This window comes from Oryctolagus cuniculus, chromosome 12, assembly GCF_051225735.1.
Source record: "Oryctolagus cuniculus isolate XC-2025 breed Fujian yellow rabbit chromosome 12, ASM5122573v1, whole genome shotgun sequence".
Taxonomy (NCBI): domain Eukaryota; kingdom Metazoa; phylum Chordata; class Mammalia; order Lagomorpha; family Leporidae; genus Oryctolagus; species Oryctolagus cuniculus.
In genome coordinates, this window is record NC_142878.1 from 109,460,593 (window position 1) to 109,528,002 (window position 67,410).

At 64.0% G+C, this 67,410-nt stretch overlaps 2 protein-coding genes across 3 annotated transcripts; both read right to left on the reverse strand.

The window, feature by feature from the left end:
- Window positions 1–632: 632 nt before the first annotated feature.
- LOXL1 (lysyl oxidase like 1) lies at window positions 633–17,743 on the reverse strand. Its single transcript, XM_070053425.2, has 7 exons — window positions 16,287–17,743; window positions 6,840–6,948; window positions 4,391–4,528; window positions 3,905–4,061; window positions 3,042–3,137; window positions 2,309–2,424; window positions 633–939 (listed from the first exon to the last, which is right to left on the reverse strand). The coding sequence occupies exons 1-7, from the start codon at window positions 17,542–17,544 to the stop codon at window positions 933–935; spliced, it is 1,881 nt and encodes a 626-aa protein (XP_069909526.2). The 5' UTR covers window positions 17,545–17,743; the 3' UTR covers window positions 633–932.
- A 17,332-nt stretch (window positions 17,744–35,075) lies between these two features.
- On the reverse strand, window positions 35,076–45,335 carry TBC1D21 (TBC1 domain family member 21). Of its 2 annotated transcripts, none has more exons than XM_089309546.1 (11): window positions 45,276–45,335; window positions 44,285–44,392; window positions 44,073–44,176; window positions 42,599–42,693; window positions 41,261–41,371; window positions 40,842–40,942; window positions 38,583–38,679; window positions 38,377–38,474; window positions 37,638–37,754; window positions 37,170–37,253; window positions 35,076–36,171 (listed from the first exon to the last, which is right to left on the reverse strand). In XM_089309546.1, exons 1-11 carry the CDS (start codon window positions 45,333–45,335, stop codon window positions 36,139–36,141), a joined length of 1,008 nt encoding a protein of 335 aa, XP_089165672.1. In that variant the 3' UTR covers window positions 35,076–36,138. The 2 variants fall into 2 exon arrangements, with proteins under 2 accessions (XP_089165672.1, XP_069909528.1); XM_070053427.2 differs by having other exon boundaries at window positions 38,377–38,477.
- Window positions 45,336–67,410: the final 22,075 nt, after the last annotated feature.

Genomic DNA, 67,410 nt, shown 5'->3' on the forward strand with positions numbered 1-67,410 from the left:
GGTCCAGGGGCGTAGTCAGCGGCAGGGGTGAGGCTGGGGGCTGAGCAAGCGGGGAGGGGGGGAAAGGTGCAGAGGCAAGGGCGTGGGGGCTGTCCACCCCTCCTCAGGGCCAAGGGCGCGGGGGCCGTCCACCCCTCCTCAGGGCCAAGGGCGCGGGGGCCGTCCACCCCTCCTCAGGGCCAAGGGCGCGGGGGCCGTCCACCCCTCCTCAGGGCCAAGGGCGCGGGGGCCGTCCACCCCTCCTCAGGGCCAAGGGCGCGGGGGCCGCCCACCCCTCCTCAGGGCCAAGGGCGCGGGGGCCGCCCACCCCTCCTCAGGGCCAAGGGCGCGGGGGCCGCCCACCCCTCCTCAGGGCCAAGGGCGCGGGGGCCGCCCACCCCTCCTCAGGGCCAAGGGCGCGGGGGCCGCCCACCCCTCCTCAGGGCCAAGGGCGCGGGGGCCGTCCACCCCTCCTCAGGGCCAAGGGCGCGGGGGCTGCCCACCCCTCCTGTCCTTCTCCCAGAGCTGCATTCTTGGTCCCTGGCCCCTGGAGGTGGCCGTGGAGCTACGGCCAAAGGTGAGGTGGGTCCCTGAGCCCACCAGGAAGTGTGGCCAACCCCACCCACCTGGGGACCACGTGCAGGGCCACGGAGTAGAAAACCCTCGTTTTATTCAGCACGGACCCGGGGCCCAAATATAAAAACAAAAAATAAAAACAAAAACCAACAACTGACAAAACGAAGTGGCAGAGAAAGGGGCAGAACAGGGCCTAGCGGGCTGGGGGTGCCCGCGGCCTCGGCCCTCGGTGACCCTTTGCCCCCGCAGGAAGGGGCGCCCCCACCCCAGCACCAGCTGCAGCCCGCTCGTGGGTTGGGGTCCGGGCCCCTCGGCGGACGCTGCCTGGGAGCAGGGCCTCCTGGGACGGGGAGAGACCGGCTTCCGTCCCTCCGAGATCAGGATCTGCGAAGACAAGATTCAGGTGGAGGGCAGGTCAAGGGCGGGCTGCGAGGTCAGGGTCGTTGGCCTTCCTGGCCCTGCGTGGGGGCCCAGGCCCGGGCGGCGCTGCCATATAGGAAGGGTGTTGGGGACCCCCTGCTGCCCAGAGCAGGGTCCGCGTACGCCCCGCCCAGCCCCGGCCCTCCACTGCGTCCTGGGCATTTAGCGGCCCTGCTGTAGTCTGGAAATACTTTCTTCCTTATTAGTATTATTTTTTTTCCTTAAGCCTCCTTCTTCCTGCTCAGAAACCCACAGGCGTCAGTCATTTCTGGGAACGCCGCGTCCGGCTTCCTGTGCACGCTGGCCCAGCCGGCCGCCTGCGGTCAGGGTCACGGGGCCGCTCTAATGAGACTCGGCCTTGCCAAGCACTTATGTAAAGAGCTCTGGGCGGGGGGTGGGGGGTATGGGGACGAGGAGGGGGCCGGGGGAGGCATCGCTGCAGGCCTGGGGCCGCGGGGGACCCTGCTCACAGGAGCCCCCCTACCGCCTTCCCAGGACCACTTCCTGGGGAGCCTCCCCAACCTGGGCACAAGCGCCTGACACAGGCGCTGGGAGAGGAGGGCTGCAGCAGGCCTGTGGGGGATGGGGCAGGAGGCGGGCGCCCCCGGCGCTCTCTGCGCCCTGGACAACCCTGTCCGAGCCCCACTGGAGAACCACCATGGGGCGGCCCCCAGCAGGAGGCCTGGGTGTGGGATGCCAAGGGTGCAAGCCAGGAGCCCCCGAGAACACTGGGGATGGAAGGGAAGGCCAAGGGTCAGTGGGGCTACTCTAAACTGTCACCCATCGTGAGGACACGCTGACCCTGACCCTGACCCTGGTCACACTCTGGGCCTGGCTCTCATCACAGGCATCACCTCTTCCCCTGCCGTCCACTACTAAGCACACACTCGGGACAGAGTCCACGGTGGCCTCTGAGTCTGTCCCGCTTGTCCCCAGCTGTGCACCAGAGCTTGGAGCTCTCGGACGACAGACACTGCTCTGAATCGGCAAAGTGTGGCTTTCGTTTCATCAGACATCTGACATCCGCAGGGAGCAGCCTGGGCCTGCTGGGAGCCGGGGTCAGTGTGCACAGCGCTTGTGTGGAGCCGTGAGAGGGGCTGATGCGAGCCAGCTGGGGACGGATGGCAGGGGCCGAGCACGGCCAGCAGGGAGGGCTCATTCCAGCCAGAGCCACTTCCGGTCCCCGAGTCCCGCCATGAGCCCTCCGCTGGGGGCAGCACAGACACAAGCTCTTTGTGCTGGGCCCTCGGGGTGACCCGCAGCGCAGGTGTCTCCCGCACTGCTGCGGAGGCAGGGCGGGCACTGGGGCGGGGAGGGCTGGGCGGGCTCTTACTGGACAATTTTGCAGTTTGTGGTGGAGACGTAGCGACCCGTGTAGTGGATGTTACATCGCACCACGTTGTTGGTGAAGTCCGACTCCAAGACCATGTACTTGGGGTTCACGTGCACCTGCAGAGAGACGACAGGAGGGAGGGAGGGAGGGAGGAGGGGGCTGCATTTCACCTGCTCACTAGGGACAGTGGCGGAGGGGCTGACGGGCAGATGGACACTGAGTGACAGGGCGGGAGGCGGGAGATGGAGAGGGTGCGGCTGAGACAGCCCTGCTCCGCCCTCTTCCGGGGTCCCGCCCCTACTGGGTGCCTGAAGGGAGGGGTTGAGGCTACCTTTCCCAGGTGAGGCCACACTCACAGACGTGCTGTGTCGTTAGCTCACTCCTCAGCAAGGGAGGGCAGGACGAGGCGAGTTCAGGGGGGCGGGAAGGGGCTCTCAGCCACAGGAGCCCTCAGCTGTGCAGGGGCCCCTGTAGGAGTTGCGGCTGGCCCTCCCCTCCCATCCTCCCCTAGACGGCACGAAACCCCCTCTGCCTGTGGACCACAGGGCCCGCGGGCCCCTGCTCTCAGGTCCTGTGTCACAACCGCTGATGGTCCCTTGGGGCTGTCATGAAACAAGGCAGCGCCCGTCCCGTACCTCAGCTTCAGATGGACGCACAGCTGGGTCCCCGGGGACCGCTCTGGGCGGGGTGTGTGTGGGAGGGGGACAGGGGTAGCCCAGAGCAGGAGCCCCACCTTGAGGATGTAGTTCCCCGGCTGCACGTCGGTGATATCGATCCACTGGCAGTCGATGTCGGCGTTGTAGGTGTCGTAGCAGCCTGGGCTCAGGCCCTAGGAAAGGAGGAGGCGGCTGGGGGCTGCTCGGAGCCGCCCCCGAGGCCTGCCACAACCCTGCCCTGTCCGGGGCAGCTGCTGAGGGTGGCCATGGACAGGAATACCAGAGAGTGAAGGGGAACTGGCCAGAAGGGCTGGAGGCAGCCAGGGAGATGCTTGGGAGAGGCGGAGGGAGGAACGGGCAGCAGGCGGGCAGCGAGGGACCTGGGCAGACGGAGAGGCCATGGTTCTGACTGGACCTGGCTCCCCCAACTCACGCAGGTGTCTACACCCCAAAGTCTCAGGTGTTTGGGGTTAAAGGTTAAGGGTGGAGGGCTGATCTCTTTGCGGGGTGCAGCAGGGAGGTCTGTGGGCAGTGGAGGGGTCTCCCCAGAAGAGGGGGTGGGTTCAGCAGAGCGTGGCCCAGCTTCTCCCCGCTCATCACGGGCCCGTCCTCCATGCACCAGCCTCAGCGACCGCCCGACTCTGAGCAGGGAGGAACCCCTCTTCCTTCCTATGTGGCTGCCCTGGCCATCTTGGTTAGAGTAAGGGGTGCGTCAGACAGACAGCTGGGGCGTGTGCCACCCAGGCGCCAGCCCTAGGAGGGGACCTGGGCAGGACCTGGGCAGGACTTGGGCAGGACCTGGTGCCCTGGGGACAGGAGAGGGGGCCCTGCCTCTGACGGGAGCCGAGTGGTGAGCCCGCCTCAGCTGGCCTTGCCCCCCGCCGCCGGCTTGGGCCCGTTCCTGGCACTCTGTGCTCCAGGCCGGTGGCGCCAGCCCAACCTGGGTGTGGGAGGTGCACGCGTAGCGCTTGAGGTTGCCGAAGTCACAGGTGCTGTCTTCCAGGCAGAAGCTGGCCTTGTGGCCCTCGGCCACCTTCTTGCCCGTGGCAGCGTCCAGCAGGTCATAGTGGCTGAACTCGTCCATGCTGTGGTAGTGTCTGGGGGCAGAGGCGAGAGGAGAGGAGAGGGAGGGCCTTGTCTCCCCTCCCACCCCCAGCTCCCCCCCCCCCAGGGTCTCTGCTCCTGTCCCCTTGAGACAAGCCCCAGGTGACCTCGCGGTGACCGCCAGGGCCTTTGCGGTCGTCTGTCTGGCTGCCACGGGGGCAGCGTCTCTCGCTCCCCCCACCTGCCTGGGCCCTCTGAGCTTCCTCATCAGGCCCCCTCCAGTGGGGGACCGCCCCCACCCCCACGGAAGCTTTGGCTAAGGCTCCCCTGCAAACCTGCCCCGGGGCCCCGCAGCCAGTGGCTCCACGGCTGCCGCACTCACTGGTGGCAGCTGTGCCACTCCCAGGTGTGCCGCGGGCGGTTGGGCAGGAAGTCCGCGGTGCCCTGGTTCTTCACGCGCTGGGGGAAGCGTAGCAGCACCCTCATGTCGTAGTCGGTGGCCTCGGGGGCGTAGGCTGTGCTGAGGGACGGGAGGGGAGACCCCAGTGGGTCACAGACGCCCCTGCCCGGCCCCCTCCCACCCCTCCTTCTTCCTCTCTCTCTCCTGGCCCGGCCCCTGCAGCTGCCAGGTGACGTCGCCAGGGCTGGCTCCTGGTGGGGAGGAGACACAGATCCAGGGGGGGCTCTACCATCCTGTGAAGGCTCTGCGAGGGCCCCTGAGTCCCAGGGAAGTGGGTGGAGCCTCTGCACTGTCCTGGTTCCGTTTGTCTTCCCACACCCATGTTCCAGCAAACACATTTAGCTCTTTCCCTAATCCACGTGTTGGCCCATGCAAACTCCAGGCCACATCCAGCCTCCTCCTCCAGTGAGTCTGCCCTGATTGCTCCACCGAGAGGCCTCAGACTGCCTGTGAACGCCAACAGCACAGCCTGCAGCATGCCGTGATGCTACACGTGCCCAGCGCCAGGCTGGGTGTGCCCAGGCCACCTGTCCCCAAGTGCATGGCCCATGGCCAGTGGTCTGATCTGCCCATTCACAGCACACCTGCTGAGCCCCACGCACAGGCAAGTCCAGCCTCCAGCCTCTTGGGGAGACACAGGGGCACACAGTGCGCGCCCACCCGAGCAGCTGGGGCGGGAGGGCTGACGGAGGCCCCTCCCTCCCCCGCAGACCGCGGACAGCTGTCCTGGCTGGCCTCAGGGGCGCGTCTCTGGCAGTCACGGAGGTCTGGGACGTGAGGTGGCCAGTGGAGGCTCAGCTCTGGGGAGGATGTCTGGACGGCAGGCAGGGGCTCCCGTCTGCCAGGCCGTGTCTGGGAATCCGTCTGGGTCTGGGCTGTGTCTGCTCGTGGCGCCCTGCCCGCTGCTCACCGTGGGAAAACGCCCTGCCGAGGAGCGGGACCCTGGCCACAGGGAGCGTGGCGTGAGCCGGCCCGCACGGGAGGGGGCTGCGCTGGGTCTGCCACCCCCGTGCCACCCCCTCCCCGGTCTGACCTCGCACGGCCTCTGGCCTGGGAACACTCATTCTGGCTCCTAGCCGCTGCTGCGGCTTGTCTCCGCTCTCCGGGTGCGAGTGAGGAGCCCTTATCTGCAGCCAGGCTAGGAGGTCCCCAGGGGGACAGGCAGGGCAGGCTGCCGCCACCTCCTCCCTCCCACCCTGGGCACGTGCGATGCCCCGGGGGTCCGCAGGTGACAGCTGAGGCTGGGGCAGGGCAGCCACAAGGAGTCAGGACAGGGAAGGGGCAGGGCCGTGGAGCAGTGCGCGGTAGATGACACCATGCACCGTCATCACCAGGAGATAAACCAGCCCTGTTTGGTCCCAGATGCTGCTTCTGTCTGTAAGCCAGACTGGGCCGAGTTACCTCCTGGTGAGTTCCCTGCCTTGTCCCTCATGGGCAGGGGTGTGTGGCCACCATGCTGAGTGCCTGTGAACCAGAAGTTCTAGAAACAAGAAAAGGTTGGGGCTCCAAGTTTCCTAGGTTTCAAAGTAAAGCAAAGAGGGAGTTCAAAGGTCAAAAACAAAGCAAGGAGGGCTGGCAGCACTGTGGTGCACCAGGCACCCCCTAACTGAACAGGGGTTTGAGTCCCGGCTGCTCCACTTCCGATCCAGCTTCCTGCTAATGCACCTGGGAAAGCAGTGGAAGAGGGCCCGAGTCTCTGGGCCCCTGCCCTCTCTATAGGAGACCTGGATGGTGTTCCAGGCTCCTGGCTGCAGCCTGGCCCAGCCCTGGCTGTTCTGGCCACTTGGGGGGTGAACCAGCATGTGGAAGAACTCTCTCCCTCTCTCTCTCTCTTTCTCTCTCTCTCTCCAGCTCTGCCTTTAAAAAAATAAACAAAAAAATTTTTTTTAAAGCAAGTCATTGAGAAAAACAAGGGCTTTTGTCCCTGGGATGCCAGGTACAGCAGCAAACCAGCATACTCCCTGGCCAGCTCTGAGCACAGGGAGCCATCCCCCAAGGACGGGGACGGAACACAAACCGAGCTGTGCAGGAGGACGACCCTCCCAGGAATGAGAGGGCCGGCAGCTCCCCCGCCCTCATGGAAACTGGGTTTAAGCAGACCGGTCTGCGTCCCCTCCGACAGCCACGCCCATGCACCCCGCTGGGACCTGGCAGAAGCAGCTGGCCTCTGTGCTTGGGGCTCCCAGGTCCTCCACCTTAGGGGACCTCCCCAGGAGCACAGCTCAGGTGGGAAAGGCGTTGGCTCCTCCGCGTGGTGGGTGTCACCGCTTCCTTGTGTAGGGATGAACACAGAAATGCCAGTTGCCCCCAGTCCCCTGGGGGCAGGCCAGGGTCTCGTAGCTCCTGGGCAGCCTGGCTGGGGTGGGCTTACCTGGCCAGACACTTCTCTTCGGCGGCACAGCGCAGTGAGTACAGGTGGGCTCTCTGCACGTAAGTGGACGCCTGCACATAGCTGGGGTCGGGGACCAGGTCAGGGAGGCCTGCAGCGGGCGGGAGGTTGGGGGGAGGGAGCGGAGTCAGGCCGGCTGTGCCAGTGCCCGTGCCCAGAGACAGTCGCCCCCTGCCAGTGTCCTCGGGCCCTGCACCCCGGGAAGTGAGGCAGCCAGTGCTCTTGGGGGGGTATGGAGTCCCGGAAACCCTCCGGGAGGGCTGGGGACGTGAGCAAGCCAGAGAGGGCGGTGGAATGCAGGAGCAGAGGGAGGAGAGGGTATTCTTGGCAGGGGAGCAGCAGTGAACAAAGGCCTGGAGGCAGGACCCAGTGAACCCAGCCATTTCCTGTTGGAGCCACTCCCAGTGTCCCCAGCTCCCCCAGCCACCGAGAGAGCCCGGGGCTGGCCTGGAGTGGGTCCCAGAAGGCTCCTGGGCAGCGCCAGGTGGACGCTGGTTGGCGGGAGGGGTGGACCAGGCGGGCAGGGTCCTTGGCCGGTGGGGAGCGGGGCTCAGCCCCACCCTCCAGGCAGGCCCTAGTCCCCGTCCCCCAGGCGCATGGCACCCCTTCCACTCCCAGCCACGGGCCCTCAGCCCTGCTCACGCCCTCCCCTGGTGTCCAAGTTGCGGCCCCTGCAGAGCCCAGCACCAAGCACACAGGGCGGGTCTGGGGACGGCACCAGCTCTCGTGAACCCTTGGACCCAGCACGCGGCACAGAGAGACAGGGGTCTGGGCGCCCCGCTGCTGGTGCGAGCGTGCGTCTCAGCCAGAGTTCCCTGGAATGAGTGGAAACGAGATGCAGGTGTGCTGACCGCATGCTGAACAGGAAGCGGCCGGCTCGGGCGGGGGCGGGGGCAAGGAGTCCTGTCCTATCCGGGCTCAGCCACCCACCTAAGGGGGAGGGGTCTGGGGAGAGGGCTGAGGGGCTGCAGACTGCCCTGGGCCTCCTTCCTGCAAGTAGGAGCCTCCCTCAGGCCCAGTCGAGGAGGGGCGCTTGGGCTTCCAGCCCTGGACAGACGCGCCTGCCCTTCCCTGGGCACACCCTGGGTGCCCGGCTCGGCCCTGCCCTCCCTGGGGCTTGGGCCTCGTGGGGAGCCGGTCAGGCAGCCGGGCTGACCACACCTACTTGGAAGGAGAGGCAGCTTGGAGCACAGGGTGGGTGCCGATGAGGTGGCTCCTGGCTGCTGGGGAGCTGTTGGCCGGCCCAGGCCCCGTTACTCGAGCCCCCAGGAATGTTTGCAGTCCCTCCTAAGGGACCCTCAGGCCCCCAAACCAGCTGGGAGCCGCTGCTCAGGCTCTGCTTCCCAGAAGCCTGGGGGAGGGGTGAGGAAGAGAGGAGTGGTCCCCTTGCCTGTCCTCCAGGGCCTGGCTCGGCCCTGTGCGGGGGTGGGGCGGCTGGCCCACAGCCTCACGGGACCCGAGAGTTCGGCACCAGACAGCCTGCCGCCCCGACCAGGCCCAGGGCCAATAAATCCTACACAGATGGCTGCACACAGCCCTGTGGCCGACCCTCCCTCTGCAGGATCTGAAGGGGCCCAGGGCAGCGAGGGCTGGTGCTGCTCCTGGCCCCACACTGAGCCCTGATCCTGGTCCCACACTGAGCCCTGACCCTGGTCCCACACTGAGCCCTGACCCTGGACACACCCTGAGCCCTGATCCTGGTCCCACATTGAGCCCTGACCCTGTTCCCACACTGAGCCCTGATCCTGGTCCCACACTGAGCTCTGACCTTGGACACACCCTGAGCCCTGACCCTGGTCCCACACTGAGCCCTGATCCTGGTCCCACACTGAGCCCTGATCCTGGACACACCCTAAGCCCTGATCCTGGACACACCCTGAGCCCTGATCCTGGTCCCACACTGAGCCCTGATCCTGGACACACCCTAAGCCCTGACCCTGGACACACCCTGAGCCCTGATCCTAGTCCCATACTGAGCCCTGATCCTGGTCCCACACTGAGCCCTGATCCTGGACACACCCTAAGCCCTGACCCTGGACACACCCTAAGCTCTGATCCTGGACACACCCTGAGCCCTGATCCTGGTCCCACACTGAGCCCTGATCCTGGACACACCCTAAGCCCTGACCCTGGACACACCCTGAGCCCTGATCCTAGTCCCATACTGAGCCCTGATCCTGGTCCCACACTGAGCCCTGATCCTGGACACACCCTAAGCCCTGACCCTGGACACACCCTAAGCTCTGATCCTGGACACACCCTGAGCCCTGATCCTGGTCCCACACTGAGCCCTGATCCTGGTCACACCCTGAGCCCTGATCCTGGTCCCATACTGAGCCCTGATCCTGGTCCCACACTGAGCCCTGATCCTGGTCCCACACTGAGCCCTGATCCTGGACACACCCTAAGCCCTGACCCTGGACACACCCTGAGCCCTGATCCTAGTCCCATACTGAGCCCTGATCCTGGTCCCACACTGAGCCCTGATCCTGGACACACCCTAAGCCCTGACCCTGGACACACCCTGAGCCCTGATCCTGGACACACCCTGAGCCCTGATCCTGATCCCATACTGAGCCCTGATCCTGGTCCCACACTGAGCCCTGATCCTGGTCCCACCCTGAGCCCTGATCCTGGTCAGAGACTGAGCTCTGATCCTGATCAAACATTGAACTCTGACCCTGACACATCCTGAGCCCTGACCCTGATCATACTCCTGGCTGTGACCATGGCCATGGTCATCGTTGTCCTCTTACTATTGGGGAACACCAGGCTGGGGCAGGAAGTCTCCCTGGTGGGCAGTGACACCCCAGGCCATGCTGGCAGGCAGCGAGGCCTCACCATACCCACCGCATCCCCCCCCACCGATGGGAGCCTCCCTAAGAACAGAGCCTGGATGCCAGCAGCGTTTACTCCAGGGCTGACCCACTGGCTCAAGGCCCTCCCACTGCCTCAAGGACCACTGGCCCAACACCCACCGCCACGCACCGCCCCCTGCTGCCAAGACAAGAGGAAACGGAGGCCGGGAGAAGGCACTGAGCTCGCCTGCGGTCACCCCATGAGTCTGGGCAGCCCACAGAGCAGATCCCAGGCCCCACCTATGCCCAATACTGGCCCCCACACACACGCACAGCCACTCTTCATTTTATAAATAAATGACTTCTGCACAAATATACAGACTGTATCGGGTAAGCTGCTGGGTGCACACAGTGGTGACTGCCTCCACCCTTAAGCTGTGAGTCACAGCCGCCTCCCCCACCCAGGACCTCCAGGAGTCACCAGTGTGACTCTGAATGGCCACAGATGAATGACACCTGCCTGGACACCAGGGGGAGCCACTTGTTGTGTGGCTGTCTGTGTTCCTGTGCCCCCAGAGGCAGCAGCCCAGGTCCCTCCACCCCCCTCCTCAGGACCCCTGCCGAGGCCCCAGGCTGGCAGGCGCTCCAGGGAGCTGTGCTGTGCTCCCTGGCTATATGCCATCGCAGGGCTGAGTGAAGCTGGACCCAGCAGGGTGGGGGGCGGAGTACATTGTGAAGGAAGGTCCTGGGGGGAGGGTCTTTCTGAGGAAGGGCTGCAGCCTCGTGCCCAGCACACAGATGGAGTCACCCAGCCTCCACCCCAGGGGGGCTGCCCATGCGGGCTCAGAGAGGACGGATCCATCAGGGGACCTGGCCACCCAGGAAGTGAGCCAACCCCCAGCTGGGAGCAAAGCCACCATCCTCGCGCATCTGGCCAGGGCCCCCTCCCTGTCTCATTCAGCTTTTGTTTGTTCATTTTTAACCTTCCTGCTCTCCCGGGGCTGTCGGATGTGGCTTTGAACCCAGACGGTGGAGGTGGGTGTGACTCCTGAAGTGGATGCCCACTCCTGCTCCTCTCCCTGGCGCAGACGGCCCCCACCCCCGCCCCCGCCCCCGCCCCCACCCCAGCTGCTTGTCACCAAGGACTCGGGGTGCTGGACAGCCCGGCCAGGGCTCTGGCCCAGCTCCCTCCCTGAGTTCTGGGTCACCTCCAACCATGCTCAGCTCCTCCCAAGCCCCAGCCATCCAGGGAAGGGTGTGTGGGTGGCTTGGCTCGGGCTCCCCAGGGAGTGTCCCGTCCTCTGCTCCCGGGAGGAAAGCAGGAGCCTGGGTTCCTCTTCTGAGACCCTCGTAGTGGCCCTGGGCAGACCCAGCCCCTCTCCAGGCCTCACCACCTTCATCTGTCCACTTCCAATGGCTTCCCCTGTGCTGCACCCCCACCCTGCACTCATGGCCTGGAGCTGCCAGGTGCTTGTCCAGGGAAGTGCTGGCGACAGGCTGTGCAGAGCCTGGGCCAGAAGGTCAAGGGCGCGGGGTCAGGTCCTCGGGTCGGCTGACCAACAGCGGATCAGCCCCCAAAGGCAGCCAGCATGGAGGATCAGTGTCCCCCCCCAGATGCTCCAGGAGGGCCCCGACAAAGGGGCTGCTGGGAGAAGCCCACCCAGTCCTTCCACCCTGGGTTGGACCCACAGACGGTCCCTGCTGCCCCGTCCTGGGTGTGAGCTGTGTGTGCCCCTCCCTCCCTCAGCTCCCCGTCTCCGGGGAGGGGGGGTTCAGCCTGCTGCCTGGATCTGGAAGGTATGTTGCCCACTACTCTCCTGGGCTGGGGGCTACAGATAAACAAACAGGAGCCAAGCGGGTGCTTCCGCTCAGCAGGTGGGCGGGTGGGTGGGTGCTCTCCAGGGCATTCTGGAATAAAGACGAGCCCTGTCAGCGCCAGCCAACGGCGCCACACCTGTTCCCGGGGGCAGGCAGCCCGGCGGATGAGCTACGAGGGCACACAAGCTGGGCCCAGAGCCTTCCATGGCTCCCCGCTGCCTCCAGAACCCAGCCCTGATGGCTCAGGATGAGGCGCTGGGGTGCTCTGGGGTCTCAACTTGGCCTCTCCAGGAGTCTGAACCCAAGGGTCAGTGGGCAGCCCCCCAGCAGCACTTGAGCCCTGGCCTCCGGACCCACCCTTGCACGGGCTGCTCCCCCCACCCCACTCCTGCGCTCCCTTGCCTGCCTCACTTCCCCCACAGCGCCTACCACCTGCTTCCACCCCCTCGCTGATGCCGCTCACACACAGAGACCTAGACCCACAGGGCAACGATTCTGTGCCCGTTCACCGCTGCGAGCTCCGTGCCAGAAAGTGCCCAGCACACAGGGAGCCACTGCACACTCGTGGAATGACTGCATTCCTTATGGGGACAGGGCGGGCGCTAGTGTCCCTCTGCCTGTGCCCAGGTCTCACAGGATGAAGCGGGTGCAGGGGGCCAGGAGCTGGTGGGCTGCATGTGAGCAGGGCTGAGCCTGCACCGGACCCGGGGCCTGGCACCTGCACACCGAGGGCAGCACACGAATGAACACCCCACGCTGGGGTCTGGTGACGCGTTACCAGGCTGAGGCTACGCTTGATTCCAGAGGGCAAGAGGATCAGTTCTGGGCTTGGCAAAGCCGGGGCTCCAGGTAGCCCACAGCCGGGCCTTTGCCTCTCCACCCTGAGCCCCTCCTGGGCTGGCACTCCCTGTTCCTGGGTGGTCCTGCACGCCCACTTCCTGGGGCACCCATCAGCAGGGGAGGGAGACCCAGGCCCAGCCCTCACTCCGTATCCTGGATCCCAACCAAAGCCCGCCAGCTCCAGCTGCCTGTGGTAACCAGGCGCTGGGCGAGCGCCAGAGGAGGGGTCAGTCTGGGCCTCTCCTTCCGGCCCCAGCAGCCCCACAGGAATGCCGGGCACAGGAACTGGAAGCAGGTGCGGCTGCCTCCTCCCCCTCCCTCCCTCGCCCGCGGGAGTTTTCCACGTGTTCTTGGCTCCGGGAGGAGCGGCACTGGCGGCTCCTGGGGAGGGGCCCTTTGAGAGCAGAGGACACCAGGGACCCGGGGTCAGGAGACCGGGAGAGGGGACGAAAGGCCTGAACTCCAGACCAAGTCCGCAGCCGGGCACCACCCAAGGCACCAGTGACTGCCCCCTCCCCACTCCCCCAACCCCCAGATGCAAAAAGCCAACTTTCACTTTTGCCAGGGGATGGACACCCCAAACAATGAACACCGACCGAGGGGAAGCGCCTGTGTGTTCAGATACCGGGGGACCCAGGCTCCTCTTTCCGCAGCCCTGACTCTCACGTGCAAGACCCCCAGCCCGGAGACTCCATTTCTTTCGGAAGAGCAGCCTGGTGGCTTCAGGGAGGAGGCTGAGCTGGGACTGGCTCCAGGGCCCAGCGCCCAACCTGCCAGGGCTCAGTGTCTCCATCTGCACAATGGGTGACCGGGTCCCCACCTCAGGACAAGGGAGTCCACCTGACGGCTCCGGGACCGGGGCCACACGGGGCTCCTCGCTGACACCACGCCGGGAGGGGCCGGGGCGGGAGGCTGGCCTCGGGCTCCTGGGGTCTCTCACACTCACTGTCCCACCCTGCTCTGTCACAGTCAGGGCCTGGACTATAATGAACAGCAGCGTGTTGAATGATTGAGTGACCACATGGATGAGGCTGATGCACAAAACATTAAAAAAAAAAAAAAGGACTGCGTGGTTATTCTGCACTTGGGAGGGAAGTGTGCAGCAGCCTAACCTTCCCCCGCTGCAGATGGGCAGCCCGGGCCCGGGAGGCAGAGGCTGGGGAGTTAGGGGGCTGTGCACTGCACACGCGGCACACAGCCTGGGAGCTCCTTCCGATGCAGGGAGCCAGGGCCGCTCTCAGGGACTGAGGCGTGATGGGGGGACACCCCAGAAGCACAGTGGGTACAGGACGATGCAACCAACAGGCTCAGGATGTGGGGTCCCAGCGCAGGAGGAAGGCAGTGCTGGGGCCCCCAGGGAGCCCCAACGTTCTCCCCAGCAGAGCCGAGAGCAACCTTCTGTCTGCTCCACAAGTAGGATGGAGAGACTGGGACCAGAGGCCAGGCTGGGGGATGCAGCAGGGAGGCCAAGGCTGGCGCAGACACCAGAGATGCCCCTGGAGGCCAGCCGCGGCCGGTGCATCGGCGGGGCTGTGAGGGGAAGGTCCTGGCCGGGCAGCTGTGGCTTTCGTGGGGAGGATGCTGGGAGAGGAGAGGCCAGCAGCGGCACAGGGCAGGGGACGCGGCGGCCCCTCCCGGCCTCTCGGCCAGGATCTGCTGCCCGAGCTGGGCCTCTTTCTTGCCTTCTGTCTGGGATGTGTTTCAGAGTTGCAGACAGCAGCCTGGCATCACAGGACGCCCAGGAGGAGGGGAAGGCACCTGTGGGGCAGGCGTGGGCGGCGGTCACATGTGTTTGGTGTTGGGAGGCCGCGTCCACGCCCACGCTCGCGCAGGCTGCCAGCGCCCAGCCTCAGACCCCTGGGTGTGCGGCCAGCAGAGATGAAGTCAGGCTCTGAGAATCCGCCCTGGGCTCCCACACTCGGGCTGGGGGTCTGATCTCAAGTACAAGGCTTGGCCGTCTCTGTGCTGGGATTTTCCACGGTCCTGGGCTAGCAGGGTGGGGAGGGGGGAATTCGAGGAGATGCAGGGGGACCACTGCTCCCACTCTGCCCCCACCCCATGGCCTCCATAATTAGAGATGGTTGGAGAACCTCCTCCTCCGGGAAGTCCCCCCTGAGCCCCTGCCTAGCACCCCTCTCCCCACCGTGCTCACCTACCACAGCCTGCTTCCCTCAGGCCAGGCCTGGACTCCAGGCACCTGAGGCGTGACTGACCGCCTCCAGCGCAGAAGCGTCTTTGACCCAACTGAACTGGGGGGCTCAGGGGCAGTGGCCGAGGTCCCACTGAGCACCAAGCACCCCCCGACTCCCGCAACATGACCTTGCCCTTCCACTCCCGCAACATGACCTTGCTCCTAACAACCAACTGGGCTTTCAGCAGCTCAGACAGGCAAAGAGGGGCCTCGGAAAGCCCGCTGGCTCAGAGCCCAAATGTGAGGTCCAGGCCCGGCTCTGCCAGCACCGGACGTGGGCAGTGTTCGCTCCCTCCTCTGCCCAGAGGCGGGGCCCCTGTGGCCGAGCCTCATACAGCCAAGGGCTTGCATTCTAAGCAACACACTCCCAACAAAGCTGAGCCCCCTGGGGTGGGCTCTGAGCAGGTGAGGCACAGGTGCAGCACACCTGTGGCTATGGGCACCTCTGCCGGAGGGGCCGCCGGCCTCACCCTGAGCTCCTGAGGCTCTCAAGTGGGACTCAGCACGAGTCCCCGGACAAGCCTCTGCCCTGGCGAGGGGTCCAGCAGCACCCTCAACAGCAGCCCAGCACCCAAGCCAGTGGGGCTGGAGACAAGGAGGAGAGCAGAGGATCATGGGAAGGAGGGCAGCCAGGCTGCACGTGCACCAGGAACCCGGACTGAAAAGCAGCCACCCCACAGGGACAGCAAGAAGGGGAGTCTGGGACAGCGGGGGGTGGGCCGCCCACCCCACAGTGTCACGCAAGGCCTCCCCAAGACCAGGCCATCTGTGCACCCAGAGAAAGCTAGAGTGACTGTCCACCTGGCCTGTGACTCCCGCCACTCCCCTGGCCGGGTCAGGACTGGGGTGAGGGGAGTGAGGCCAGGAAGGCACCCATCTCGGGAGCATCCAAAAAACTGTGTAACCAAGAGAACTGGTATTTAAGGCACCATTTAAATAAAAAACCAAAGCAGGGCAGGGCCGTGCTGCTGCCTGTGACACCAGCAGCCCATACGGACCCGGCTCAGCCCCGGCTGCTCCACTTCCCATCCAGCTCCCTGCTGTGGCCTGGGAAAGCAGCGGAGGGTGGCCCAAGTGCTTGGGTCCCCGCACCCACGTGGGACACAGGAAGAAGCTCCTGGCTTCCACCTGGCTCAGCCCTGGCCTTTGCAGCCACCTGGGGAGCGAACAAACAGATGGAAGATCTCTCTCTCTGTAACTCTGCCTCTCCAATAAATAAATATTTTTTTTAAAATCAAAATGCATGCAAGAAGTCGGTGATGAACAAAACACCCACAATTCAGACAAACACAGGATCCTTGTGGCTCAGGGTGCCTGGATCTGATTGGATCGAACCTTTGGATGCTCTCCCTTGGTGGATTTCTTGATACTTTCCCCATGCAGGAAGTGGTGCTTATCTTGATTACTGAGAGCCTGGGCATCTCCTTAAATCCTTGCAGCCTAGGCCAACCGTCCGGCCTGGGAGGAAGCCCCTTCTCCTGCTTTGCTAGTGGAGGCACTCACAGATGCCCAGAGAGGGACCCCTCCCTGCCTCCCACGGGGAGCTGGCCGGGGCATCTCCTGGGCCCTTTCCTTTGTCCTCAGGGGACCTAAGAGCCAGATCTGGAAGGTACCTCCCCTCCCAGAGCCCGGCTGGTCCCCCCATCCCTGGGGTTCAATCCCAGGCCGCCCTGGCCACCGCCGGGGGGCCCCCCAGGCGCGAGGAGGTGGAGAGGGAGGGCTGGGAGGTGAGCCCTGCAGAGGGTCCAGGCCCCGGTCAGTCGCGGGGCGGCGGGTACTCACCGCGCCCGTTGGAGCTGGGCCGGTACACGCTGCCCACGCTGAGGCGGCCTTGCTGTGCGCCGTTGCGCTCCGCACCGGGCGGCGGGGGCGCGTCCGAGCTCCGCACCGGCAGGTAGGGCGGCTCCAGCACGCGGAAGGGCGGCTGCGGCTCCGGGGCGCGCGGCGGCGCATAGGCCTCTGGCGGCGCGTTACCGTAGGAGGGGTACCAGCCGAGGCGGGGGTCGCCGCCGCCGGCTGGCGCCGCGTCGGGGCCGGGCCCGGGGTCGGGGTAGGCGGGCTCGAAGCCCCCGGCGCCCTCGCTGTACAGGCTGTGCGAGTAGCGGCGGTCCAGGCCGTCGGGGGGCTGCGGCTGCGGCTGCGGCTGCAGCGCGTACGGCCTCTCCGCGCCCGGGTGGAAGCCTTGCGCCGGGTACTCGGGCTGCTCCTCGCCGCCGCCGCCGCCGTACTCCTCGTAGCGCGCCCGCGGCTGGAACGGGTAGAGCACCCCGGCCGAGGCCACGGCCGCCGCCCCTGCGCCCAGGCCGCCGCCCGCGCCGCGGTAGTACACGAAGCCCTGCTCGTAGGTCCGAGCCGCGGGGTCATAGTTCTCGTACTGGCTGACGTAGGGCGCTTGCGGGTAGGGGAACTGCTGCTGTGGGAAGGAGGGCGGCTGGCGGTAGGTGGTGGCGAAGGCCGAGGCCGAGACGGAGGAGGAGGCGGAGCCCCCGTGCCGTTGCTGGGAGACGGAGGTGCGGGCCCGGGCCATGCCCGTGCTGTCCCCGACGGCCACCTCGCGCCAGTTGTCGGGCACCTGGCCGAAGCCGAACGGGTGCCGCGCCTGGCCGCGCACGGTGTCCGAGCCCACGCGCCCGGGCAGGGGCAGGGGCAGGGAGGGCGCCTGGCGACGCCGGGGGCTCCCGTGGCTGCGCCGCGGCGGGGCCTGGGGCGCGCCGGCCAGCAGCACTCGGGAGCTAGCCTGGGCGCTCCGAGGCCCCGCCGGCTCGTACTCGGAGCCCGAGTTGAGCAGGCTGTACACCTGCCCGTTGTTCTCCCATTGGATCATCTGCCGCCAACGCGCCGGGTCCGAGCCCTGCCCGCGCACCAGCGCGCACAGGCAGGCGCCCCACACCAGGGCCCCCAGCTGCCAGCCGGCCGGGGTCGGAGCCATGGTGGCCCCGCAGAGGCCTGGTGCACCGGTCGGCTGTCTTGGAGCGCGCCCCCGCGCGCGCGCTTCTCTTCCCACGGACTCCTTGCCTGCCCCGGCTCTAGCTTTGTCCATTCTGGCCTTGTCCCGAGCGGGACGGCTCCTCCGATGACAGCATGTCGAGGCCAAGGGGTCAGGGCAGGGCAGGGGCGGTGCCCAGGGCACAAGCGCGCGCTCGCGGGCAGGGCCACCCGGGGGGCCTTACATGGCTAGCCCCGCAACTGGCTGGCCGCTGGACAGGCGCTTCCCCCCTCCGAATGAATAAGCAGCGGGCTGCGAGCTTGGGGAGGCTTCGGGTCGGCGGGTCCGCCTGCTGGGGCCTCCTCCGCGCGGCCCTATGGCCCGCCGGCTTTTAGCTATGTGGCCTGTCCCGCAGCTGCCCGCCTCCCTCGGTCCCCAGAGCTCCCAGCCTGCCCTCCTAAAGGAGAGGCAGGGAGTAGGTCCGTGCCAGTGTGACCTTAGGCCGGGCAGGCAGAGCGGGGCTGTGGGTGGGTGGGGGGGTCAGCTCTGCTCTGCCTGCCCCTCTCTGGTTTCCATTTGATTTGCTGGTTTCTTTCCAGGGCTGGAAGGAGCCCCTGACCCCTCCCCCCAGGTCTAGATGGCCCGCCCCCCACCCCAGGACCCCTCCTTCCTGTAGTCAGATGTCTACAGGGCCCCAGGGGAGGACCCCCTGTTCCTGAGCCTGAGTGTGAAGATGTTTTCCGCGGTTCAGTCTTGGCAAACTTCCTGGCCTCGCCTTCTCCGTCTGTAGAATGGGGTGGCTGGGTCCTGGGTGGGACAGAACAGGAGTGTGAGATCATGGAAGAGATCTGCTTTTCCCATGACCTCTGTGCCAGTGAGCAGAGCCGGGGCATAACCTGAGTGCATGCAAGGGTCGGTGAGACCCAGGGATCAGGACGGTCACCCAGGGCAGGGGGCTCGGGAGTCCTGCTCCCATGCCATTAAGCTGCGGGTGACCCCAGGGAAGCCCCTCTACCCCTCGGCTGCCCAGTTGCCACTTCCAACACTCAGATGCCCTTCTGGGCTCCAAGAGGAGCTTCCAGGAAGTGACCCTGGGCAGGATGCCACTCAGGCTTCTCCTGCGCTGCCCTCTGCCGCCTCGCTCCCAGCATCCATGGCAGAAATCCCCCTCGCTCATGCCCACAGACAAGACCAGAAGGACCCCCGCAGCCTCCTCCTCTGTCTGGGGATGGGGCAGGCAGCCAGAGCAGGCACCCCTCTGCCGAGGGCCCCCACCTGCCCCCATCCGTGCCGGCAGGGGCTGCTCATCCATTGCATTTTTTTCCTTCAGGGTGGAGATCTGATCCCACGTCTGGGGGTGCATCTCCTCTCTGACTACCAGGGAGGTGGGAGAGGGGGTACCCCGGCCAGCACCCACCCAGCGCCGGTGGCTGAGGCGGCTGACTTCCCCAAGTGAGACACTGAGGCAGGCTGGCCGAGGCCGGGACCTAGAGGGTTAAGCCTTCCCTCCCTCCTGCGTGCCCCCTGCAATGCTGGCCTCGGCTGCCTGGAATCCCTGGGGTCCTTCGGGGCAGCAGCGGGAGAGGAAGGGGGAGGCGGGCACCCCCAGGCGGGATGGGCAGGAGTGTGTGCGGGAGAGCACAGAGCAAGGCTCGGGGTCGGGGCCCCCAGGACCCCCTCCTGGAGCCAGACGGGGGTGGGGCGGGCAGGGGCTGCCTCGGGATTTGGGTGGGGGCGATCAGGGCCCAGGCTTCTGCCTCGGAGCCAGCTCTTGGCCTGAAACCCGACCCGCCGGCTCCCGCTGCTCCTTCTTTTTTCTTAATAAGGTCGAATCCCAGTGAGTCAGAGGAGCCAAGTTTCCTGTTAGGCCGTGTTTGAATAAACTGCTCCGAACACTGCTCGGGCCAGGCCGGCACGCCTGCCAGCCACCCGTCCCTGCCGAGATCCGAGTCAGGGACGCCTAGAGCCAGCTCCTGGCCTGGCCCCGCTGCTCCCTGGAAGCCAGGGGAGTTCACAGCCCCCCTCTGTGGCCTGGGGGTGACAGGCCCTTTCTGGTGGCCTCGTGGGGGAGGGGGGAGGGGACAAGAGGATCGGGAGACCCACGGCTGCTGTTTTCTCTTTCCTCTTGACTTGGGGGTGGTGGTGGTGTATCTGCCAAGGGCGGCCCCCGCCCCTCCTCCCTCACCATCTCCAGTCTTGATCCGGCGTCCCCTGCCCAGTCCCTTCCACTCCCTCCCTCCTGTCCTCCTCCTGCTTCCAGGCAGGGCCACTTCCCCAGGGGCTTGAACCCACAGAGAAACCTAAAAGAGGCCAGGCCAGGCCTTGCAGGGTGTCTGCGGGGGAGGGGCACACAGCTCCTTGCCGGGCCCTGTCACTGCAGGCTGGGACACACCCAGATCTTTAAGGGCCAGGTATGCGAGGGGAGGGAGGAGGGTGTCAGTTCCCAGCAGGAGGACGGGCCTCCCAGGGGGACGGGCAGAGCCAGGTAGCACAGCTTTCTTAAGCACCTACTGTGTGCTCCCCATGGAGCAGCCAGCAGCGCCTGTGAGTGGGGCGGGGTGGGAGGAGGGCAGACCTGAATGCTGCCGCCCCCCCATCTCCCAGCCGTGGTCTCCCCCCTGCTCCCCAGGCTTGCTGGCCCAGGTGGCCTGTGCACCTCCCTGGGAGGTGGGATGTGGAAGCCCCCAGCCCCGCCTCTGGAAAGTGGGCTGGAGGAAGTGCTGAGGCCTGGCGAGCTGGCACGGAAAGCGCTGACTTCGCAGGGAGAGGACCACCGGGCGGCCGCTGCCAGCTGGGCCCCCCCGCCTGCCCCTCCCCCGCAGCCACATGTGGCGCAATGGTGCTGGGAGGCACGGGAGACCTCTGTCCCCAGAGCGGGTGGGGGAGGGGGACCTCACTCTCTGGTTTGGTTGGGACTCCTGGGAGAGGGGGAGGTGAGGCCAGGGCCTTGTCCTGGGCCGGGTGGGGGTGGGGTAGAGGGAAGGAGCCCATCCCTCACTAAGAGCCAGGGGAGATTCTGGGCCCACTCTTCTCTTCCCATCCCTCCAGCCCTCCTTCCAGTGGAAATACCAGCCAGGGATGGGCAGGCCCTCCTCGGCCCCCTGCTGAGCCCCAGGCTCCCCGGGGTTTGGTGCATTCCTTGCACACACACACCCCCACCGCGTGGCTCCAGGGCCAGCACCAGTGAGGGCAGACTGCCCACCTAGGAGGAGGCAAGGACCTGGGGAGGGGTACGGGGAGGGATCTGCATCAGGGGATGGGCCTGCAGTGTGCAGGGGTGGGGTGGGGGAGGGATTCCCCTGCAGGGGGCGGGGGGGGGGTTGAGGAATCTGAAGCTGTTGGCTGGCAGCTGCTGGGCAGGAAGGCCCTCAGTCCTCAGCCAGGGTGTGGTGGGGGACAGAGGCCGGGAGCTGTGGAGACCACGCGGAGGGACCCTAAGGCAGGGGGCCTGGAGAGGCTCCTCCCCTCCGCCCTTTCTTTCTGCCTCCGTTTCTCTGGGTGCTGTCTGGGTTTCTCAATGCCCTCCCCCCTCCCAGGGCTCCTTTCTCCATCTCAGCCAGCCAGCCACGCGCCCGGTCCTGCAGGCTCTCTCTGCCTCTGCCTGTCCCTACTCCCTCCCAGCCCTCTCACTTCACCCCGTTATTCCCCGGGTCAGCCCCGCAGTAGGACACCCCCTGAACTCTGACAGCCTCCTGCCGGGTCCCCAAAGAGCTCCCGGGCTGGCCCTGGGGGTGACACAGGTGGCAGAGCTGGGTGGTGGTCAGGACATCGCACTGGCTCTCTGGAAGGCGTTTGTCTCCATCCCCTGTGGCCCACCCATCTCTGTCCCCCTGTGGCTCTCCCCTCCCTCACTATCCGGGGATCCATGCAAGAGCACTGAAGAAGGGCAGGGGGTCTTTGGGAGGGGTGGGCAAGGGCCCGGGGTCTGCTGGCAGGCCCGCCTAGGCTCCCCAGAACCTGTGTCCCAGGCACAGTGACCCATCTGATGCTTGGGATTTGCGACTCAAAGTGTGTTTCTTTTGTTTTAATTAATCAACTTATTTGAAAGACACACACACACACACACACACACAGTTCATTCCCCAAATGCCTGCGGCGGCCAGGACTGGGCCTGCTGGAAGCCGGGAGCCCGGATCTCCACCTGGATCTCCCACGTGTGTAGCAGGTCCACCCTGGAAGCAGAGAACCTGCGACTTCAGTGCTTAAAGCTAACTTTTGCAAAGCTTCCGCCCACCGTGCACAAGGCCAAGGGCACACTGCCCGGTGTCCAGCCTGGTGTACGACCCCGGAGTGCGTGCCCGGCCTCAGCGGCCACCTGGATCCAGATGGGAAGCTTCAGGGACAAACCCATAAAGGCCAGGCCCTGTGCAAAGCTGGCTTTCCTCTCGATTTCTAAGGCTGAATTGTGTCGGCAGATCCCAGGTGAAGGCGTCGCTCGCTCAGGAATGCGTGTACCGCCTGCACCAGTCAGTGTGCCCGCGTGGGCCGGCTGCGTGACTCCCTGGACCTTCTTCCCTTCTGGAAAACGGGAATAAGAAGGGGCCTGCGCTGTGGATAAAGCTGCTGCCTGCAGCACCCGCATCCCAGGTGGGCTCTGGTTCGAGTCCAGCTGCTCCACTTCCCATCCAGCTCCTGGGAAGGCAGCAGAGATGGCCCAAGTGCTTGGGCCCTGCACCTGCATTGGAGACCTGGAAGAGGCTCCGGGCTCCTGGCTTTGGATCGGCCCTGCTCTGGCCACTGTGGCCATTTGGAGAGTGAACCAGCAGATGGAGGACCTCTGTCTCTGCCTCTGTAACTCTGCCTTTCAAATACATTGTTGGTGAAATGGCGCAGTCTTATCTGTGGTGCAATCTACTCCCGGACACCATCCTAGGCTCTGGACCCCGCCACGGTGGCTGGAGGCCAGGTGACCCCATGGCCCAACCACCAGTGTCAGCCCCGCCCTCATCCTAAAGGGATTCACTGCTCCTACTTGCGGAGCAAAGGTTTTTTTTTTTTTTTTTTTTTTTAACAGGCAGAGTGGATAGTGAGAGACAGAGAGAAAGGTCTTCCTTTTGCTGTTGGTTCACCCTCCAATGGCCGCCATGGCCGCCGCCACGGCCAGCGCATCTCGCTAATCCAAAGCCAGGAGCCAGGTGCAGGTGCTTCTCCTGGTCTCCCATTCGGGTGCAGGGCCCAAGCACTTGGGCCATCCTCCACTGCACTCCCGGGCCACAGCAGAGAGCTGGCCTGGAAGAGGGGCAACCGGGACAGAATCCAGCGCCCTGACCAGGACTAGAACCCGGTGTGCCAGCGCTGCAGGCAGAGGATTAGCCTATTGAGCCACGGTGCCGGCCTCCCCCAGCAAAGTTTTAAGAGGTGTCTCTCCCTCTCCCTCTCCCTCTCCCTCTCCCTCTCCCTCTCCCTCTCCCTCTCCCTCTCCCTCTCCCTCTCCCTCTCCCTCTCCCTCTCCCTCTCCCTCTCCCTCTCCCTCTCCCTCTCCCTCTCCCTCTCCCTCTCCCTCTCCCTCTCCCTCTCCCTCTCCCTCTCCCTCTCCCTCTCCCTCTCCCTCTCCCTCTCCCTCTCCCTCTCCCTCTCCCTCTCCCTCTCCCTCTCCCTCTCCCTCTCCCTCTCCCTCTCCCTCTCCCTCTCCCTCTCCCTCTCCCTCTTTTCCTTCTTCACCCTTCCCTCCGTCTGTCGGGTTTCCCCCAAAAACCCTTTCCCTTACTCCGGTGTTTGATGTGTTTTGTGGCGGCCTTATATACATATTGGATTGAAAGCAAGTAAAGAGGGGTGCGAGTTGCATTTCCCTGATTCTGTAAGAGACTAAGGGACCCGTCTCACGCCTGCTGCCCTCCCAGGCAGTCATGCCTTTCCGCAAGCCCCTCCTCAAAACAGGGGCCAGAACAGCCCTTCTGGGACCGACCCCCAGCTCCCACCCTTTCGCTGGGGCTCCCCATCAGCTCAGAAGGGAAGCTGTGGGCTGGCCTCCCTCAGCCGGCTCCAGCACAGCACGGCTCTGCCCTGCACGGGCCCTGAGCGCTCCAGACCCTGCCCATCCTAGCGCGGCTTCCTGCCCCCGCCCCTAGACCCCCGCCCCTCTACTTAGCACCGTCCTGTACCCAGCTGAGCCTTGGTCACCTCTGTCCAGCAGTAGTGGGCAAGCTCCCGGGGGGTGGGGGTGGGGCAGGGACCTCTCTTGCTTGCTGCAGTGGTTGTCACGTGGATGGACGAGGGTGTTCCCCACTCCTGTCTGTAGGGTTCACCCTGATCCGTACGATGTGATGCATTTAAGCCCCTTTGCTGCTTCCTGTGCAAGCTGTCTGCTCGCTCTGCTCTTTCCCGGGTGCTCCCAAGCTTCCTTGTGCACAAGCTCTGCCTTCACCAAGAACGTACGCGTTCGTAGTCGGATTTTCTTCTGGGATTGCATGTACTTGTTTGAAAAAGGATTTCTGTATTTATTTAAAAGGCAGAGAGGCAGGGAGAGAGAGAGGAGAGAGACAGAGAGAGGAGAGAGAGGGATTTTCCATCTGCGGATCACTCCCCAGAAGTCCCCAACAGCCAGGACGGGGCCAGGGCAACACCTGGAGCTGGGAATTTCATGTCCAGCTCTCCCACGTGGGCGGCGGGCCCCAAGCACTTGGGCCGTCATCTGCTGCCTCCCAGGGGCATAAGCTGGGAGCTGCATCAGAAGCAGAGGCAGCCCTGGATCCCAGGCTCTCCGATGTAAGGTGCGGGCGTCCCAGGTGGCAGCTTAACCTGCGGCGCCACAACACCCACCCCGTCGCCCTGATCCTCACGTGTGGCGACGGGTGAGACCATGACTCTGAGGCAGAGAAAGCGATTATCTCCGCGTGAAATCCAAACGAACCCCTGACTTCCTAACGTCTCAGATCCTTGTGCTGAGTGTCCCGAGTGACTTCTGCCTTTCAAAGCCCTGTGCTTGGTTGGATCCCACCGTGGACAGACACGAGGGTGTGGACCGGCGTGTGGACACAGCCCACTGGCCCCTGTGCCACTCCTGGAAGATCGTCCCCGCTGCTGTCGATCCTGCCCGCTGGTGGCAGGACGGGGCGGGGGGGGGGGGGGACGGGGACACAAGGGCAAGCACTGGGACCAGAGTGGACCAGTGAGCAGCTGCACAGTGCTCCGGCTGTGTGCACCGGGAATCCCTCGGGGCCCTGCGATCGGGTTAATGGAGTGAGACCCAGCCACTAGGCAGCGCTGAGGGGTCCTTGGCTGTGGCTCTTGGGTGGATTTTGCTTCACAGATGAGCGGATGAGTGTGTGGCACTTACTTCCACGACGCGCGGCAGTGGCGCCCGGGTCAGAGCTGCTGAACCGCTCCCGGCCACCCCACCTGCCACTCCTCACTCACTTTCACCTGGCCTGTTCAGAAGTTCACGGAAAATGTTTGTGGGCTAGAGTTGTGGCAGAGCGGGTACAGCTGCTACCTGTGATGCCTGCATCCCATAAGGGCGCTAGTTCAAGTCCTGGCTGCTCCTCTTCCGATCCAGCTCTCTGCTGTGGCCTGGGAAAGCAGCTGAAGATGGCCCAAGTGCTTGGGCCCCTGCACTCTCGTGGGAGACCTGGAGGAAGCTCCTGGTGCCTGACCCTGGCTGCTGCGGCCATCCGGGGAGTGAACCAGCAGGTAGAAGATCTCCCTCTTCTGTAGGTGTGACTTTCAAAAAATAAATAAATCTAAAAAAGAAAAAAGAAAAAAATATGTTTATAAAAAACATGCATGTATTTCATGTATCTTTTAAGATTTATTTATTTGAAAGACAGCAACAGAGAGGTAGACACAGAGAGAGAGACAACAGGGGTAGGGGAGAGGGAGAGAGAGAGAGATAGCTTCCATCAACTGGTTCATCCCCCAAATGGCTGCAACAGCGAGAATTGGCACAGGCTGAAGCCAGGATCCTGGGACTCCATCAGTGTCTCCCATGTGGGTGGAGGGGCCCAGGGACTTGGGCCATCTTCTACTTCTTTCCCAGGCACATCAGCAGAGAGCTGGATGGGGAGTGGAGCAGCCAGGTCTTGAACCAGCATACGTGGGGTGCTGGCACCGTACCCACATGGGGTGCTGGCTCTGCGGGTGGCAGTTAACCCTTCATGCCACCTCGCCAGCCCGACTGCTGCTTTAGACCGTGCAGCCGTGGGGTAATGTGTCCGTCAGCAATGGTAACCATGCAGTGCTCTCCCTGGCCTTCTGTTGTCCAACGCCTCCTCCGGCTGCGCGTGGCTTGGACTTGTAGAGGAGCTGTCTGGGGACTCGGGCCCCCACTCTGTCTTTGTGCCATGTGCCAGCCTCTGTATGCGGTTCCTGTGGGCTGTGTTGGGGTCAGGGTCCAGGCTACAGCTGGGACCGCAGAGGGTACTGTGAGGGCACAGGGCAGGCGGGATGCCCCGGCCTCCCCCAGCCCCCCTCCGTCCCTGCCTGTGCTGCCCACGGTCAGAGCTGGGCCAGCAGCCGGCATGATGGATGCCGTGGGCAGGGCCTGGCGTGGTTTCTGTCTCCTGACTGGGCCCTGGCTCTGCCCCAGGTGACGCGGGCATAGCGGGTCCTTGACACTCCAGGCTGCACACCAGCTCCCGCCGCTGTCTTTTCCTGCTCTGTGTTCTGATTTTACTTCCGCCTTGCTTGCTAAGAGCACATCTCTGAGCGTTTATTCCCGTGTGGAAGGTGGAACCACACATGGCCTGCATCCTGCGTTCTGGAATGTTCTGTGGTCTTCAGGCAGGGACGAGCCTGGCCCATGGTCACAACTCCAGGTCACAGCTGTGGCCGTCTCTCCCTCTTTCTCCCGTGGACTCAGGGTCCATCCTCGTGTCCACCCTCACAGTGGACGGGGTGCTCGTCATGGGGGAGATGGATTCAGGGAGGAGCCCCCTCCCCAGCCCACCCTACCCTGGGCAGAGCCAGCTCAGGCACCTCTCCAGGCCTCCACCCAGCACCAGGCGTCTGCAGGGTGCACTCCTCCTGTGCGTGTCCCACCCCCTCCCCACTGGGGCTGTGGGTGCTGCAGGACCTCTGCTGCTCGCTGCCCTGGGCTCCCAGGGGTCCCCCTGCCTGCTTGGCCGTGCGCCTCCTACAGAGACCCCATTTGTCCTGGCTTCAGGCTGAGTCTCTCCATCTCTCTCTCTCTCTCTCTCTCTCTCCATGTCTCTCTCTCTCTCTCTCTCTCTCTCTCTCTCTCTCTCTCTCGGCATTTGGGGTCTGGGAGGAGGCAGGATCTGTGGGGTCTGTGTGGGGATTTTCCGCCCAAGTGCTGTGAGGACCCAGAGCTGAGTGACAGTGACCGTCACCCGGGACCCTGCCCCTGCAGTCCGGGATGCGCCTGCGTGGTCTGCACCGCCCACCCTTCCCCACTCCTGCAGCAGCTGGGGGCGCCAGCCGTATGGGGGGCAGTGTGTCTGTGCCCCGGGCTCCTGGGAGACACTCGGGGCAGGGGGGTGCTGTCTCCCAGATGCCACAGGCAGGATTTCTCCTGAGAGAAGCAGAGGTGGCCCTGAGCCGCCTGAGAAGGGACAGGGAATGGGGATGGGGTGAGCGCTGTGAGGGGCTGGGCGGAGGGGACAGGCCTGCCCTGCCTGTGTCCCAGCCCCCAGGGAGCGCACGGGGACCTCCTGCAGGCAGTGACAGCACAGTCCCCGGGAGCTGCTTCCCCCTGGCTCCCAGCCCCGCAGGCCGAGAGCCCCCAGGAGAGGAGGGAGGAGGGGTCCGGGCCAGATGCCCCCTCCCTCTGGGGCGTGCAGCAAGGAGGGCGGGGCCCCGGCTCTGCTGGGCGGGGAGCAGGCTGTTCTGGTGGGTGATGGACGGCAGTCAGGGAGGTTCTGGGGGGGCGTCAGGCTGCCCCGGGGTCCCTGCACCTCACCAGTGGGGGGCGGGGGGCGTCAGGCTGCCCCGGGGTCCCTGCACCTCACCAGCGGGGGGCAGGGGGCATCAGGCTGCCCCGGGGTCCCTGCACCTCACCAGCGGGGGACGGGGAGCATCAGGCTGCCCCGGGGTCCCTGCACCTCACCAGCGGGGGCAGGGGGTGTCAGGCTGCCCCGGGGTCCCTGCACCTCACCAGCGGGGGACGGGGAGCATCAGGCTGCCCCGGGGTCCCTGCACCTCACCAGCGGGGGCAGGGGGTGTCAGGCTGCCCCGGGGTCCCTGCACCTCACCATCGGGGGGTGGGGGGTGTCAGGCTGCCCCGGGGTCCCTGTACCTCAGCAGCGGGGGCAGGGGGTGTCAGGCTGCCCCGGGGTCCCTGCACCTCACCATCGGGGGGTGGGGGGCGTCAGGCTGCCCTGGGTCCCTGCACCTCACCATCGGGGGGTGGGGGGCGTCAGGCTGCCCCGGGGTCCCTGCACCTCACCATCGGGGGGTGGGGGGTGTCAGGCTGCCCCGGGGTCCCTGTACCTCAGCAGGGGGCGGGGTTGGTGTGTTGGTTCACGTGGAGACTCCCCGCCTATTGAGACGTCAATGAACCTGGTATTTTGAAAACACTTTGTTCTTGAGAACAAATTTTGGAGTTTTTTTTTAGTGGTGGGGGGGGGATGGAGATTGGGGAGGGGCCTTGGGGGCGGGGAGCACATTCCTGTCCGCTGCCTGCAGAGGACAGAGGCCCTAGGTGAAGTGGTTTCAGCCGCAATGACTACACGCCAACCAGAGTGCTTCTCTCCTTCCAGCACGCCCAGGTCCCAGCGTTCTGGGGTGGCGGTGGAGGCGCTGGGGGGTGGCAGGTCTGGAGCGCTGAGCCACGTTCTGCCGGAGAGCCAGGCGTGAGGCTGACCCGCTGCTGCCAGCTCCAGCCGAGCGGGTGTTGTCTAGGACTCCTGGAATACGCTGAGGTGTCAGGGGGCCCCCGGGGCTGTCAGACTCCAGAGCAGGCCCCTGCCCAGCTCAGCCGGAGGCACGGGCCTGGTCCTGGACGGAGGCTCTGACGCTGGGGCCTTCCGTCCACCCCACGGTGCCCCCACCTCCTGGTGGGTCCGCTGAGACCATGTCCTGCCCTTGTCCAAGGGCCTGGGACCAGGACACACAACCTCACTTAAAATAACAGCCAGCACTTACTGTGCACCTGCTGTGTGTGTGCGCTCAGCCGCTGGGTCCCCCTCTCCTTTTGCAGAGAGGGTGGGGGTGTCTAGGGAGGCAGGGTGGGCGTCTTTCTTGGGCACCCAGCTCTCCCAGCTCCAGGATGATGGGCGGGGCCTCGGCGACTCCAGAGCAGGTGGCCCAGTAGGGGTTGTGGCTCTGTCACTCGGACCTTCCCATGCCCCAGCCAGAGCGAGGCACTCCCCGGTCCCCCCTCCAAGGGTCTCCAGGCTGCGGTGATTGGTCACATCCTCAATCCTGCTGGCTCTGGGGACAGAATGGCCCTAGTTCTCATCTCTTCTCCCTTCACCTCCCCCTCCTCTTTTCCCACCCCTCCCTCGGGTCTCCCTCCTCCCTGCACTTCCCTGGGCTGCCGCTGGGAGAGATGTGGCTGCAGGCTGCACTGTGGCCAGCAGAGGGCGCCAAAGCCTCTCCACACGCAGGGCGCAGGGCTGGTCCTGCGGGGAAGCTGAGAGGTGGGCCAGGGGCGGGGGCAGAGCTGTGTGGCCGCCCCTTCCTCCACTGCTCCGTCCTCAGCTCTGGCCCGCGCACACGCCCGCTGTGTGTGGGTGTGTGGTGGTTGTAGGCCGGTGGTGCTGTGGGTAGTGTTTGTGGTGTGTGTCCTGTTGTCTGGTAGTGTACTGTGGTGTGTGTGTGTGCATCACGCGTGTTGTGTGCGACACAGTGTGCGTGGTAGCATTCATGCGTGCTGAGTTGTATGATGTGTCTGTGTGGTAGTGTGTGTAGTGTGTAATCGGTGCCTCCTCACCCGGGGCCCCAAAATGTAAGAAGGGCACAGAGCAGAGAGGAGACAGAATGCGGACTCGCAGCCAGACTGAATTTATTCAGAGAAAACACTTCCGCAGAGGTCGACCACGCTCACAGCCCCAGTGGGCTGGGCCCTTTCTGTTAGGTGGGCTGGGGTGGGGGTGAGTGACCCCATACTGGCTCTTCAGGTTTGGCCCCTGGTGTCCAAACCTGGGGGGAGAATGCGGGGGGTGGGGTGGGGACAACACAGCAGGTGAGACTGGACTGGTCTGAGAGACGCAGCGGCGGCCAGAACCCAGCACGGCTGCGGCTGCTGTCCTGTGCCGTCAGTCCTGACTCCGAGCATAGATAACCAGGAGATGGGGCGCCGGTTTCTTTCCGGCGACTTCCTGCTGACATGGGGTGTAGACGTGGGGCGAGGGTCTAGACCCAGCAGTCTTGTGTTGTTCCCGCGTGACGGGTCGTGACATGGCTGTCCTTCGTTCCTGCAAGGACCTTTGGGATAAGTTGATTATACATGGCAGAAATAGGAGCGCTATGGCTGTGCGGATAAAAGGAGATCCTAGAGACACTGCCCGTGGTGGAAAAGTTGGCCGACGCGAGGACAGAGCGGGAGACGGGAAGACAGGAGTCCTGTCCGGGTGCCTGGTGGCCACAGGAAAGAACGTTCCCGTTACTTAGTGTGTGCGTGCTGGCCAGGGGCTGTGGGATGGCGCTAGCCTGGCCAGCGTCTAGTCCTGGGCTCATTTCCCCGCTCTGCTTATGGAAACCCTGGCTGCTGTCAGAGGCCTGGGCGAGGCCTGAGGCTGAGTTCTCCCAGCTGAGCGGGGGCGGAGCAGGGACCGGAATCCAGCCCCGGGTTCCAGCGGGGGCCTCCGAGGGGCGGCAGCACCAGCCCACAGAGCCCGCCTGCATTCGAGGGTTCAGGTGCACGGCCACCCAGACTCTTACTGCCTGGAGCACACGCATCGATCAAGCAGATGAGACTCCCAGGGTCTGAAACTGAGGACAGAGGACCTAAGACAGGCGCTGTCCAGGCCGGGAGGGCGTCTTCCCATTGAGGGGCAAACAGAAACTGACAGGAGGGGCTTGACCATCAGGTGCGCATCCAGGCCCGGCCAGGTATCTGTGAGGGAGACCTGTGTGTCCTCCCATGGGTACTGGATGCGGCATCATAAGGGAGGCGTGACCCTCCTGCGGGAAGGCGCCCCATTGGCTTCCGTTACGTAGCTGGCCGGGGGGCAGGGCTGGCCTGCGTAGGAGGTGTGTATCAGACAGGCGACATCTCTAAAACCAAATTCACGGCTTTCCCGAGCGCAGGCTGTCTTCCTGGTGGGCGTGGCTACTTTGGAAGCTGGGCAGAGGGAGGGGCTTTTTCAGCTTGGAGCCAACAAGGGCTGCAGTTCTGACGCAGGTGTGGCTCCGTGGCCCGTGGCCTGGCTCTTGGCAGAGAGACAGCTGCTTGCCCAATGCCCCGACTCCGCACATCAAAAACAGGTGCCCTTGGGAGTGGACTGGCCTTGTGGGGTCTCCTGGATGGCAGGTCACGTGTGAAGCAGCCATTAATTGGCTGCCACCTATCCCCACGTTGCTCCTCTTTCTCCTGGTCTCTGTTACGGTGGGACGCAGAGGAGGCCTTTAGCAACGTCAGCCAAGGGGGCGCTAGTCCCGTCCCTGATCTTTGGTGGCCTAAGCTAGAAATCTGTGGTCTTGGGCACTTTATGATAATACCCTTCCTGTGAGATAAGACGCCCATGAGGAAAGCGATGTAAGATCAAACGTGAAGACTGGCTTACCCAAACTGTTTTACGTAAGGTCTAAAGATCGAACTATACATGCTGACGGAGAGTCCTACAGCATGGAGTCAGTCCTCCACCGCAGAGAACAGAGGAGAAGTGAGGAAGCCAGCCCGGCTTCCCAGGCTGCCGACTGTCGATGGCATCAAGTGCATCCTTGTTCCATCAGTATGTGTGTTCTGTGTTGCTTTGTGGTACTGTGCTCTAGGTCTATTGTGTGTACGTGTTGCGTGTGGTAGCGTGTTGTGTGTTGTGTGGGGTAGTGTGTTGTATGTGCTCTATGTGACATGTGTTTCCTGCAGGAGATGCCTGTGGGTACCGCAGGCTGTGGTGGGAGAAGAGGGCTCACCAAGGGCACCTTCCAGGCCAGGGCACCCCCCGCACCCACGCCCTTGTTCTGCGGGTGCTTCTAGCATGGGGGCTGGGGCCCTGCAGGCTGGCCTGTGTCCGGGCAGCTGGGACGGCCCCTCCTCGGGGCCCTGCCTGCAGCTCCCCGCGGATGTGCACCCTGCGAGGCCAAGTGCTTGGGGCCCTGGCGCCCACGTGGGAGACCTGGGTGCTGTTCCGGGCTCCTGGCTGTACCCAGTGGATGGGAGTCTCTCTCCTGTTCTCAGAAAACCAGCTGCAGTTGCCGACGCTGCACTGGGAGCCTTCTCTCCACAGCCGTGTGCAGAATCGGGAAAACTTGTGGACAGTTTTGTCCGCACACCGCGGAGAGGGCCGGGGGCTGCCGCCGGGGTCCCTGGCGTGAGGGCCGTGCCCACTGCAGCCAGGCAGAGCCGCCGAGCCCCCTCCCGCCCTCTGAGTTCCGGGCCTCCCTCAGCAGGTGGATTTAAGACGGGAAAATTAAAAACTCGAGGGAGCCTTGGGAGGGAATTCCTTTCAGAAACAATCAATCAATTAGCAAGTTAATTGCCTGAATATTTTTCACCTGATTCGGATCCGCTCGCCTGGCGAGTCACTGCACAGTGCACTGTTGGAAGTGGCTGGATTTAGCGCTGTCCAAGGCCCACAACTTCCGGTGGCTCCTGGCTACCTCGGGGGCGTGGCAGACGGCTGGGCCCTGGGCGGGGCTTGCTCGGCTGCACCCCCCACCCCGCCTCTGCCTGGTCTCTCTCCGTCTCTGATGGCCGTTCTTTGCTTAAAAGTCTCTCCTGGGCGGTCGTGGAACGGGGGTCGTGGGGAAGGGGGTGCGGGCACTGTGGAGAGGGCCCGGGGGTGCAGGTGACGGTGAGCGACCCCGGGTGGTCCAAGAGTGAGGTGCCAGGCTCACGGACGAGCCCTGGTCTTGCAGACCTGAGAGGTTCGTGCTGTTGGTTCTGTTCTTCCACAAGGCCTGTGCATGAGGGTCAGGGTGACGGCATCCCCGGGGAGTGTGTGCGCAAGTGGGGAAGGGGCAGTCGGGGGTCTGTGTGGATCGGGCCTCAGAGTGTCCCACCAGGGGATGCTCGCAGGGTGAATCCCCCTGGCACTCCAGCCACACCCACATGTGGGCCTGCGTGGTGCCCTGGGTCAGGCTGGATGCAGACCCCACCGTGGGCGTCAAGGGGGAGGGTGGTGGCATGGAGCCTGGGGCGGAGGGGCAATGCGGGGTCAGATGCACGCAGCAGGTTGGAGGTGCGCCCAGCGGGGGCGCCAGTGAGCAGGGCACGGAGGCTGTCCCTGTGCGGCCTGGGTCGGGAAGGGCTGGCCAAGGGCCTGCAGGGAGGAGGCGAGGCAGAAAGGCACAGGAACAGGCACCCGGGGCCTCCAAGGGGAGCCGGCCCTGCCCACACCGTGACTTCAGCCCCTGGGCCCCCGGCCTCCAGACGTGGAAGACAGGAGGTGGATGTTTTAATGCCACCAAGTATGCGGTGAGGTGCTCCCGCAGCCAGGGAAGCTGATGCCCCTGGGACGGAGACGCCGTGCTGCCCGAAGGCGGAAGTCCACGTGGGGAGAGCCTGTGGGAGCCAGGGGCCCAGGGGTGGACGCGCGGCTGACCTGCCCAGCAGGTGCTCCTGGTTCCTAGGAGACTCTGGGGGCTGTGCTGGCCCCACAGAGCCGCCCCACATGGAGGAGAGAGCCCTCCACCTCCCCCACCAGCCACTGCATGGGGCTTCCCAGTGCCTGGGACGGAGCCTTGGACTGGCCAAGGGGGCAGTTCATGGGGAGGGACTGGGCTGTTAGCCCTCTGCAGGCTACCGCTCCCTGGCTGCCGTGTGTGTGTGTGTGTGTGTGTGTGTGTGTGTGTATGTATTTCTGAGACAAGGAAGGGGGTGTGGGCCCCACTGTAGCTGCCAAAGATGCCTGGCGGGGGGTGTGCCCACGGCTTCCCAGGCCCCACGCTTCCCCCCCAGGAAATCACAGCCCGAGTGGAAGGCTCAGGGCCTCTGAGAGCCGTGAACACCAACAGATCCCTTGTCCCCCGCCCCCTTCCAGCCTCGAAGCTGCTCCGGCCAGGCGGTGCCTCCTGGGCAGCCCCTTCGCCCCGGCCGGGTCTCTCCCTACGCCAGCAGGTGCCTCCGCCGCCAGGGCCCGCCTGGTCAGTCCTCCTGCGCTGCGCTTGCGAGCGGGGCGCGCCCTCTGCAGGACGTCAGGTGCAGTGCAGGCTCCTCCTCCCGCGGCTTAGGGGTAGAGCCCAGCGGCGCCCCTGGCTCCCGCCTTATCTTCCCCCGGGCTGCAGCTCTCGGAGTGCGGTTTGCTGCATCGACCTCAAAACCAGCACCCCATCCTGCCAGCCTCTCCCCGAAGCCGGGTGCCCAGCACTGAACTCGAGCCAAGGCTGGGGACAGCTGCCCCCTGGCCTGAGAGCTGACCCTTCCCCGACAGCCAGGCCTGGCTGAGGGGTGGAGTGGGGGCTGCCTTGTTTCCATAATAGTCGCATATATTTGCATCTCATTAGCTCTGACCACAGCAGCCCTGTGGGGGAGATTCCTGCAGGCCTCTGGTGCTTATTAGTTCTCTAAGGAGGCTCTCTTCTGTGCCCAGTGGGAGGGTTCCAAGGTGGGGAGGTGGGCTCTGGGGGCCTGGGGAGAGGGCAGGCGGTGCACAGCGGAGTGCCTGCTCTCTGGTGTGGCCACCTGTGCCCCCACTGCTGTGAGATGTGGTGAGTCCCTCCCCTTCCCCGGGGCCTTAGACCCCTGCTCCGTGGGTGACGGGGTCCTACTCAGCCTGGGGACTCCTCCCAGACCAGACTTTGGCATCACAGGGGAGCTCTGTGCAAATACCAGTGCCCTGGCCCAGCTCCCGGGGGCGTCCGAGGGGCCTGGCGGCACTGGGCCTTGGTTGGTTTCCACAGCTCCGCTGTGACTGGCAAGCCTTGGCCTGCAAGATGCTGCCCACCCCCACCTCTCCCCTCCCCTGCCATGGGCCCCGCCCCCACCCCAAGGCCTGGCGGGACCGTTTGGAACTCAGGCTTTCCCTGGAGGTCTCAGACAGGAACCTGCTGCCTCCAGGGTGGACAGCGCTGGCCCGAGATGGACACTCCCTTCCACCCCCTCGCACTCGCTCTACCCCGTCTCGCTCGGCAGAGAGGTGAGCCCTGTCCAGCTGCAGCTGGCCTCCCCTCCAGTGCCCCTCCCGGCCCCAGAAGTCTCAGCCCACCCACAGAGCTGGGGGCCTGCCCTGAGGAGGACCAGCGGGAGCCCCCAGTGGGCCGTGCTGGGGATGCTGGATGCCAGTAGCGGGGAAAGAGTACATGTGGGGGGGGGGTGGCATGGCTGTGTCGTGGGTAAAGCCGCCACCTGCCACATCAGCATCTGATATGGGGGCCGGTTTGTGTCCCGGCTGCTCTGCTTCTGATCCAGCTCCCTCCTAATGGCCTGGAAAAACAGAGGAAGATGGCCCAAGTGCTTGGGCCCCTGCACCCATGTGGGAGTCCCAGAAGAAGCTCCTGGCTCCTGGCTTCCACCTGGCCCTGCCTTGGCTGTTGTGGCCACTTTGGGTATGAACCGGCAGATGGAAGACACCCCCCACCCCGCCGCCGGTCACTCTGCCATTTGAACAAACACCTCTTAAAAAAAACAAAAGAAACCCCCCAGCCTAAGAATAAGGTGCTGCCCTGTGTGTGTAAGTGGACACAGCCTACTCGGGGCAACAGTCCCTGTCACGGGCAAGCCGACGAGGCGGGATCTCAGGGCCTCCTCCCCCAGTCTGTCTCTCAGTGGACGTCACTGGATGACAAGGACTCTGGGCTCCGAGCGAAGGGACTCATGCCGGCTTCAGGTCATGCCCAGCGGTGTGGCTGGGGTGGGAGCCTGGCCCCTCTGACGTCACTTCTTCCCTGGCTCGCAGGGGAGTGACACATGCGTGTGCACATGCATGTGTGTGTGTGTGTGTGCTGAGCAGCTGTGGGCACGAGCCAGCCCAAGCCCTCTGCAGGGTCAGGCCTGCGTGCCCACCCACAGCATGCCCCTCCGGCAGCCAGGCAGCGGCTTGGGGCTGTGCCAGAGATGGGGAGATGGGGGCAGGTGGGAAGTGCCTCCAGCCCCAGGGAGGGTGAAGATGCTGACTCAGAGATCCTGAGTGTGGCAGGCACAGTTCAGTCCCGGGACGGGGCCTGGGCTGAGAGCAGAAGCTGCCATTATGAAGGAGATTGGAAACGGGGAGGGGTGACCTGCTGACCAGGGGTTTGGGCTGTGCCCCTCCACAGAGCAGGGGGCAGCTCTGGGGGACAATTGGTGCACTGGGAGTTGGGGGATCAGTGGGTGGGGCATGGGAGCCAGCCCCTCCTCTCGGGAGTGGGTGAGTCCCAGGATGGGCTCCCCCGGGAGTCTGGAAGGCCCCTTGGGCACTTGCTCCCAGACAGGCACTGCTGTAGCCCTGGAGCTCGGCGGGAGGTGAGCTGCCGACCTCACAGCTGCGCTCCAGCCTCTGCCCGCCCCCCAGCCCCCCAGCCTCCTGAGGGGTCTGCTCACCCGACTCTCCCTCTTGTTCCACCCTGCCTCAGCCCTCACGTCACAAACTGCCACTCCGGGGGGCTTCTGTCCGGCTGTATTAAATACTCCCCCACCCCGCGCCCCATCGGCTGGGTCCTCTTCCTCGTGTCCCAGGAAGTGCCTCCGTCTGTCCTGGGGGCGCCCGTCCTCTGTGGACCCCAGCATCCTCAGAGAAGGAAGTCCTTCAACGGCTGGGGAACCTGGGCAAGAGAAGGGCTCCAGCAGGGACTCTCACTCCTCACCCGGCCAGCGACCTCCCTGTGAGCCACTGAGGTGCAGGCAGGGGTGAGGGGTAAGGGCCAGGTCTCGGGGAGTGCAGCCTGCCCAGGGGCCACTCTCGCACACAGCGGGGAAATCACACAGACCACCTTCCACGGGGTGGTGGCCGGGAGCCCGTGTTGGAAGTTGGGTGCACCTGCCGTGGGCTGGCTGGGGAGGTCAGGGAAGGCTTCTCAGAGGAGGAGCAGGAGGAAGAGGAAGGGGAGGAAGGGGAGAGGGGAGGAGGGGGAAGGGGAGGGGGAAGAGGAGGGGGAGGAAGGGGAGGGGGGAAGAGGAGGAGGGGGAAAGGGAGGGGAAGAGGAAGGGGAGGAGAGGGAAGAGGAGGAGGGGGAGAGGGGGGAAGGGGGAGGGGAAGGGGAAGGGGGAGAGGGGAGGGGAAGAAGAAGGGGAGGAGGAGGAAGAGGAAGAGGGGGAGGGGAAGGGGAGGAGGGGGAAGAAGAAGAGGAAGAGGGGGGGAGGAGGAGGAAGGGGAGGGAGAGGAGGGGGGAGGGGAGGAGGGGAGGGGAGGAGGGGGAAGAAGAAGAGGAAGAGGGGGGAGGAGGAGGAGGAAGGGGAGGGAGAGGGGAGGGGAGGGGAGGAGGGGGAAGGGGAGAGGAGGAAGGGGGAGGGGAGGAGGGGGAGGGGGAGGGGGAGGGGAGGAGGGGGAGGGGAGGAGGGGGAGGGGAGGAGGGGGAAGAAGAAGAGGAAGAGAGGGGAGGAGGAGGAGGAAGGGGAGGGAGAGGGGAGGGGAGGGGAGGAGGGGGAAGGGGAGAGGAGGAAGGGGGAGGGGAGGAGGGGGAGGGGGAGGGGGAGGGGAGGAGGGGGAAGAAGAAGAGGAAGGGGGGGAGGAGGAGGGGGAATGGGAGAGGAGGAAGGGGAGGAGGAGGAGGGGGAGGGGAGGGGAGGGGGGGAGGGGAGGAGGCCTCCCTGGGCAACTCACGGCCTTCTGGATGAGCTCAGCGTAAACCATGCAGGCGGCCGAGATCAGCTCGTCGGCGTCCAGGTCCACGAGGCTGTTGCAGGCCTGGCAGAGGGGGGGGACGGAGGCGAGTGAGGCCCACGCGCCCTCCTGTGCGCTCGGCAGCGGGCGGCCTCCAGGGCTCCGTGTTCCGGGCAGGGCAAAGGTGGCCTGGGCTCCGGGGAGGCCCGGGTTCCACCCTGCGAGTGTCTCACGGCTTCTAGGAGGGACCTGGGGTGTCACTGGGGGCCACGGAGGATACCAGCGTGCTTTTCGGAGGAGCTGGAAGACGCTGTCTCCCCACGGGAGGGTCCCAGGGCCGAGAGGCCAGACGGCCCCAGACCTGGGCGTCCCGGTGCCTGGGCGTGGGCGTGTGGGGAGGCTTGCAGGTGCGTGCTGTGCGGCCCGTGCTGGCCCGTGCTGGCCCGCCAGGGCTGGGGGGGCACTCACCAGGAGGATGTCGGCCCCGCCCATGCCGTTCAGCAGCACCCGCTCGCGCAGCATCTGCAGCATGCTGTAGGCCACCAGCACCTGGAAGTTCCTGCACGGCTTCCCTGCCAGCAGCACCTGCAGGCACCTGGCTCAGCGGGCCCTGGGCGTGGCGAGCTATCCCCCGGCCCGTGCAGTGGCCCCCACTGCTCACCCACCCACCCATCACCCACCCCACCCCCCAGTCACTCAGGCAGGCAGGTGTGCGTTGGCTACTAGGGACCCAGATGAATGAGGCAGGTAGGAGCTTGACACAGAGGGACTGGGGAACCGCCTGGAGCCTTGGAGTGGAGATTTGGCAAAGCAAGGGCTGCTGGGAATTTAGCAATCCAGGACATGAGGGTGGCCATGGTCTTGGGCTCGGAGAGCAGCAGGCCCAGTGGGTGAGAGCCGACGCGTGGGACACAGGGTGCTAGGTTAGCACTGCGCTGGGTCGGGCAGAGGGCGTGCCGCGGTGCCGTGGTGCCCTGGGGACGGGCGGCGGGCGGCTGAGTGCCCTGCAGGGCGCCCAGCCCAGGGGCCTTTGCAGGGATGAACCAACCGATAAACTGAGGTTCCGGCTGCTCCCGCCAGGGGGCGCAGGGTGGCCGGCCGAGTGAGAGCCGAGCTCCGGAGCTGCGTCCCACCCAAGCCGGGGAGGACGGGAGAAGCCCGCCCCTGGACGGAGGGGCCTGTCCCGCGGGCCAGCCGAGCGCCTCACCTCCCAGAGCCTCCAGACGTCGTCGAAGGACTTGAATGCGCGCTGGAAGCAGAGGCAGAACCAGGGGAAGAGGGACTGCACGGCCCCGGCGCCCTTCCCTTCTGCGGGGAGGGAGGCAGAGGCCAGGGTCAGGGGAGGCCGAGTTTCCGCGCGCGGCCAGACGCACCCCGCTGCCCCCGCCCCCCGGAGGCGCGGGCGGCACTGACTCAGGTGCTCGGCGTACACGGGGTCCAGGAAGCCGATCAGCGCGCTCAGCATGTCCAGGTTCCGGCCGACCCCCACGCTGATGACACAGCAGTGCTCCTGCAAAGGGCAGGGGGCGGGCACCCGGTCCCCGCTCAGGCGCCAGCCCTGCACCCCCTCCTCCCACCCTGGCCCCAGGCCCCGGGCCCCACGTGTCTGTGCATGGCTGCGTGTGCGTGCGTGCACGGGGCTCTGTCTGTGACCAGGGTGCACCCGGGGGCTTCACAGACCTCGCAGAAAGTGCGTCTGCAGGGGCTGCCCTGGAAAATGGAATTTTAGAATCGGTTTATTGTGGTGCAAAAAGTATTTTGTAATCAGTGCACAGCCATTGGCCATGACCTTTTTCAAGACCCCTGTGTGCACAATGTCAAACACGTCTTACACCCAATAAACGCTGCTTTGATACAATGCTTAGTTGTCTGTTTTGTTTATTGGAAAATCAGAGAGAGAGAGAGAGAGCGCTCCTCCACCTGCTGGTTCACTCCCCAAATAACCACCACAGGCAGGGCCGGGCCAGGCTGCAGCTGGAAGCCGGGAGCTCCACCCAGGGCTCCCACGTGGGTGGCAGCCATCATGGCTGCCTCCCAGGGTGCACACCAGCAGGGGGCCAGATTGGAAGCAGAGCAGCCGGGACTCAAACTCCAGGATTCTGCTGTGGGTGCCGGCGTCCCGAGTGGCACTGTCACCACTTGGCCAAGTGCCCGCCCCGAGACTTCTCTTCTCATTCCATTCCCATGAGCTGCTTGAAGCACTCTCACGTGTGTGCATCATGGGTGCTTGTGTAGGTGTGTGTGTGTGAGGGTGTGTGTGCATGTGAGGGTGTGTGCATGTGGGGGTGTGTGCATGTGGGGGTGTGTGCATGTGAGGGTGTGTACATGTGAGGGTGTGTGTGCATGTGAGGGTGTGTGCATGTGAGGGTGTGTGTGCATGTGAGGGTGTGTGTGCATGTGTGTGCATGTGAGGGTGTGTGTGCATGTGAGGGTGTGTGTGCGTGTGAGGGTGTGTGTGCATGTGAGGGTGTGTGCATGTGTGTGCATGTGTGTGCATGTGAGGGTGTGTGTGCATGTGTGTGCGTGTGAGGGTGTGTGCATGTGAGGGTGTGTGCATGTGAGGGTGTGTGTGCATGTGAGGGTGTGTGTGCATGTGTGTGCATGTGAGGGTGTGTGTGCATGTGAGGGTGTGTGCATGTGTGTGCATGTGGGGTGTGTGTGCATGTGAGGGTGTGTGCATGTGTGTGCATGTGAGGGTGTGTGCATGTGAGGGTGTGTGTGCATGTGAGGGTGTGTGTGCATGTGAGGGGGTGTGCGTGTGAGGGTGTGTGTGCATGTGAGGGGGTGTGTGCATGTGTGTGCATGTGAGGGTGTGTGTGTATGTGAGGGTGTGTGTGCATGTGAGGGGGTGTGTGCATGTGTGTACATGTGAGGGTGAGTGTGCATGTGAGGGTGTGTGCATGTGAGGGTGTGTGTGCATGTGAGGGTGTGTGTACATGTGAGGGTGTGTGCATGTGAGGGTGTGTGTGCATGTGAGGGTGTGTGCATGTGAGGGTGTGTGTGCATGTGGGGGTGTGTGTGCATGTGTGGGTGTGTGTGCATGTGTGTGCATGTGAGGGTGTGTGTGCATGTGGGGGTGTGTGTGCATGTGAGGGTGCGTGCGGCAGGGGTGCAGAGATGTCTCTCACGTGGCTCCCAATCATGGAAGCTCAGTTATCTCACGCACACCCTTTGGCCCGAGCCAATCAGGACAGGGAAAGGTGCAGCAAGAACATTGTGGTGAAGACAGAGGGGTGAGGGGGGCTCTTGGCAGCCTCTGGGAGGTCATGAGGATAGGCTGTCCAGGGAGGTTGCCCCAGGCAGCAGCGCATCAAGCCCCCCAACCTGGGCGCCCCACGGCCCCATGCGCTTGAAGCGCAGGCCCCACGACAGGAGCAATGAGAGGCAATTGCAGGGAGCAGGCCCTGAGTGCCAGGCAGGGTCACTGCTTTTCCTCCCGGGGCCCTGGGAGCGTGGCTAGGGAGGGGCATGCCGGCAGCCAGTGCCACCCCAGCCTGGCCAGCGGCCCCCCACCCTCCTCCCAGCCCAGGCCTGCTTCCTTCTTGGCACGCATGCCCTGGGCTTGGCGTCGCCCTCACAGGTCACCCTGTGGCTGCTTGGCAGCTGCAGGGCGTGGCTGGGGCTGCCTGTGGGGGGATGGGGAGGGTCCCTGAGCCCAGGCCCCCTGCTCACTGTTTTCTGCAGAAAGAACTGGAAGAGCCAGAACGTCTCGTGGTCGTGCTCCACCATCAGCTGGAAGAGCATGGCCATCTCGTGGAAGCCCCGCTGGTACTCTGTGGGGGCAGGCTGGTCAGGGGGCACCTTGTGCAGGGGCTCACCTGGCCGCTGGTACTCTGTGGGGGCAGGCTGGTCAGGGGGCACCTTGTGCAGGGGCTCACCTGGCCGCTGGCACTCTGTGGGGGCAGGCTGGGTCGGGGGGGCACCTGCTGTCAGCAGGAGGGGCCAGGCAGTGCAGGGTCCGACCTGGCCACTGACCTACCTGGATGCTAGCCCACCTGCCCACTGGCTCATCTGCCTGCTTGCTTGCCCAGCTGTTGGCTCACCCGCCCGCTGGGTCACCCGCCCGCTGGGTCACCCGCCCACTCTCTCACCTGTCTGGGTGTTGCAGACGTAGCCCAGCAGCAGGACTTTCTCCAGTCTCTTCTTGTCCACGAGGACGTTCCCCAGGGGGTCTTTGTCGTAGAGCTTCTTGATGTCGTATGCTGGGTTGGGAGTGAGACAGGCAGGCAGCCCCGGGTCGCCGCAGCAGAGGGGCTGTGGCTGAGTGGGTTCCCTCCTCGTGGGAGGGCGGGCCTGGGGCCGGGGCTGGGACAGGCACACCGGCTCCCCCAGGCTCAGCCCCTCTCCACCCCCAAGCTGTGTCTCTTTGCCTAACCCCTAAATTTAACCCCCTAAATCGTTCCCTTAGCCAGAAATGCCCACCTCCCTGCCCAACTCAAACCCAGCCAAGTTCAAGGTCGGGTAGGGAGGAAGGTGAGGGAGCAAGAGCAGCAGGTGGCCCGGGGAACCCCACAGGGAGCCCCTGGTGGGTGGATTAGCCCAGTCTGGGCTGGCACGGTTCAGGCCCACGCCAAGGCAGCTTCCTTGGACATGTGCAGGAGGGGGCGGGGGCAGGGTGGCACTGAGGCCTCCCCCTGCCCCTGCCTCCCCCCTGCCTGATCCCTCTGCCTCTGCTCACCGATGGTATTCTGAGTGGGGGTGGGGTGGCGCTGAGGCCTCCCCTGCCTCCCCCTGCCTGCCCACCCGCCTCTGCTCTCCAATGGTATTACGAGTGGGGGCGGGTTGGCGTAAGGCCTCCCCCTGCCTGCCCACCCACCTCTGCTCACCGATGGTATTCCAAGTGGGAGCGGGGTGGCATAAGGCCTCCCCTGCCTGGCCCCCGCCCTCCTCCGCTCACCGATGGTATTCCGAGTGGGGGCGGGGTGGCGCCGAGGCCTCCCCCTGCCTCCCCCTGCCTCTCCTGCCTCCCCTGCCTCCCCTGCCTCTCTTGCCTCCCCCTGCCTCCCCTGCCTCCCCCTGCCCGCCCGCCTCTGCTCACTGATGGTATTCTGAGTAGGGGCGGGGTGGCGTAAGGCCTCCCCCTTCCTCCCCCTGCCTCCCCCTGCCTGCCCCTGCCTCCCCCTGCCTGCCCGCCCACCTCCGCTCACCGATGGTATTCTGACTGGGAACGGGGTGGCGCCGAGGCCTCCCCCTGCCTCCCCCTGCCTGCCCACCCGCCTCTGCTCTCCAATGGTATTACGAGTGGGGGCGGGGTGGCGTAAGGCCTCCCCCTTCCTCCCCCTGCCTCCCCCTGCCTGCCCCCGCCCACCTCCGCTCACCGATAGTATTCTGAGTGGGAACGGGGTGGCACCGAGTCCTCCCCTGCCTCCCCTGCCTCCCCCTGCCTCCCCGCACCTCCCCCTGCCTCCCCTGCCCCCCCCCCCACTCACCGATGATATTCCGAGTCTCTACGAAGTTCCGGTGCAGGTTTTCCAACATAGGCTGAAGCCTCTCGCACACCTGGCACAAGGCCTCGTAGTTTTTCCTGCGAGGACAGACACGGGCTGAACAAGTCGGGGAGCCCTCGAGCAGCAGCCACGTGCCAGGCCGTGCCCGCCCCACTGGCTGCCCCTGCCCGCATGCACAGCTCCGTGCCCCGGCCCCAGGGCTTGCTCACCGGGTCTGTCCCCGGGGCCCCGGCCTTGGGGATGCCCCGTGCCCTTCTTCAACCTCAGTGTCCTTGACTGGAGAGTGGGCTTAACCCTGCACCTGCGGCTCAGAAGCCAACGCCCTGGGGAGGCGGAGTTTTGTGCTGTCCTCCTGGGCTGAATAGCGCCCTCCAGAAACCTAGCGCATGCCTGGGACTGCGGCCTTATTGGGAAATGGGGTCTTGGCAGGGCGGTTGAGATGAGACCCTCTGGGGGCTGGCACTGTGTAGGGGGGTGGGCTGCAGCCACAGCCAAGGAGTGCCAGGGCCGCCAGGAGCAGGATGGTGCCAGGGGAGGGCAGGGGGTCCTCGCCCACAGCAACAGGAGGGACTTGGGAGAATGAGCCCTGGAGCGTGCGTCCCCTGGCTCGTGGGCTGAATGGGCGGCGGCTACAGCCAGGGCGGCTGAGCGCCCTGGCCCGGCTCACGGCCCTGCCCCCCGGGGTTGTTCCCTGGCTGGCCCTGCTGTGTGCACCTTTCCCACTCGCTGGCTCCCAGGCCCACACCTCTGATGGGGAGGAATCCACAGTGGGCCCTCCGGTGACAGAGGTCTGGAGAGGGTGGAGGTGGGGGTGGGGGGCTCAGCCCCAACCGCTGCAGCCTGGGCAGGAAGAGGCAGGCTCCAACCTCTCACTGCCCACGCTCGCCATGGGAGGGGTGCAAACCGTGGGTCCTAAAGTCCTGCCCCTCCCCTGGGCACCTTTGCCTCACTCGGACTTCCCGATCCAGCCGCCCCAGCCCCCAGTGAGACTCACACGGCTCCCATTTGACTGGGAGACGGAGACAGCGGGAGGAGACTTCCTGGGCAAGTGTACACATGGCTAAATATGAAGCCAGCTTCCCAGACCAAGGCTGTCCAAGTTCAAAGCCTGTGTGTGTGCGTGTGTGTTAGCTACTGAACCCAGTGCCTCGCTGACCTGGAGTCGACCTGGGAGGGCTGCCTGGAGGAGGTACCCTGTCCCATCCAGGCCTGGAAGGAAAGGCTGGGTTTGTGGCTGGCATGTGGGTGGAACAGAAAGTGCCAGCCAAGGGTGGGAGGTGTGCAAATGCAGGCGGGGTGCTCACTGGGCAGGTTGTGGAGCCAGGGAGAGAAAGTACCGGCAAGAACCGGCTGTACATGCTGTGTGCAGGGCCAGGGTCAGGAGCCCCCCGTGGGGTGGGGGAGGGGGAGGGGTTCAGGTGGGGAGGGCAGCACCTGCTCCCCCAGGGTCCCCTACCTCCTCGTGCTGTCCACCGTGAGCCGCTCGTCCTGGGAGCTCTGCCATGAGTAGTAGCCTGTGAGAAACTTCCACGCCTCCGTCCTCACGAAAGGGTGCAAGCCCTGGCGTGGGGGGCAGCGGGTCAGGAGGTGGGGCCCCGCGCGGCCCTGTCCATCCATGCCCTCCGGGCCCGGGGCACCGCCACACAGGGCGGCGCGGGGTGACCGTACCCTCTCCAGGATGTTAACGCAAATGAAGTCCCGGGACTTGGCCAAGTGGCCGTTCTCATCGAAGAAGCTGTCCCATTCGGTCTTGTCGATGGGCGGCTTCCTCTTCACCTGTGAGGACAAGAAGGTGGGACTTCGGAGCAAAGCTCCCGGGCCGGGCCCGCGGCTGCAGATCCGTCCTGGAAATCCCGGGCGACAGACAGCAGAGGCCCCGGTGTGCGCTTGGCAGTCCCGATGAAGACCGGGGACGCTCAGGCCAGCTGTGTGTCCAGACCCGTGCAGGGCTCTGGGCTCCATCTGCAGTTTCCTGGGGCCCAGGAATCGGCGTGGTGTCTACACGCCCAGGGGGTGCCACCTGCTGCAGGTCCGGACACAGAGCCCCTGGCTGGGGTCTGCCGCCTCCTAGCCGGGCGCCTGCAAGCAAGGCTCGGCACCTCCGGGCCGCTGTGTCCCTGTTTATTCGAGGAGGGTGCAGCATCGTGCACTTGACGGGTTTGTGAAGACGATGCATGGCACATGCTGAGGGACAGCTTGCTTCCGTAGGCTCGGAGCAGCGGAGAGAGATACACAGGAGATTCATAATCCAGGCCCAGTGGAACAAAGCCACAGCGACCGGAGCTCCAGGAGAGGCGCCCACTGAGCCCTTGTGTATCATGCTCTTAGTCGCTAGTATCAATCCGACTGGATGTTGGCCAGGCTCTTGATGGTTAGAGCTTAGGATTTTGAAGAGATGTTGCGTGGATCTGCTGGGTCTGGATCCACCTGCTCACTCTAGCATTACTGCCACCTGGTGGCAGCATGCCGAAATTGCTGGCAAAAAGCATCTGCAAGGCCATTGAGTTCTGGCTTGCAGGGGAGGTAAAAGAGGGCTCTGGTGTCCCAGTCCCGATGTTGGTTGGCACGGATGGGAAGACAGGTGCAGCACCCCATCCCAGCCCCTTTCCCGCCCAGCGGGCAGGGCCTGGAGGCCCCCAGAGCCGAGCGGGGCACTCACCAGGATGAAGGAAGCCGAGCGCCGGGCGGAGAGGCTGTTTTCCGGGGAGAGAGTGGTCATGGTCCCTGCAGAGTGTCTGTGAAGCCGCCTCCGGCCAGAGCCCGCGTGGAGCCCTGGAGAGGCTTAATTAGCGGGGACCCTCCGTACAAGGGGATGGGCTGCCTTCCCAAGAGGAACTGGGCCTCTCTGACCCCCACCCCCACCCCCAGGGCACAGAGCCAGTCAGCTGCGCATCACAGGGTCCCCGGAGCCGTCATCACAATGGCCCTGGAACACAAGAATGTTGTGAGAGACACACCTGGGACCACAGGCGCTAACCCCACTGGTCTCCCCGGGGTGGGATATGCAACGGAGGGTGTGGGGGTCCGTGTGGGCGGGGCGGGCTGCTCCAGCTCCTCCTCCAAGCCCCTTTAGCCACTGACTCTGCCAGACCAGGATCCAAACCTGGAGGAGCCGCAGAACCCCAGCTGCAGGTTCCTTGGCTCCCACTTTCAGAGACGCAGCTCCGGGGGTGTGGGCTGGGGGGCCGGGGATGGGCTTTGATCCAGGCTTGGAGACCAGGTGTACTTATCGCTGAGCCCCTGAGACACCACCCCCACCCCCGCATGCAAGACTCACCTGGATAGGAGGACACGTGAGGGCCTCTCCCTTCTCTCTCTTCCTCCTGGAGGCGTGATGGGGCACGCCCACCTCTGACCCCTGGCCTGCCTGTGGCAGGTGCTCAGAGGCTGTGCCTCCTCCTGGCTCCGCCCTGCACGTCTCCGCCCAAAGTGCAGCCCAGACTTTGACGTAGCCTTCCTCACTGGGAGCCGTTGTAAGTAGAGGAGCCCAGCTGGAATCAGGAGCTGGGGTTGGCATTTGAACTTGGACCTGAAATCCACAGAGCCACAGAGGCCCCAGCCCTGCAATGGGAGCCCAGCCAGCCCCTGGCTCTCACGACCTCACGGTCAGGATGTGTCAGCGCCCACCACGCTGCAGATAACTGCGAATTTGCAGCAGTCTGTCCCTGGGAGGGGAGGGGGATCCCGCACGGCTTCTGGTGTGAGCTCGGGAGAAGGTCAGCACCGGGCCTGCCTTTGCCCTCTGCGTGGCCGTCCTGGGAATCGCCCAGTTGGTTCAGGGAAGTTCTCAGAGCAGCCACGTGGAGACGCGGTGCCCCCACCCCACACTGAGGACTTGATGCGCACCCCTGCCACGCACAGATTCCTGCAAGAGATTACATGTGCCATTTCTAAAAAATAATGCATGACATAAAGTTTTAAAAAACTGAGTGCTTTAAAAAATTTATTTGAAAGGCAGAGAGAGAGAAAAAAGAGAGAGAGAGAGAGGTCTTCCATCCAGTGGTTCACTCCCCGGATGGCTACAATGGCCAGGGCTGGACCAGGCCAAAACCAGGAGCTTCTTCCGGGTCTCCCACGTGGGTGCAGGGGCCCGAGGACTTGGGCCATCTTCTGCTGCTTTCCCAGACCACAGCAGAGAGCTGGATCGGAAGAGGAGCAGCCACTGGAACCGGCGCCCACAGGGGATGCCGGCGCCACAGGCAGCCACTTTAGCTGCTGCTACCTCACAACGCCAGCCCCCAGAATCCCAGGTCTTTAAATTCTGTTCTAGGGCTTTGCACTAAAGACGTTATGGGGTGGGGGAAGCCCCTGTCCCAGGGGTGGTGAGGGGGGAGGGGAGGGCAGCCGAGCAGGGTGCGGGGGGGCGCTCACCCTGAGACATGGGGTGAGCTGTGGTGAGAAAGCTCACTGGCTTTGGTGCCCAAGAGGCCCAGGTCCAAACCCTGACCCTGCCACCCTGACCCTGCCGTGTGACGTCGGTCCCTGAACAAGGGAAAACTGTTGGGTGCACGCCTCTCTCCACACCTGCTCACAGGCGCCACCTGGGCCCTGAGCCATTCCCAAGGAAGGAGACTCCGAGCCCACGGCTTGCATGGTGGGGGCAGGACTTGGCGTCGCGGGTGGGGATACCTTTTCCTGCTCCAGCTCTCGGCCAGCCCTTTGCTCTGCCCACGCCCCTGCCTCACCCGGCACCTGGCACCTGGCCAGCCTCACCTTGAAGCCCATTCCAGGTGAGGAGGGGGAGGGGCTCCTTTCCGTGGAGACCGTGCCCTGTGGCAGCTTCCAGATGGGACTCCTGGCCGGGGGCTCCAGCACCCACTGTGGACGCTGACCCCGCCCTGTCCCTCATCTGCGAGGAAAGCACCCTGTCCCGGGCTTGTGTGAGTGGTGCGTGGTGACATCTTGGCGACACCTGTAACCCGTGCAGTTGCTGTCCCCGGTGGGGGGAGGGCTCCTCCCCAGGGGGCGTTTGCTTGATCCCATCTCTTACCCAGCCTGAGCATCCGCACGGGCGCTCCAGGGAGAGGCCACAGCTCCCGAAACGCAAGGGCTGAGCAAGAGCCCACTGTGGGTCCTGACACAGGAGGAGCCCACTGCTGGTCAGCCAGTGCCAGCCTGGGGGTCCTCGCTGTGATCACGGGCGCGCGTCGGGCACACAGATCGCCGCGGGGGTGCCGGACTGGCACCGAGGGGCCGAAGGCTTCTGCGAGGCAGGGGGATCCTCCGGGTAGGAGGTCAGAGACCCCAGGAACTGGCCGTTTCCTGCTTGGGCTCTGGGGAGAGGAGGAGGCCAGAGTCAACCCCTAGCTGGCCCCAGCCCCTCACGCCAATGCAGCACACACGGCAGGGCTCCGTGCAGCCCCCCGACAGGACCCCTGCCCATGCCGTCTCCGCCTGGGGCCAGTAACTCCTGATGTAAACCACGCACACCCGAGTTTGCTTCCTTCCGAAGAGCCACGGAGCTTCGCTGCTAAAACTGCAGGGGACTTTTTCTCTTTCCCTCCTGTGGGAGAGCCAGGATGAGTTCAGAGCTTTTAAACAAGATTTATTTATGTATGTATTTGAAAAGCAGAGTGACAGGGCAGTATGTGTGGGAGAGGGAGAGGGAGAGGGAGAGGGAGAGGGAGAGGGAGAGGGAGAGGGAGAGGGAGACAGAGAGGGAGAGGGAGATGAGGGGGAGAGGGAGAGGGAGAGGAGGGGGAGGGAGAGGGAGAGGGAGAGATGGAGAGGCAGAGGGAGAGGAGGGGGAGGGAGAGAGGGAGAGGGAGAGGAGGGGGAGGGAGAGGAGGGAGAGGGAGAGGAGGGAGAGGGAGGGGGAGAGGGAGAGGGAGAGGAGGGGGAGGGAGAGAGGGGGAGGGAGAGGAGGGAGAGGGAGGGGGAGAGGGAGAGGAGGGGGAGGGAGAGAGGGGGAGGGAGAGGAGGGAGAGGGAGGGGGAGAGGGAGAGGGAGAGGAGGGGGAGGGAGAGAGGGGGAGGGAGAGGGAGAGGGGGAGGGGGAGAGGGAGAGGGAGAGGAGGGGGAGGGAGAGAGGGGGAGGGAGAGGAGGGGGAGGGAGAGGGGGAGGGAGAGGGAGAGGGGGAGGGAGAGGGAGAGGGAGAGGAGGGGGAGGGAGAGGAGGGGGAGGGAGAGGGAGAGGGAGAGATGGAGAGGCGGAGGGAGAGGAGGGGGAGGGAGAGGGAGAGGGAGAGGGAGAGATGGAGAGGCAGAGGGAGAGGAGGGAGAGGGAGAGAGGGAGAGGGAGAGGGAGAGGAGGGAGAGGGAGAGGAGGGGAGGGGGAGGGAGAGGAGGGAGAGGAGGGGGAGGGAGAGGAGGGAGAGGGAGAGGGAGAGAAGAGGGGAGATCTCCACACACCTTTCACACCCCAGATGCAGCTGGGCCAGGCGGAAGCCAGGAGCCGGGAACTCTATCTGGGTCTCCCACGTGGGTGCAGGGACCCCAGTCCTAGGGCCGTCCTCCCCTGCTTTCCCAGGCGCATCAGCAGGGAGCTGGACTGGAAGCGGAGTGGATGGGACTTGAACCGGTGCTCTGCTATGGAATGCGAGTGTCTCAGGCAGCGCTTCACCCCCTGCACCTCGACGCCCGCCGAGTGTATGTTGTTGCATCGGGTTTCCTGCCCTGGCACCTTGCAGTCTGGCGTCTCCCACAAGGCTGGAGACCAGCCAGAGGGGAGCGGGTTAGGGGCCAGGAGGGCAGAGACAGCTCTCTTCTGGGCACCGCTGTCGACAGCCCCCACGGCCTCAGCAGGGACCTGGCCGCCCTGGAAGTCCTGCGGGCTAGTGGGGGCGCCATAGCCTTGCTGAACCCACCTCGCAGCCAATGGTCTTGTCGCTAGAAGTCACCCATGGGAGCAACTCGGACAAGACAGGTGCCTGGCCGAGGGCGGCCACCCAAGGCGCCCTGCTCGCCCTCCCTGCCGTCTGCCCCACCCCACCAAGCCCAGGGCCCTGAGGCGTGGGGCCGAGGCCAGGCCTGTCTTGCTGGCCAAGCCCCCTGCTCACTGCACACCAGAAGCCCCCTCTTTTCTCAGGACATCGCTGCCACAGCTGCCTTTTATTAGACACTTGTTGTATACATCTGGAAATGCATTTGAGAAACAGCCATGCACGGATTTCAGGGATTTTTTTTTTTTTGCACCAAAATAAACTTATCTTTGAATTTCACTTCCCGTGAACTTTCTGACGCCCCCTATGTGCGTGCAAGCTTTGAACACACTGTGAACAGCAGCACTCAGAGAGGACTAAGCTCCTCGCCTGGGGTTCCCCCAGCCAGGGCACTTTCCCTGCTCTGCCTGGCTCTCCCCCCACCCGTCACACACGCCTGCCTGGCTCTCCCCCCACCCGTCACACACGCCTGCCTGGCTCTCCCCTGTCACACACGCCTGCCTGGCTCTGCCCCCCATCACATGTACCTGCCTGGCTCTCCCCCCCAACATGCACCTGCCTGGCTCTCCCCCCCAACATGCACCTGCCTGGCTCCCCCCCTCACATGCACCTGCCCACCCACCGCGGGCCTGTGGACCCTGCTGGCTGGGGCAACTGTGCTCCCACACAAGAGGGAGTCGGTCACGACTCTCTCCACAGATTTTCTTTTCTTTCTTTTTTTTTACAGGCAGAGTTAAACAGTGAGAGAGAGAGAGAGAGACAGAGAGAAAGGTCTTCCTTTGCTGTTGGTTCACCCTCCAATGGCCGCCGCAGCCAGCGCACTGCGCTGATCCAATGGCAGGAGCCAGGTGCTTCTCCTGGTCTCCCATGGGGTGCAGGGCCCAAGCACTTGGGCCATCCTCCACTGCACTCCCGGGCCACAGCAGAGAGCTGGCCTGGAAGAGGGGCAACCGGGACAAAATCCGGTGCCCCAACCAGGACTAGAACCCAGTGTGCCGGCGCCGCAAGGCGGAGGATTAGCCTAGTGAGCCACGGCGCCGGTTTCTCCACAGATTTTCAGAGGCTGTTTTTCAGTCTCAACCCTGAGGATGTGGGAGGGGGGCCTGGGAGGGGTCCTCCACCCAGATCACGAAGCACGTGGCAGAGCGAGCTGGAGAGGAGACGGCGGGGACGCTGGTGGAGAGCAGTGGTGTCGCGGCTGGTCGCCGTCCAGGCCGAGATGAATTTTTAATGAGAAAAGAATGCCGTTTCCTTGCAACTTCGATCTGGAGAGAAGGACTGGGCAGGGCCTCCCGGTGCAGCAGGGAGCGGCCACCCAGGCCTGCCCTGTACACCTCCCCCGAGCCCCTCCCCCAGCCTCCTCCTCCCGAGGGTGCCCAGCAGCTGGGCTCCAGCAGCACCGGCGCAGGTGGAGGTCTGTAGGTGCCCCCACCCCCACTCCGAGCTGCAACTCCAAGCCCGGAGCAGGCGGCTCTGCACCAGGGTGGGGGCCTTCTCTGGGCCAGGGCGTGGTCACTCGCCCCTGCCTGCCTCCCTTGCACGCGGTCTGAGCTCCAGCGGCATGAAGCGGCTCCTGGGGGGGCGGGAGGCAGGGAGGCCGGCCTACAGCTGCGTGGGCTGGGCTGGGGGGTGAACCCCACTCTCTCTCTCGCATCATCTGCAGGGTGAGGCACAGGGCAGAGCAGGGGGTCCCCCAGGGCTACGGATGATGGAGGGGACCCTCGGAGCTGGGCTGAGGGAGGCAACGGGGGGTCTGAAGATGACAGTGACCCCCCTCTGGTGCAGGAGACACAGAGGAGGTTCTGGACGTGGCCCACTCCAGCACCGGGCAGAGGCAGACACTGAACTGCATCTCTCTGCTTCGCTCCCTGATCTTCCGGCCTCGGCACCTGTTCTCCCTCTGCCCCCCGGGAGGCCCTGGGCGGGGCGGGGAGGTCTGCACTGGCTCCACAGGCAGTCCTGGCCATGTTCTGAGGGCAGAACCAGGGTGCTTCGCAGTGGGACTCCCCCAAGGTGAATACCTGGGTGCAGCTCCCACCCCTTGGGTCTCTGGGCCCTGCTCCAGGAGCAGGCAGAGGAACTGACTTCTTTAGTGCCTGACACTCTTGTACCTGCCCGGGGTCAATGTCTGACCCCAACCAGAGCTCAGCAGCTTGGTGCAGCCACCAACACGCAGCAGCCAGGAGCCCAAGGTCCTGGGACCACCACCCAACCCCGTGCCTCTGTCCACGCAGGGGGCAGAGTGGCCCCGCCCGCCGGCTGCTGCCCTCCCTGTAGCCCCAGAGGCTGCCCCCCACGCAAAGCAGCCCTAACCCAGCTGCAGGCAGCTCCCAACCCCAGCGTCGCACACCGAGCGCCCGGGGACACTTGCAGTAAGTCCACATCACAGAGCGAGCGTGCCAGCTCCCGAGAGCCCGGTCAAGGTCACGCAGAAAATCAGAGGCGGACCTGGCACCAGCATCCCGCGCCTGCCTCCAGGCCCAGCGTCTTCAGATCCCGGCACAAGGTGAAGTTCAAAGCTAGACTTCGGAGGAAAGAGAGGGGGCACCCAGGTGCGGGGAATCCTTAGTTGTGGGGCCCTGGGCTCTGCGTCTCACCCCTGCACCTCCTTGCTTCTGAGGCCGGGCGAGGCTGGTTCCGCTCATCCCCTGTGCCCCGGGGTGGGCAGGGGGCTGGAGGGCCGGCGCAGGGCCGGGCTACGCTGCTCTGTTCTGGCCTCTCCGAGTCGGCAGCAGGCGGGAGCACGTGCTGCCAGGGCAGGCTGAGATAAGAAGCAGGCTTGATCTGTCCGCAGCTTCAAAGAGAACAGGCGCCTGCCCTGTCATCTCGGCGGATCAAAGTCTGCGGGGGGAGGTTTGATGTGCCCGGGCTGCCCCCACTGCCCGCCGGCGGTGGCGAAGTCTGCTCCTCCGTCAGTCTCCACGTACGGGGCCTTCCTCCAAACCACAGGGGCTCCTCCGACCCCAGCTCTCCACCAGGGTCCGGGGCAGCTCCCGGGAGCGGGGGGCTCTGATTCCCTGACATCACTTTTCCCCAGGAGGCTCAGCCCAAGGCCGGGGGCCTGGAACAGATGAGAGATGGAGGCACAGACAGGTCCAGGGCCGCAAGCCAGTGACTCCCCCTCTCCCTTTTTTTTTTTTTTTTTTTTTTTTGCCTTAAAACCTTCTCATTCAGACACGATGGAAGAGTCTTGGGAAAGACAGACACAATCACAGCTGGGCCAAGACCTCCGCTGACCAGAGAGCCCTAAGACCTCTGGGCTGACATTGACATTCAAGTTCTGATGATCGGCCCGCCTCTGCTTCCTCCTTCCCCTCCCCCACGCCCCATGAGCACGGGCCCATGAGGCACGTGTCCAGTCAAACCTGCCCCCCACTGGCCGAAGTGCTGCTCAGCACGCACCCAGCTCGCTGGGCGCTGGCCAGGTCTGCACCGGCTACCGCAGTGGTGGTTAATGCCATCCCAGAAGCCACTGGGGCACCGGTCCGGTGTGTGCTTGGTGTTGACCGTGGCAATGGCAGCCTGGTCAGCCTGCGGTACAAGCGGCAGCAGCCGAGTTTTTGCCGTGGAGAGCACCGCGTGGTTGGCCGGCTCATGACAGCTCCCACGATGGCTCGTGTCTACCAGGAAGGCACAATCAGGGTGCTCCAGTGTGGTGAGGTCGGAGCTGTAGCGCTCGGCCCGGGGCAGAGTCATCAGCAGCATCTTCCTTGCCCGGGATGAGCTGCAGGGTGCAGAGGAGCTGGCGGCAGGTGCCCAGCGCGAACCTCGTCGACGGTGGGCTCCAGGCTGCCAGCGCCGGTAGAACTACAGAAGGTGTTGACGGCTCCTGAAGTGGTGTGGCCATTGGTGTCTGGAGCTCCCAATAGGCACTGCGGCCTGGACCGCAGCCTGGTCAGTGCGGATGGGGATGCACTCACCACGGTGGCTTCATTAGGAGTAGGTGACAGGAGCTGACCGCGGGTCCCAGCTACTGCCCCCAACAAGCCGAGAGTCCGGGGAAGTCACACAGGCCACAGCCCCTTCTGTGGACTGCAGTGCCCTTGGCTCAGCAAGCCCCCGGTGGTGGGGACCAGGTCCTCCCACTCGAGCTGCCTGCGTGACTGGCACGCGGGGGTCCCAGGAAGACTGGAGGCAGCCTCTGCAGAAGAGGGAGGGAGGGTCTCGGTGCAGAAACCTTGAGAAACCCTGGTGCAAAATCAGTGCACATTTGGGCCGCCCCTTCCGCTCACACGCACTCATGCATGCACACACACACACACAAGTGTGCAAAACACACGCACGCACACACGCACAACTCCAGCCCTGTCTCTTTGCTCTGCTCTGTGTGTGGAAATCCTTCAGTGGGTGCCCCTGTAACCACGCTGCCAATTCCAGAGCCTTTGGCCCCTCCCCCGAGGCTGTGTGGCCTCAGCGGTTAGGGGAGGAGGCTCCTGGCCACGCTCCCAGCCCCTCAGGCCCCCAGCCTACAGAGCGGCTAGCAGTGCGCTGCTTAACTCCCGTATCTGGGGGAGATTTCCAGATCTCTCTCTCTTGTTCAACTCTAGCTTATTTTTATTATGGTCAGAGGACAAATGTGGTCATTTTAAATTTTGATTTTTTAAAAAAGGTTTATTTATTAATTTATTTGAAAGAGTTACAGAGAGAGAGAGAGAGAGAGAGAGAGAGGTCCACCACCTGCTGGTTCACTCCCCAGATGGCTGCAATGACCAGGGATGAGCAAGGACAAACCAGGAGCCAGGAGCTCCATCCAGGCTTCCCACGTGGGCAGGGGCCCAAGGACTTGGGCCATCTTCCACTGCTTTCCCAGGGGCATTAGCAGGGAGCTGGATCAGAAGAGGAGCAGCCAGGACGCGAACCGGCATCCATATGGGATGCTGGCATTGCAGGCGGTGGCTTTACCCGTTACGCCACAGCGCTGGCCCCTTCAATTTTAATTTTTGATGACCCAGAAGTTGGTCTACACTGGAGCAGCTTGATAATAATGTGCTTTCTGCCGTCGCTGGCAGTGTGCTCCAGATGCCGGGTCTTCCACAGCCACACTGGTTTCCTCTCGACCGGCCATCAGCCGGCAGGAGTGAGCGTTCATCTGCACTGGTAGCTGCATTTCTCCGTCTCTTCTTTCCATTATGTCGATCTTTTTTGCTGTGTGTTCTTTGCTAGTGTTGAGGACATACTCCCTTAAATTGCTACATTTTCTAGATGAATTGATTCTTTTATCTTCATGTAATATTCCTCTGGATATAAATTTCCTTATTCAGGAATCTACTTTGGCTGAATTTTCACATAGCCACTCCAGTGTTTTTTTTAAATAATGTTTCATGCTATTCTTAATCCTTTTACTTTCAATCTGACTACATAATCATATATATATATATATATATGTATTTTGACAGGCAGAGTGGACAGTGAGAGAGAGAGAGAGACAGAGAGAAAGGTCTTCCTTTGCCGTTGGTCACCCTCCAATGGCCACCGCGGCCGGCGCACCGCACTGATCCGATAGCAGGAGCCAGGTGCTTCTCCTGGTCTCCCATGGGGTGCAGGGCCCAAGCACCTGGGCCATCCTCTACTACCTTCCCGGGCCACAGCAGAGAGCTGGCCTGGAAGAGGGGCAACCGGGACAGAATCCGGTGCCCTGACTGGGACTAGAACCCGGTGTGCCGGCGCCACAAGGCAGAGGATTAGCCTAGTGAGCTGCGGCGCCAGCCATAATCATATATTTTTAAAATATTTTATTTTTAAATATTTTAAATTAATATTTTAAATATTTTATTTATTTGAAAGAGTAAGAGAGAGAGAGGGAGAAAGATCTTCCATCTGCTGGTTCACTCTCCAAAAAACTGCAATGGCCGGGGCTGGACCAGGATGAAGCCAGGAGCCAGGAGCTTCTTCTGGGTCTCCCACATGGGTGCAGGGGCCCAGGCACTTGGATCCTCTTCCAGTGCTTTCCAGGTGCGTCAGCAGGGAGCTGGATCAGAAGTGGAGCAGCCGGGACTAGAACCGTTGCCCGCGTGGGATGCTGCAGTGACTCAGGCGGTGGCTTCCCCTACTGGGCCACGACACCGGCGGTGCTGTGATACTTACGACACTGTGACAGTCACAGCATTAGGCTGACAGCAGTGTCCCGAGTACCTGATGAAAAGGTTTTGCTTGTTCAATCAGACATTTCAGTTGCATAGGAAAATCAAACACTGTAGCTGTTTACGTGCAGCTGAAATTGTTTAAGCACATTTAATGAAGTTGTAAGCGGCACTGATCGCTTGGAGGAGTTTGGCTTTCACACCTCGAGTTCATCCACGTTTGACTGACAGAAGCGTAACGGTCGTTCCTGCGTGACTACATCTGTAAGCAGAACTCAGCCACCCTAGGTAGGGAGTGTTTAAGTGCGCGTCCTTCCTCGGTGAACACTGCTTGTTAAGGAGAACTCTGCCGATGGCTTCCTCCCCGCCTCCCCCATGGTCAGGAGTGCCCGCGCCCCCGCCCAGGCAGCTCCCCTACGCTGCGGTGGGCAGGGGCACGTCTCTTCTCACCTGCAGGCCGTGGGTAGTGCGGCCTGCAGGAGACCCAAGCTTTGGGGGCCGGACTCCCTCCAGCCTCCACTTCCCTCAGCAACAAAGCCTGACTAGAAGAGGATCCTTTGCAGGAGTCCGTTTGGACGACTGAGCGCGTGGACCGGAAGCGCTGAGCGCAGACAGCTGTGGCCGGATCAGCAGAAGCAGAGCCGGGCGTGCCGAGACCCCTGCTCTCGCTGGTGGGGGCGGCCTCTGGGCCAGTTCCCAGGGGTGCCAGGTTGTGGCCATGGCCAGGGCCAGCAGCCAGACCTGCACCCTGCCCCCCTCCCTGTGCGGCTGCTTCCTCCCTGGCTCAGCCGTTCCAGGCTGTGCAGCACAGATGCCCGGTGGGGCCTGCAGTGGCACAGAGACGCTGAGCGCTGTCCTTGGAGAGACGGGTGTTCAGTCCCAGCACTGCCGCTTCCTGCTGGGTAGTTTGAAAAAAAAAAAAAAAAAAAGTCCAGCCCTGCCAGCCCCGACGTGGCCCGGACACCATGGGCGTGGCCCTGGGGGCAGCTTGATGGACGGATGTAGGAGACGTGGGCAGAGCAGGATTCCTGTCTCCTTCCCCCGCCGGCAGGAAGCGGGACTCCTCGGGCTCCCTCCCTCGGCCTCTGCCCTGCTAGAAGCAGGCACACGGTCGCCCACGGCTCGTGTCTGGGTCGTCTGGTCGTCAACTCTGTGCTCTGTCCTTCCGGGCAAAAACAGAAGGGAGCTGCCCGGGCCTCCGCGTGGCCCCCACCGCCCGCTGTCGGCTGCCCAGGCCTCCGCGTGGCCCCCACTGCCCGCTGTCGGCTGCCCAGGCCTCCGCGTGGCCCCTACCGTCCGCTGTCGGCTGCCCGGGCCTCCGCGTGGCCCCCACCGCCCGCTGTCGGCTGCCCGGGCCTCCGCGTGGCCCCTACCGCCCGCTGTCGGCTGCCTGGGCCTCCGCGTGGCCCCCACCGCCCGCTGTCAGCTGCCCGGGCCTCCGCGTGGCCCCCACCGCCCGCTGTCGGCTGTCCGGGGCTGGGCTTCTGTGCTTGGGGCTGTCCCCAGCAGCGGGGTGCCACTGCCTCAGGGACCCTGTGACCCCCGACCCACCAGGCCCACACTGGCTGCAGTAGCAACGACCTCCTGGGAGGCCCGGCGGAGCCCCTCTGCCCCTTCCTCCAGGAAGCCCTCCCTGGCTCCCCCAGTCCACACCACCCTCTGTCCTCTCTGGGCGTCTCAGCCCCGCATACCAGTCCTGCTCACGCCTGTGCTGCTCTGGCCTCTTCCTGTTTTCTGGGGCGGGGAGCTCCACCACCGAGATAGGAGTGCCACCCTTTCCACCTCGCTGACCCCTGCCCCGGGTGGGCCTGGGGGTCGGGAGTCACAGGGGGAGGGGGCAGAGGACCTGGGCCCCTGCAAGGCCTGGGAGGCAAAGGGGTCCCCAAAGGAGCAGCATGAGGTCCCCAGGGAGGCCTGGCCCGGGTGGCCCCGTCTCTGGCCTCAGCCACCTGTGAGCCGGAGCAGATCTTTCCCGGGCCCGTCGCCATCGGACGGGGCATGGTCCGTCCACCTCTGACTCTGACTGTCACGGGGCTGGGGTGGGAACGGGGCAGGGACCACCGCCGCCTTCCACGGTGCCTTCATGTCTGTGTCAGCCCTCAGTCTCGGCACTGGGCGATGCCTGGTCACCCCGCGTTCCCCCACCCTACACCCGGAACCCCTGTGCCTCCTTGTTCCCGGGTGTCCCAGCACCATGTGAGTGACCCAAGAGCCTGGAGGCGCAGCTGGAGGAGCAGCAGCCGGGGTGCGGCCAGAGGGTCCCCCAGACCCCTGCCTCCCCCCCTGCACTGGGTCCCGGCAGCTTTGCAGCTGTGCGGAGGCCGGGCTGGCTCCGGCTCTGAGCCCTGCATTCCTCGTCGTCCATCCCCTCTCTTCTCACCTGACCCAGGGCGCCCAGGGGGAGGAGAACACGCCCAGGCAGCGCTCTGTGCCCCGGGAGAGGGGCCTGTGTGTGCACACGTGTGTGCGTGTGTGACAAGAACAAGGGGGACTTTGCTCCGAGGGGCTGGCCGCTGGGGGTGTCTTGGGGAGAGGGGAGGAGGCTGGGGGTTGTTGGGAGCTGCGTCCCTGAGTAGTGGGAGGGGTTGGGACTGAGGCTATGGGAGGCAGCTCTGGACGAGTGGAGAGGCCTGGAGGCAGGAAGCTGGCAGAGGAGGTGGAGGGGGTGGATTGGGGGCTCTGTAGGCTTGGTCACCTGGAAGTGTGGCATCCGAGGCAGAGACGTCGCAGGCCCAGGTCTCAGGAACAGCAGCTGGGGGGCTGGGGTCCCTCGGAGAGCAGGGATCTCTCGCTGGGAACCTTCGGCGCCTGCCCCCTCTGTGTCCCGCCTTCCCCAGGGCCCTCTCTCGCCCCTGTTGACCCGGAATGCATCCCTGGCTGTGCCCACCAGGCCCAGAGCCAGGATCCCTCTGCTGGGCCAAGGGCCAAGCCAGGCCCTGGGCTTGGCGCAGCGTGCTGGCGCCTGCAGGGCTGGCTCCGGCTCTCCTGCAAGCTGGCCAGGGCAGCGAGGCCTGCGAATCTCACATTCAACATTCTCTGAGCAGGACCCAGGCCCTGTGCCCGTGCTGCCCGCCTGTCACTCACAGGCCGGGGCTGTGTGCTCCTGGTCCAGCCCGACCTCATGGCTTCAGGCAATCCGGGGCCTTCAGGTCCTCAGCTACAGAGCAGGATTCAAGAGGCTGATCAGGGAATGAGCTCACACACCTGCAAATCCTCGTAGCACCCCGTGCACCGTGGAAACCGATCTGAAATGAGAGACACAGAGAAAAGAGAGAGCGAGCGCGCACGTTCCTATCTGACGGTTCACTTCCCCAGGTGCAGTGGCCAAGACTGGAGCAGGCTGCAGCCGGGAGCCAGGAGCTCCATCAGGGTCTCCCTCGTGCATGGCAGGGACCCAAGCACTTGAATCACTGCGGCCTGCCAGGGTCTGCATTAGCTGGAAGCCGGAGACAGGAGCAGAGCCAGGGCTGGGATCCAGGGACTCTGATGGGGACCCCGGCACCCTTAACAGCATCTCAGCCGCTAGGCCGGGCACCTGCTCCACGAGGCACTGATTCATCAAAAGCGAATCACTGGGTTACGTCCATCACACACACTCGGGCTGCCGGGAGGGTCCCAGAGGGGGAGGGTCCCAGAGGGGGAGGACCCCAGCAGGTGCACAGGGGGCCCACACCGGGTGCTAAAGCACAGGTCAGGCTGAATCCAGCACAGGGGCTGGGACAGGAGGTGGGGGAGGGCTGGGGGCTCAGGGAGGAGGGGGTGGAGCCAGGAAGGAGGGGGCGGAGTCAGTGTGGGGGACCTCAGCTTTGCAAGGCTGAGGGGCCGGGCGCGAGGTGGCATCATGACAGCCCTGAGCGGGTGCCTGCCCTGGGTGCTCGGCAGGGGCCTCTCCTCTGTGACTCCTGAGTGTCTCGAGGGACAGGGACCATGGCCTGCTGTCCGTCCTGGCATCCCCAGCCTGCTTCCCGTGGTTGCTCTCTGGCATCCAGTCTTAGCCCGCATTTAAGTCCCTTGGAAGGCGAACACACCCCGTCCCCTCCCCCACAAGGCAGTGGGGGCCGCAGCCTGCTCCTTCCTCATCCCGCTGACCCCAAATCCAACCCACCCCACAGCTGCAGACCGCGGTAAGCCCGACTGTGGACGCCGGAGTGCTGTAAATAGGGCCGCTCTGGGCAGGTGCTGTGGCGTAACAGGTTCAGCCACCACCTGCGGTGCCAGCATCCCACGTGGGCACTGATTCCAGTCCCAGCGGCTCTGCTTCCAACCCAGCTCCCTGCTAATGCACCTGGGAAGGCAGTGGAGTATGGCCCAAGGACTTGGGCCCCTGCAGCCACATGGAAGGAGCTCCTGGCTTTGGCCTGCCCCAGCCTTGGCCATTGTGGCCATCCGGGGAGTGAACCAGCAGGTGGAAGATACCTCTCTCTCTCCCCACCCCTCCTCTGCAACTCTGCCTTTTAAATGAAAACAAGTCTAGGCTGCAGGGCCCAGGCCAGGTCTCTGGGCTGGGCTGGATGGCAGCATGGCCCTGGCCTCTGCTGCCCCAGACCCCCAGAAGCACCAAGCCTCCTCTCTGCTGTGGGAACTGGGATCCTGGGGGGGAGGGGGAGAGAAGCCCCAGCTCCTAAAGGCAGGGAAGGGGGCGGAGCTGGCGTGTGGAGGAGAGGAGGGCAGGGCACGCCCCCGGTTGCTCTTCCCCCAGAGCCCAGGCCGCCCGGTGCGGTGCAGGCTGGAGTGTGTATCTGTGAAGTGGTCTGAGAGCGCAGCTCTAGAATGGGATCCCACCAGAGACGGGGGCAGACGGAGGGACGGAGAGATGAGCAGAAATGCACACGCGGCAGAAAACCCAGAGAGACCACGCAGCAGAGAGGTGGGAGGACAACAGAGCGGAGACGGAGGCGACGAGGGAGGACCGGCCCCCCCAGCCCCGGAACAGACGCTGCCTGCCCTGAGCTGGCCTCTCAGAGACGCTGAGCCCAGGCCGTGGTGCTGCTGCCACCGAGCACAGGGCGTGCTGGGCCAAGGCGGGCAGAGGAGGCCCGGCTCTGGGGGGCAGCATGCCCGGGGTCAGGGCCTCCCCTGGGAGGTGTTGGGAGGAGTGGACCATCTTTGTGTTGATTTATTTATTTGAAAGGCACACACACACACACACACACCCCTACACACACACAATCTCCCTCAAATGCCCACAACAGCTGGGGTTGGCCACGCCAAAGCCAGGAGCCGGGAACTCCATCTGGGCCTCCCACATGGGTGGCAGGGGCCCAAATGTTGGCTTTTACCCGCTGCCTCCCACAAGGTGCATCAGCAGGAGGCTGGAATTGGGAATGGAGCTGGAACTCCAAACCAGGAATTCACCCAGGCATCTTAACCCCTGTGCCAAACATAGGCACCTAAACTCACCCCTTCACTTTTTTTAAAAAGATTTATTTATTTATTTGAAAGTCAGATTACAGAGAGGAGAGGCAGAGAGAGAGGTCTTCCATCCGCTGGTTCACTCCCCAGGTAGCCGCCATAGCTGGAGCTGCACCGATCCGAAGCCAGGAGCCAGGAGCTTCCTCTGGATCTCCCACACGGGTGCAGGGGCCCAAGGACTTGGGCCATCATCCGCTGCTTTCCCAGGCCATGGCAGGGAGCTGGATCAGAAGGGGAGCAGCCGGGACTAGAACCGGCGCTCATATGGGATGCCAGCTCTTCAGGCCAGGGCTTACGCCGCTGCACCACAGCGCTGTCCCTACCACTTAACTTCTAAAGTCCCCTTGTACCTTCCTAAAACAACAGACAAGTGGCCTGCTCACGCACCGTCTGGCCAAGGTCAGGTCTCTGCCCTGGGAGACGCGGCTCACCTGTTGCACAGGAGGAGGGGCTGGTGCTGGTGTCTGTAGGGAACACACTCTCTGCTCCATCTGGGACTGGGGGAGGCCCAAATGGGATAAAAGGAAAACACCCACCGTGTCCTACAGTCCACGGGGAGCTTGTGATGGAGCCAAGACTTCCAGCGCAAGGAAACAAGCGAGGGCACTCACGCCACTCCCCGAGCCACGCCCAGGACAATTCAAAACTTCTCCAGGAGACTCGGAACCCGCTCCGTGCTTGGGACACTCAGTGCTGCGCTAATGTCGCAGCAGCAACTGGCACATCCTTAGATAGCGTCCCCAGGCTCACAGGAAGGGGGAACGGACACGCGTGGGGCTCGCTTCTGCGCACTGGGGGCAGCTCCGCTCGGGCCGGAGTGTGGACCCCGCGGTCAGAGCTGTCGGAGGAGCAGCACCTTTTAGGAGAGCCAGGCACGCGACTCTGATGGCAGCTCTCCTCTTCAGTCTGCTGGGCCGGGGTCCGAGAGGCCAGCAGTGAGCGGGGGTCGCAGGGCCTCATCCCACAGCGCCAGGACGGCTGCACTTTGGATTCCAGACACGGTTGCTAGCCATGCCGAAGACCTGGACTCGGGGGAGGGGAGGCAGCAGGACTGGGCGGGGGGAGCCAGGCAGCAGTGCACTCATGGGGAGGCCTCTGCCCGGTCCACAGCGGCTCTGGAGCTGAGCTGACCCTTCCGGCTTGTCCAGCGTCAGGGTGGAGTAGGGTGGGGTTTTCACCCAGCAGGGGAGGGCTGTTCTGGGGAGGGGCTGGTACCTGAGCCAGGGCTGCTTTCTCAGGGTAGCCAGTCCCTGGGGGCTGAGCCGTGAGGGCTGTCACCCACCTGCCGTCCCCCATCCCTGAGGGGCCAGGTGAGAAGGGGGGGTGGAGAGCACGGCATCCATGGCCAGGCTTCTCGGGGACACTGGGGACGGGGGTGGGGGGTGGTCCCTGGGCTCGGGGAGGGGCTGGCTGGTGGCACTGGAGACATTCACATGCTGGCGGGAGCAGGCAGAGAGGCGCGTACAGCGGCTTCCGGCCACTCCAGGGCTGTGCCAGCTCTCTGGGTAGATTAACTCAGAGAAGGGAGCCAGTGAGCTGGGAGCGTCAAGGAAAGATCCGCGAGACAGGAGCCTCGAAAGGCCGAGACGAGCCCGAGGAGCAGGGCCCTGTGCTCCTGAGATGTCCTCTGCAGGACCCTGGCCTGGGGGAGGGGACGCATCGGGACGCACCCATGGTGGGGGCCTCTCCCAGGGCTAAGGGGCGACCCAGGAAAGCGGCCTCGCCCTCTCTTGCCAACACGGCCCCTCCCTCCCCGCCCCAGATCTGTCCAGGGTGCTGAATTCCAGGGGCTCGTTCCAGCCTTATGTCGGGAGGCCCCAATCTTCAGGGTCCCCATTCTCCTGGGCAAGAAGCTAGCAAGATGAGGCCCTTGGCAGAAGGCCTGAGAGGGCGCCTCCCCCAGCCCCCACCCCCTGCCCCCAGACACAAAGGCTCTGGCTCGCCTGCCCAAAGCTCAGGGCACATGGCAGCTGCACCCCTGGTGCCTGTGCAGGCCACCGTGTGGACAACTGAAGGGGGCGGTGGAATCGCTCAGCACCTTGACTGTGGTGGTGTTGATGGGGATTGAAACTCAGGATAAACAGAACCACACACGCACACACACGAGGAGGAGTCCACATGAGAAGTGGGAGACGCTGAGTAAGGGCTGCAGCAGAATTGTGTTGAGTTAATGTCAGCCTCCTGGTTTTAAAAAAGGATCTTGGAGGCCTGCGCCGTGGCTCACTAGGCTAATCCTCACCTGTGGTGCCGGCACACCGGGTTCTAGTCCTGGTTGGGGCGCCGGATCCTGTCCCGGTTGCCCCTCTTCCAGGCCAGCTCTCTGCTGTGGCCTGGGAAGGCAGTGGAGGTTGGCCCAAGTGCTTGGGCCCTGCACCCCATGGGAGACCAGGAGAAGCACCTGGCTCCTGCCTTCGGATCAGTGCGGTGCACCGGCCACAGCTTGCTGGCCACAGCGGCCATTGCAGGGTGAACCGACGGCAAAGGAAGACCTTTCTCTCTGTCTCTCTCACTGTCCACTCTGCCTGTCAAAAAAAAAAAAAAAAAAGGATCTTGGTTATTGGAGAGGCAGACAGAAAGCTGTCTCACCTGCTGGTTTGCTCCCCAAAATGCCCATCATAACTTGGGCAGGGTAGGCTGAAGCTGGGCGCCAGGAACCCAGTCCAGGTCTCCCATGTGGAAGGAAGGAACCCAAATTGCCTGAACCATCATCTGTTGCCTCCCAGGGTGCTCACTAGCAGGAAGCTGGAATGGGAAGTGGAGTTAGGACTCCAACACAGACACTCTGGTAGGGGATGCTGGCGTTCCAAGTGGCAGCAAACCGCCATGCCAAATGGCGGCTCCTCTTTAAAATGTATTTATTTAAGGGAGAGAGAGGGAGAGAGAGAGAGAGAGAGATAGAGAGAGCGAGAGAGAGAGAGAGGCCGAGTGCCTTTTCACTGGTTGGATTCCTGAATGCCTACCAGGACCACGGCTGGGTCAGGCCAAAGCTGGGAGCCAGGAACTCAGCTCAAGTCTCCTGTGTGAACAGCAGGAACCCAATTACTCGAGCCGTCACCTGCTGCCTTGCGTTTAGCAGGAAGCTGCAGTCAGACACGGAGCCAGGAAGGGAGTCCACTGTGGGACTCGGGCATCTTTTTTTTTATTATTTTTTGACAGGCAGAGTGGACAGTGAGAGAGAGAGACAGAGAGAGAGAGAGAGAGAGAGAGAGAGAGAGAGAGAGAGAGAGAAAGGTCTTCCTTTACCGTTGGTTCACCCCCAATGGCCACTGCAGCCGGCACAATGCGGCTGGTGCACCGCGCTGATCCGAAAGCAGGAGCCAGGAGCCAGGTGCTTCTCCTGGTCTCCCATGGGGTGCAGGGCCCAAGCAGCTGGGCCATCCTCCACTGCACTCCTGGGCCACAGCAGAGAGCTGGCCTGGAAGAGGGGCAACCGGGACAGAATCCGGCGCCCCGACCGGGACTAGAACCTGGTGTGCCGGCGCCGCAAGGCGGAGGATTAGCCTAGTGAGCCGCGGTGCCGGCCAAGGGACTCGGGCATCTTAAGCACTAGGTGATGCACCTGCTCCCACTTCCCGTCTGGTGCTGTGCTGCCGGTCCCCACGCTCACATCGGGGGACGCTGGGTGACAGGCCCTGGGGTCCTTTTCTGGTATTTTTGCAACTTCTTGGAGTCTATAATTATTTCAAAATTTAGAAAGAAATACAACAAGGTGTCCGGCGTCTGGGCCTGCTTTGGAGCTTCTCACCGGCTTCCTGCTCACCCGTCTGCCCGTCGGGGGCCTGGCTCCAGCTTCTCCTTCTCCGGGAATCATTCGGATCACCCGTGCCCACTTCTGGGTCCCCACAGTGTCTCAGGCGTCCATCCTGTGTTGTCCCACACGCTGCTCTGCCTCCCCAGCCGCACTGAGAGCTCCCAGGGACGGTGTGTGTGTGTCACTTACTCCTAGTGACGGACTCACGCACACCAGCCCCTTGTAGGAGCCGGGCCTCCCCAAGCCCTGAACGGCCTCCTTCCTTTCCCCGCTCCCTGAAGTCCAGCTCTGCGGCTTCCTGGCTCCCACAAAGCACACAGAGGGGAGAGAATGCGGCGCTCAGCACCACAGGAGCCGCTGCCCCAGGAACCCCAGCCTGAGCAGCCGCGCCACGGCTCTGGTCTCGGACCAGATGGAGTTTCCGGCTCCTGGCTTTGGCTTGGTCCAGACCCATTGTTGCGGTCATCTGGGGAATGAACCAATGGATAGAAGTTCTCTCTCTCTTACTCTGCTCTTCAAATCAAAATGAAATGAATCTTATTTTTAAAAAAATTATTTGAGAGGCAGAGTTACAAACAGAGAGAGGAAGACACACACACCCACCCACCCACACACACACAGATCTTGCATCCGTTGGTTCACTCCCAAATGGCTGAAACTGCCAGGGCTGGGCCAATCAGAAGCCAGGAGCCAGGAGCTTCTTCCAGGTCCCCAACTTGGGTGCAGGGACCTAAGCACTGGGGCCGTCTTCTGCTGTCTTCCCAGGCCATTAGCAGGGACCGGATCAGAAGTGGAGCAGCTGGGCCTCAAACCGGAGCCCGAATGGGATGCCGACACTGCAGGTGGAGGCTTAACCTACGATGCCACAGCACCAGCCCCTGAAATAAAGCTGGGAAAGGAAAGGAAGGGATTCTGTGAAAGGCCAAAGAAACCCAGAGCGTCTGTTCTCCCGTCAGGGCCGGCCCTGGTCTCCCGTCAGGGCTGGTCCTGGTCTCCCGTCAGGGCTGGTCCTGGTCTCCCATCAGGGCCGGCCCTGGTCTCCCGTCAGGGCTGGTCCTGGCCTATGGTGCTGACCTGGGGATGGACCAGCAGCCGAAAGCACAAGGGGCCAGCGCCGCGGCTCACTAGGCTAATCCTCCACCTTGCGGCGCCGGCACACCGGGTTCTAGTCCCAGTTGGGGCGCCGGATTCTGTCCCGGTTGCCCCTCTTCCAGTCCAGGTCTCTGCTGTGGCCCGGGAAGGCAGTGGAGGATGGCCCAGGTGCTTGGGCCCTGCACCCGCATGGGAGACCAGGAGGAAGCACCTGGCTCCTGGCTTCAGATCAGTGCGATGCGCCGGCCGCGGTGGCCATTGGAAGGTGAGCCAACGGCAAAAGGAAGACCTTTCTCTCTGTCTCTCTCTTTCACTGTCCACTCTGCCTGTCAAAAAAAGAAAAAGAAAAAGAAAGCACAAGCAGCTGGCTCATAGCGGCCGCGCCTCTGAGCACTGAACGCAGGGCCGGGCTCACGGACGCTGGCTGCTCCCCAGCCTCCCACCCTCCCCCTCTGCTTCCTCCTGGCCCAGACCTTCCTGGAGCAAACCCTCTGACAAAGCATGCCAGAGCAGTGCGGGAGCTGCCAGTCCCTTCTGGTCCCAAAGGAAGAGACACGAGCCACACGCCGCGTGGGGGGAGGCTGGAGCAGGGCAGGGCTGAGGGGCACTGTGCACAGCCAGCCTGGGTGGTGTCGGCTCCAAGGGCTGGGCCTGCAGTACCCCCAGCCCCTCTGCCACACCAGGGAACCCTGCCAAGGAGCGCAGAACCTGGAGACCAGCCTGTCTCGTGGATCCAGAGCTTCTCAGCACACTGAGGCCCTGGCACGGTTTCTGTGCAAGCCTCCAAAGGGTTAATCCCTAGGCCTTAATGCAACAGAGGGCCACAGCAGCCGGGGCTGGGCCAGGCCAAGGCCAGGGGCCAGGAGCGTCATCCAGGTCTCCCACATGGGTGCAGGGGCCTGAGCACATGGGCCATCTTCCGCTGCTTTTCCCAGGCGCGTTAGCAGGGAGCAGGATCGGAAGTGGAGCAGCCGGGACAGGAACTGGTGCCCACATGGGACGCGTGGCTTCACAGAGGAAGCCACGATGCCTCCCGGAGCCGACCCTTACGCAAGCTGCCATCTGAGACCTGTTTCTGTGAGTCGTGTCCGACTCTCCTCTCAAACGTGCTCTAGGGAAGCCGGGTTTTCCTGTAAACCACCTCAAAACACAGTTAGGTGCAGGGGAGTGACTGTAAAAATACCTGATTTATGTTAACTTGTGTCCAGTGGAAAACAGAAGTGATAGCCTTGGACCTCGGCACCCGGCAGCTGAACGCCATCTTCAGAATCCACGATTGCTAAGATCAGATTTAGAGACGAGCTCAAAGTTGAAAATTCACCATTGTCGGCCGGCGCCACGGCTCACTAGGCTAATCCTCCACCTAGCGGCGCCGGCACACTGGGTTCTAGTCCCGGTCGGGGCGCCGGATTCTGTCCCAGTTGCCCCTCTTCCAGGCCAGCTCTCTGCTGTGGCCCGGGAGTGCAGTGGAGGATGGCCCAAGTGCTTGGGCCCTGCACCCACATGGGAGACCAGGGGAAGCACCTGGCTCCTGGCTTCGGATGGGCGCAGCCCTGGCCGTGGCGGCCATTGGAGGGTG

What these genes read in the sequence shown, in the direction of transcription:
- LOXL1 (XM_070053425.2), bottom strand. Translation starts at nt 17,544, where the DNA reads ATGGACAAAGCTAGAGCCGGGGCAGGCAAGGAGTCCGTGGGAAGAGAA. An exon ending in GAGTGGCACAGCTGCCACCA is followed by an intron (nt 4,062 to 4,390) that starts GTGAGTGCGGCA and finishes CTCTGCCCCCAG; the next exon opens with ACACTACCACAGCATGGACG. An exon ending in CGTGCACCTCCCACACCCAG is followed by an intron (nt 3,138 to 3,904) that starts GTTGGGCTGGCG and finishes CTCCTTTCCTAG; the next exon opens with GGCCTGAGCCCAGGCTGCTA.
- TBC1D21 (XM_070053427.2), bottom strand. Translation starts at nt 45,335, where the DNA reads ATGACCACTCTCTCCCCGGAAAACAGCCTCTCCGCCCGGCGCTCGGCT. An exon ending in GCGTTAACATCCTGGAGAGG is followed by an intron (nt 44,177 to 44,284) that starts GTACGGTCACCC and finishes CCCCCACGCCAG; the next exon opens with GGCTTGCACCCTTTCGTGAG. An exon ending in CGTCTGCAACACCCAGACAG is followed by an intron (nt 40,943 to 41,260) that starts GTGAGAGAGTGG and finishes CTGCCCCCACAG; the next exon opens with AGTACCAGCGGGGCTTCCAC.